This window comes from Microtus pennsylvanicus, chromosome 9, assembly GCF_037038515.1.
Source record: "Microtus pennsylvanicus isolate mMicPen1 chromosome 9, mMicPen1.hap1, whole genome shotgun sequence".
Classification (NCBI taxonomy): domain Eukaryota; kingdom Metazoa; phylum Chordata; class Mammalia; order Rodentia; family Cricetidae; genus Microtus; species Microtus pennsylvanicus.
The window spans coordinates 68,012,828-68,084,604 of record NC_134587.1 but is presented as its reverse complement, the minus strand read 5'-3'; the positions used below and the strand labels follow the sequence as shown (position 1 = coordinate 68,084,604).

At 45.9% G+C, this 71,777-nt stretch overlaps 1 protein-coding gene across 1 annotated transcript; it reads left to right on the top strand.

The window, feature by feature from the left end:
• The first annotated feature begins 19,051 nt into the window (after positions 1-19,051).
• Ido2 (indoleamine 2,3-dioxygenase 2) lies at positions 19,052-59,244 on the top strand. The gene is made up of 10 exons (XM_075984637.1): positions 19,052-19,121; positions 19,673-19,782; positions 32,977-33,096; positions 35,669-35,787; positions 37,668-37,682; positions 38,903-39,002; positions 40,178-40,295; positions 49,236-49,287; positions 55,381-55,529; positions 56,702-59,244. The coding sequence occupies exons 1-10, from the start codon at positions 19,052-19,054 to the stop codon at positions 57,049-57,051; spliced, it is 1,203 nt and encodes a 400-aa protein (XP_075840752.1). The 3' UTR covers positions 57,052-59,244.
• The last annotated feature ends 12,533 nt before the right edge of the window (positions 59,245-71,777 follow it).

The following is a 71,777-nucleotide window of genomic DNA, read 5'->3' as shown; positions in this document are numbered from 1 at the left end:
GCAGAGCCCGGTGGCTAGAGTTATTAGGCGGTTACTGCCCCATGAGCAATGTCCCGGTAGTAAATGACAGTCTTCCTGAAGCGTAGCAGTGACTGGAAACAGAGATACTACAGCTATGCAGAAGGATTAGTATCAGTATCAAGACTGATACTCTCTTGCAGGTAGCTCTGACAGAGAGGTGGCTTTCAGGTTGGCTCCAGATAGTGAGTAGGTGCGGGCATGCGCAGACTCTCAGACGTCACTTTAGACTCTTTTGTCTTATATTCTTAGACTTCAGAGCAAGAGAATTAAATTCACTACTGAGCCCCCCAATCACACCCTGGCTTCTGAGAGATACCATCTACCAAAATCTGAAATATGGCAGTTAACAGTTCTGTTCTTGATACAGAGGAGAAGGGAGTCCCTTCAGCTTTGACATGTCACTAAATACCAAGCCTTCTGAGCCAGGACTTCAGGGAGTGGCTGTGGGTTTTATGAACTGCCCCTGCTTACTTACTAGAAGACATCTAGCAAATAGCGTGTGAGCGGAGATATTTTCAGACACCTCTAGACAAGCGGTTCTCAACTTTCCTAATGCTGCAACCCTCTAATACATTTTTTTCACATTGTGGCGACCCCCGACTATAAAATTATTTCTTTGCTGCTTCATAACTGCAATTTTGCTACTGTTATGAATTATAATTTAAATATCTGATATGCAGGATATCTGATATGTGACCTCCAATCGGACTGCGACCCACAGGTTGAGGGTTACTAGTCTAGAGACTCCAAGGGAAGTCCAGGAGATGGCGGTACGTGGGCCTGGAGGTAGGGCGGCACAATTGAAGGCCAGCACTGCTGGCTGCCAGGCTAAGGAGGCCCGCAGAAGTCTTTGATGGGATGGAGAAGGAGAAGGTTAAGGCTGAACTGTGGAGCTCACAGAAGGGGCCTGGGGGATGCTGGTCATGGTCAGACTGCCTGTCCTGGTTTCATCTCTTGCAGAAAGTATGACCCTTGTCTTTAACAGGACACATCTGAGCTGCAGTGCCCTTATCTGAACTAGAGGATTGGCACCTGTGACTAAGTCAGCAGTGGCTTAAGTGGATTCTCTGTGGGTGGCACTGGCCATAGAAGTGAGCACTCGAGAAACCAAGGGTTGTTAAATATTAGTTACCGTCAAGGAGGAGGTTAACAGAAAACAGGGAGGAATAGCTATTTAGAAGAAAGGTTAAAAAAAAAAATGTGGCAACAGTGCCAGATGCCTGAAGAGCCAGTCAAGATCTAGAGAGACCCATTGAACACGAGAACAAAGAAACAATTAAATAAGGTGGATGAGAACATTCAGTGCTGTTTGGGCTGTTGGTCTTGGGCCATTTCGATTGAGAGTTCATTCAATTAGAAACTAAAAGGAACCTCGATGGTTTCACAACCTCACAGAGGGATGATGCCTCCTCATAAGAGTCATTTATGAGAATGTCTTCTTCAGCTTCTAAATAACCATCAGTCCGTTCCCCAAAGATCCAAATTTGTGCTCTCCATGGAGTGAAAGCCTTGCTGTGTACAGAACTACTATGATTCATAAAAATGCAGAATATGAAACCCAAGGAGGGAAATTCCTGTACATACCAACTAACTTCTAAGACAAACCAAAAAAGACAACAGGCAGTGTTTTTACACAGGATGGCCTGGGTTCCCTTCTGTTGGGCAAGTTTCTGGGTCTGGGTCTGAAGTGTAGAAGTATAGTGTTTTGGTTTTTTTTTTTTTATCAAGGTAGGTGGTATAAATGAGTGTTAATCACTTGCCTAACCCTTGTGAGGCTCTGGGTTTGATCCACAGCTCTACAAAGTAAATACATTAAAAATAAATGTAAACACGTAAATAAAGAAGTAAAATGGACCAGCACAATGTCCCGCATTCTAAGGTCTTTGTTATTAAAAAGGCGAACTCCACAATGAGGCTGAGAAGTAGCTCAGCTAGAAAACATCTCTTCAGTTCCAAACACCGGGCTGGCTGGTAACTGAAAGTGGGCAGGGGTGGGTTCTGCCCTGAAGAAGGCTAAAGGGAGAGACCAGGTGAGCGCATTAGCAATAACGAAATCCGGCAGAGCCTGATCAGTGGGCTAAACGGACAAGCTGGCTGTAGAATGTTGACAGGAGTCAACAATTCTGCAAAGTCATGGAAGTGTCTGCATTGGGAGGCTTCCTAGGAGAGAAGAATTCAGGCATGGTGACAAGCAGGGAGTCTGTCAATGACGGGAGATGCTCTACGCGGACAAAGGAAGGGAATCGAGTTCTGGTTGTTTGTGGGCCATGCGTTGTTTTTTTATGGCTTGAGCACAGCTAGAAATGGACACCTGTACAGCCATGCGCGGGCTTTGTTTCACTGAGTGAAATATTCACAGACCTCCCAACAACATGGGTCTGGACCTCAGAGTGACAAAATCAAGACAGAAGCTGAGGGTAAAATTGGTGGTGACGGTAAGAGCACAATGCCTAATGGCACCAAGGCAGAGGATGGCCAAAGAGCGCCACGGGCAACTGGGTGTTCAGATGTGATGTGTGTAGCTTCAGAAAGATGCTGCTAGCACTGTGGGAAAGAAATCGGACACACAGCCGGAGGGAGAACATGAAGAAAAGTGGCGCTGGCTATCTCACGCCACTGTTCCTCTCAAGATTTCTCATGTGCTCAGCGCAATGTCTCTATCATGAACATTACTATTCCTGGAAATGTGTAAAACAGATGTTAGGAATTGTAATTCTCCTGTCAAAAGACCACACGGGCGGGTGACCTGAGTTTACAGTGGGCAGGTCCCCGACAGGTACCTGGGGTGAGCATTGTCACCAGCTCCCCAGGCACCACGTGACGAACCATTTCACTCAGTAAATCTTGGGTTACTCGTATAACACTTTTTGATTTGGTCATCTATATTTTCTCTTTCAGTTCTTGTATTTTATGACTTGATGACTTTATAATGTTCAAGACAATTCTTGAGAGGGTGCAGGGGTCTAGATGAAAATAACATGGCTAGAATTGTAAAATGATGGGGAATGGAAAAAGGAAATTGAAAAAAAAATGAAGGATGTGAGTGTTCCTAGGTGTGTGGTGGAGAGGGTTATTGTCGCTGAGAGGAAGAGCGAAGCCAGAGGCAGGGGATGTCTGAGAGATTCAGAGTGAACATGGCCCTCAGCTGGGTGGGTCCTCTCTCGTCCACCTGTGTTCTCTCTTTTCTTCCTCTCTTGCTTGCCCCCCCCCCCCCCCCCGCTCCCTCCATGGTCTGGTTCGGTCTGGACCCTTCCAGATGCCTCTGACTGCCCTCTCTTTCATATCTACAATGAAAACCTTCTCCTCCACCCCACCTTGGAGGGATCATGTTCTCGTTTTTTCATTCAGTGACCCATACAGAAAGCATCTGCAACTAGCAAGGATTGTTTGCAGAGGTAGAGAGATCGCAGTTAAGCGGCAGGCAGTTAACCTTGAGGTCAGAGTCCCACGCTGTAGGAGTTTGTAGCGGTCAGTCCAGAGACCAGTTTACCAAAGGAATTTAGGGCTGGTCCAAGAGAACAGAGGTCAGTTTTAGCACTATTCTGAAGAACACATTCATGAGATGGCGTACCTATAATGCCTTAGCCTGCTACACTTCTTTGTTCTCATTTTATTTTGTTTTAGCTATTATTTTAGATGCCTCTTTGTTTTCTAACGAGAGAGAAAGAGAGGGTGTAGATTTGGGTGGGTGTGGACGTGGGGAGGATGTTAGGAAAAATCCCCACACGAGCCACTCTGCTGGTACAAAAAAATACAATCAGGTCAAATCAAACCAAATTAAAGTGCCCATGTTTTAATAAATGCAGCATTCTTGGGTGGCTGAGAGCATGGCAGGAGACACAGAAAACTGGGGAACACATGAAAAACCCAGGACCACGTGTTCCTCCTCTGGGCACCCACTTAAATACCCTGTGGGAGTGGTCCTGACCCTTCCCTGGGGAGGGGTCAGGACCTGGCATGCTGGGATTTGGGGTTCAGACCAAAGCAACTCCCAGGCCAGGGGGTTGGGATGGATGCCAGGGGCTGGGGTGACGCTCCCAACTTAACATTACATTCCAGACTCTTTGAATATAGGGGTTACAGGAAGTTGAGGTGATAATTATGACCAACATTTAGGCTCTCTTTGGAAAAAGGGGCGTAGACTCAAGTCTGGCTACTTCCTGCAGGCACAGTACAAAGTGGGAGAGGGGAGAGCTGAAAATTGGCTCTCTCGTGCTCAGCAAATGGTGTGGTTGGGGTGGCATCTGGTTTGCTGTAGTCCTCAGGCAGCTTCTTTTTAAGGGAGATGCGAAGGCAGGTGGCTAGGAGAAAAAAATATTGTTATTATTGGCTCTGTGAAATGGGGCTAGCCATGGGATGAGACACAATAGCAGGTGAAACCAGATTTTAGTTGGCAGGTATCCTTGACTTAGGAGAGCTGTTACCAATGGTGAAGCCCCAGGAGCTGGTGTAGGTGCTTTTGGCATTGACTCCGCCCTTCTTCCCTCCACCATTCAGCTTAGTTTTTCCCGTCCAGCTCTGTTCCCCTATAGCTCTACTATAGGCTCAAAGCAGTTCCTTTATTCATTAACCAATAAAAGCAACACATAGACAGAAGGACCTCCTACACCATTTCCCCGTCTCTGTTCTAACATAAAGGAAGGCTTTAACTTTAACACAGTAAAATTACGTATAACAAAACAGTTATCAAGCAAGAATTACAGTTACAATATTTATATCCACTTTATGTTTTATCATAATTAAGAAAAATTATAACTATATAAATTCTTCAACTCCACCAAAGACTCCAGAAAGATATAATATTACCTAAGTAAACAGGAAGTGCATTGTAAGCAACTTTCAAAATTCTAGAATTGACAGAGACATCTCACTACCTGGACAGTCACTCAAAGTTCTTCTATACCATTGGGGCATCCATCTTCAGCCTACAGCATAATTTCCAGCAGACTTTTCCACAAAGCAGGAAATTTCAGAGACAGTTCTGCCTACAGTGGTGGTCTCCGGTGGCATCTCCATGACTTCTCTCTGACTCCGCCCTTCTTTTTCCCAGCATTCAGCCTAGCTTTCCCTACTTACCTAAGTTCTGTCTTACTATAGGTACAAAGCAGTTTCTTTATTCTTTAATGGTGATCACAGCACACAGAGAAGACTCCCAGATTAGGAGCGCTGAGTCGAAAAATCTGGGGTTCGGGGCTGGAGAGATGGCTCAGTGGTTAAGAGCATTGCCTGCTCTTCCAAAGGTCCTGAGTTCAATTCCCAGCAACCACATGGTGGCTCACAACCATTTGTAATGAGGTCTGGTGCCCTCAAGAATATTGTATACATAATAAATAAATAAATAAATAAATAAATAAATAAATAAATAAATAAATAATAAAAAAATAGCCGGGCAATGGTGGCACATGCCTTTAATCCCAGCACTCAGGAGGCAGAGGCAGGCGGATCTCTGTGAGTTCGAGACCAGCCTGGTCTATAGAGCTAGTTCCAGGACAGGCTCCAAAGCCACAGAGAAACCCTGTCTCGAAAAAAACCAAAAATAAATAAATAAAATAAAATAAAAAATCTGGGGTCCATGAGAAGTTGTTCAGGGACATCTCCCAGCCCCAAATCCCATCTCAGCAAAGGCCTAGCCTTTGCTGCGTGTGTGTGAGGCTTTTGGCATGACTGAGACTTCAACAAAAGCCCAAAAAGTGAACGGGTCACCCCAAAACCCTTCTAGCATGCAGTTTAAAAGGGGGAACTCACCAAGTGAAGCCGATGTGCCTGGTGGAGCCCAAGAGAAGGGCATTTTCCAGCATGGTCCTAGACCCTGGGCCTGCAGGACAAAAGGAACCCCCTCAGTGGAACCTCCAAATATTAGGAATAATCCTAAGATGGGAATGTAATGTTAAGTAGGGAGCATCACCCCAGACCCTGGCATCCATCCCTGCCCCCTGGCCTGGGAGTTGCATTGGTCTGGACTCCAAATCCCAGCATGCCTATGGGAGGGTCAGGACCACCCTCACAGGGTATTTAAGTGGGCACCCAGAAGACGAACACGTGGTCCTGGGTTTTGCATATGCTTCCCAGTTTTCTGTGTCCCCTGCCATGCTCTCTGTCACCTGAGAATGCTGAATATATTAAGACTTGGGCATTTTAATTTGGTTTGATTGTATTTCTTTGTGCCGGCGGAGTGGCTCGTCTTAGGATTTTTCCTAACAGAGGATTTGAGAGGAGTTAGGGAACAGAAAACGATAACCAGAATATACTAAATAAACTATAGAATATTTTCTAGAATTTTTTTTAAAAGAAAGCGTAATTGAAAAACAAACATTTAAATATCCGGTCGTCCTTTAATGGGATCGAAAGTGTCAAGCAGTAGTCAGCGCCACCTTTTCGAGCACACTGAAGCAGGACCTGGACTACTCTTCCAAACCCACAGTTTCCTCGGGTTCCCATTTGGCTCTTGGACGCTTCCTCCTGCCTCTTCCCACCAACATGGCAATTTCTACTTCTAAAAGTTTGCTCTGGAACAGGAGAAATGGTCTCCCCTGGGACGAGCCTCCCGATTGGTTATCCAACGTTTTCAGGTCCAAAGGAAGCTCCAGTTCCCCAAACTCTAAAAGGCAATCCAGACATCCAGAAATGAGTTCAGTCTGGACTATAGGAGGATTTCTGGCAGTTAGATAAAAGTCAGTGTTCCTCGGGAATTTGTGAAGCTGGTTCCCTCTACCGAAAGGAGTCATTTCCCTTACCTCTGGCAGAAGGGACATATGCTACCTGCGGTTGCCTATCAAAGTCCTTGCTGGCCTCCAGGCTCCCTCAGAGTCACGAGGAGCTGCTACATATTTCAAAATCCATGCTGGCATCCTAGCCCTTCTCACCTCCTCCTAAATCCTCTCCAGCTCAGGGGCTTCCCACCGCTCCACCCCAGCTGCTCATCCATCTTATAACACAGTTCTTCTCATTATTCTCCACTCCTGCTATCCACACTGTTTTTTCTAGTCTCTGTCCCCTGTTGTCCTCTCCCCTCTCCCAGACAGCTCTGCCCTGTCCACCTGTCAGTCTGCCGGCCATGATCAGGCTACTTTTTTCTCTCTCTGAATTCTTCCAGATGCTTCTGGATATTCTCTCTCTCTCTCTCTCTCTCTCTCTCTCTCTCTCTCTCTCTCTCTCTCTCTCTCTCTCTCCTACAAAACAAAGCAAGCAAACAGAAACTTCCCCTTAACCATACTATGGAGCAGTCATGTTAGCAATTTCTTTACTGTACCTCCCTTGCGTATGCATATCAAGAGGTCTGCCCTGAAATCTTACACATACAAGTAACTCTAAACAGACTGAGAGGTTGTATTTATCTATTTATGTGCATATATGTAATGGTAACAAAGGAAAAGAGGCCATGAATTAGAGAGGGAGCAAGGGAGGGACATGGGAGGGCTTGGAGGGAGGGAAGGGAAAGAGGAGATGATAAGTTTTAATTTCAATAAGTGCATACATTTTTAAAAAGAAGAATGTAGTAACTCCATATCAATATAAATAAAGATAAAAGGCCAGTAAGTTATAAGAATTCCTCAGGAACCGAACGCTTGAGTGTTGGGTGTGAATCTGAGCAACCACAACTGAGAGTCGTTAATCTTTCCCTTTCCAGAGTTCAGCTCTTCATGCCCAGGTTTAAAGGCAACTTTCTCGTATTTTATGAATAAGGCAGGAAAAGCAGGGAGGCTCTTAGAGTCAGTTTGTTTGCTTATGTGTTTTAATTCCTAATCTTCGCTGTTTACCTGGCGTTGTCTGAGAACAGCTGTGGTCATCCTGGAATTCAACCTCTGGGCAAGGTTCTTCCTTGCTGCCACCAAAGCAGCACGCAGCTAGACGAAGTCAAAAGCAGACAGCTGGGACATTTCTCCTAGTCAGTCATTTCCCTCAGCGCAGGCAGATGGATACCTCAAGAGAGATTATGGAGTCTCAAAGGCAGACTTTGAAGCGGGTGACGCTGCTGTCTTTGGGAAGATACCACATTTCTGAGGAGTATGGCTTTCTATTTCAGAATCCTCTGGTAAGGACCACTGTGCCCTGCTGGCCCAAAGGTCTTGATTGTTTGATTTTATTCTATGGGGGGTAATTGTAAGGGTCAGTACAATACAAAGTCATCAGCCAGAAGAGGATGCTGGAAATACGGTCCTGTGATTCCCAGGGGACAGCACAAAGATCAGCAGTGTTTGCTTGCTGATTCCTTAAATATAGCCCATATATTTTATATATTTAGGGAATCTATATAGTGAAGCCTGAATCATCAGAAGCAAAGGTGTGATGTGGGATTCTCCTCTGTATGCTGTGAATATATTTTATTACCGTTGGTTAATAAAGAAGCTGCTTTGGGCCCATGTGCTGTCAGAGAGAAGGCAAGTAGGGCCCTGGACCAACAGCTAAGTGCTGCGGGCCTGTGACCTCCCCCAGGGTATAATGCAGAATAATGGAATGGCCCCACTGGAGATCCACTCTGCTCTGGAGACAAGGTTGCCATGCACTCCAGCAGAGAGAATGAGCAGCCAACGTGCTCCGTGCACTGTGTTGGTACAAATTAGTTTATCTTTCTTTCCGGTGGCAACAGAGACAATGGGGGGGGGGGCTTTGGTGTTTTCAGAGCTGATAAAAAAGATTCGATGGTATCAGGAATCTCTGAGATGAGGAAGGAACTTTGGGAAACACACTGTCCTAGCTTTCAATCCTACTGCCCATGTTCCTATTTACCTGCCAGTTTGTATCAGGCTGTTCTCATTAAACGTAGTCTGAGCTTGGAAGATGTGTCCGGGCAAAGTCCTAGTAGCAAAGCCAAGGCTCTTGGCATCTTTTAAAAATTGGTCATAAGTGAGTGTAAGGCCGTTCAGTTAAAAGTCTAGGGATCCAATGTCGTGGTCACTGTAACTGTTCGAATCAGCGTGGACATCCTGCCTCTAGCCAATTAGTTCCTCCCTTACTGTTGTTTAAAAATATCAGGAACTCAAATACCTATTGCAAAGAGACTTCTGTTTGCTCTCATTTGAAATAGAGTATCACTACCTAGCTCAGGCTGGCCTCTTGCCTCAGCTTCCTCAAAGCAGGGACCACTGACAAGCTTCCTCACTTGGTCTTAAGTTACTGGAGAGAACAAACTGACTGGAAGAACTAAGTTCTCTACAGAAAGCTGTTAGCTGTGACCTCAGTCCCTCATCTGCAAGCTGGCCAGATGGAGGGGTATTTGTTCTAATGGCGGGGGGGGGGGATTGGGGGGCTGCATCTTTAGGCCAGATCTCACAGCCTGAATTAAACCATGCCTTTCTGCAGCTCTCTCTGGAACAGAGAGCTAAAAAGCAGTCTGTACTCTGACAGACACAATAGTTTTTTGTTTGTTTGTTTGTTTTCAAGACAGGGTTTCTCTATAGCTTTGGAGCTTATCCTAGAACTAGCTCTTATAGAACAGGCTGGCCTAGAACTCACAAAGTTCTGCCCTCCTCTGCTTCCCGAGTGCTGGGATTTAAGGCGTGGGCCACCAGTACCCAGCATACATAATAGCTTTTTACTATGCTGGCTTCTCCAGGATCCTTGTCACACAGTCCATGCTAAACTAAAGCACCTGCCACAACTTCCCAATGCCCTATCAGGTTATTAAAGGGTGGATATCTTCTTTGTTCTGAGAATTGATTTGAAAGTCCTCGGGAGATTTCCTGAGGGAGGGGCTCTGAAGGTTGTTTCTCCAAAAGGCTCCTCTGTGTCACCAGCTGCCCCATCGCTCTCAGTGTCTCACGGTCTTTTTTCTCTGTCTCTTTGCCCCCCCCTGTGTGTGTGTGTGTGTGTGTGTGTGTGTGTGTGTGTGAGTGTGTGTGTGTTTGGAAGACAGGAGGCTCACAAGTTCCAGGCTAGCCTGGACTACATTGCTAGACCCTGTGACCCTGTCTCAAGACAGAAACAAAACCAAAAGTCAACCAAGCAAAGTACCACAAAGCACACAGAACTCTGCATGTGGACTTCGCTCCAGTACATTCCCATCCTTCCAAGTTCACGGGAAAGGAAGTGCTGCTGAGACACGCCCTTGGCATCACTAAGACTGTGGGCTGAGTGGGAGAGATAACAGTGCATTCAGGAAAACACCAGGTCAGGCTTTTCTGTCACTTTCCTTTTAATAAATATCGGGACCAGATAAGACACAGTAGCAGCGTCAACTTCTTTTCCCATTTGTTAGGAAGAATCTACGCTGTGGTTTGGCGGATGGAAAGAAATCCCCAGTCTTGCTCACACAGAAAAGAAAAATTTTCGGCTCGATCCTGTAACTCACTTATGTTCCAGTGCTTTCAGTATGATTCTTTTGTTTCTCTTTTAATTTTCTTTCTTTTGTGTGAGGGTTTTAAATGTCTTTTCTGGTAAAGGAGAAGAAAGGAACTTTGATTAGAATCAGACCCTGGCTGACCCAAAGGGCAAGACAGAGTCACTGGACAAATAGTGTCACAACTCATTCAATACATCAATCACTGGCCGGGAAAGAGTAGTGGATGGGACCCAACCCTCTGCTTCAGGGCATAGCCAAGACCTGTTCTTCTCAGGCTATGGGCAGTGAGGAGGGCAGCCCTTCAGGCATTTCTTTCAGGGGGTCTTTGGGTTTCCTTACAACAAATCCTTACCAGGAAGTCTCTCTAAACTAAACATAGTTAGCTAATGAATGAGAAGGCAGTCTGGCTTTGGGGCGGTAGATTACGTTATACAGGCCCTAGCAGAAAGGTTCTGTAAACCAAAGACTTCCAATTTTCAGTGTCTCTGTGGAAAATCGCTCCTCATATCTATAAAATGTCACAAAAATTCTTTGATAAGACGTCTGCTCTCTGTATACGTCAGGGAGACGAAGAACGCAAGGAGATCAGTCTGCCCAAGAGGCAGCAAGAGGCTGGGCTGCAGCCCAGTTAATAGTCACAACGCCAGGCTCTGGAAAATGACTTAACACCCTTCATAAACACAATGTGACTACTATTTGAGACATTTCCTCGCACGGCACTAAGGGCAGGGCAGGTGAGAGCAGTGGTTCCTGAGCGGGCTGTTGAAGCCATTAGGGGAGTTTACACAAACAACCCAAATGTTGAGCCCCGCTCACCCTGTTTATCCAGGCTCCAGACTCGTGGGCTGGCGGAAGGCTGACTGAGAAAACAAGCCAGACAAACCAGCTACGAAGGTGCCACGGCCAACAGAACCTCCTAGAAGGGCTGGAAAGTAGTTTACCTGCAAAACTAACGCCAAGTAGATAAACCGATAATAAAAGCCTTATGGTAGATATGAGAGCGAGAACAGCCAGAGACACCTGGAAGAGCCCAGAGCAGAGAGAGAAAGAAGTAGACTGAGCATGGCCAACAGACTGGACATGGTGGACTAGGGCTGTCTGGGAGAGAGGGGAGAAGGTAGGGTATAGAGAACAGGGAAAGCATAGCTAGAGAAAAAGGAGCAGAGCAGAGCTGGGCTGGGGGAGAATTAGCAAGAATAGCAAGGTCATAGGGAGAGGGAGTAGCTGCGGGGAGAAGAGCTGCCAGCAGGAGGGAGTTTAGGGTTGGGGCCCAGGGTGAGAAGGGCTAGGGTCTTTGATGCGGATAATAGGTTCTTGTGAACCTATTACCAGGAGGGGGCCTGGTGCCACAAGTGATGTTCCTTTTGCCAGAGGTAAGGGCAGAGGCTCTTCAGGCAGAGGGGAACCAGTTTCTCAAGTTCCTGAGGAATGTTGGCTTTTATCTAACCACCAGAAACCTTTCTGTAGTCCAGGTTGAGCTCAGTTTTGGGTATTTGGATTGCTTTTTTTGGAGTCTGGGGAATTGGAGTTCCTTTTAGACTTGACAGTCAGAAGACATTGTACACGTACCACCGGGGTAGACAGACAGACTGACAGGAGTGGCCTTGAGGATACCCTCCAGAAAACAAACATGTGCCTTCGCCTTCAGAAGAAATTGTAAGCACTTGGTTGAAGCATCGGGCCACAACTGGTTGGAAGAGACGGTAGAAGATGAATTGCCACAGAAGGCTGTACTTTTCAGACAAGACAGTAAGGAGGAACTAGCGTTGCTCTGCAATGGGAGGTCAGCACAGATGGCCTCTGGGACACATCTGACTCGGGATGCTGGAGCCTTGAGTCACCACCAATCCAGAGTAGGTGCAGAGGCAAAGAGGCCAGGTTGCGTAATGGCTGATATTGACCAAGACTGGGACGCACGCGGAAATAATGACTGAAGTGTGGGTTTTTGGGGCTGGTAATAATGCAACCAAAAATTTGGAGAGCCAACGGAGAAACAGGCAGTTGGACCTAAAAAAACAAAACTGAAAGAAACAAACCAAAGGACATGACTGCCCCTAGGTATGGGGAAGGAGAACGTTTATTGTAGATTAAAGGAAGAACACAGGGGGAGGCAGGGCCATTTAGGAGAGCCCAGAGTGGACATGATCCTGAGCCCTGTGAAGAGACGGGGGAGGGGAAGGAAAGGGGAAAGTAGGAGAACCAGGTACAGCAGCCACGAGGCCCCAACGAGAGAACTGGTAACCAAAATGGCTGAATTACATAGGGAAGGTCATCTGGGGGGGGGGCAGCCTATCCCTTAGGCTAAAGAGAATTTAGAGTAGGGGTATGGTATGGGGGGGCTTTAATAGGTAGGCACTGAGGAATGCTGGGGGAAGCTGGTAGCCAAGTCTGCTTTGATATGTTAAAAAGTCACCTCAGCCATTTGTCCCAGATTTGAACCCTAACAGTATTCTGCTGTCTTATAGTATATAAAAGATTATAACATGACCACGCAGTCCTTGGCCTGGAACCAAATTCTTTTCCTTGAGTAAGTGAACTTCCTGTCATTACAGTACTTACACCCTCTGGAAACAGCCATAGTGATGAACTTGACTCTGTCTCAGACAACCATCATTGCCATGAACTGTTGCCTCCTGGCCCAGCTATAAAAGGCTCTGAGTACAATCAGAGTGACTCACTCAGAGGGTGTTCCAGTTTGTGTCTGGTTTCTGTGACAAAACATCAACCAAAAGCAACTTTGGGAGGAATGGGGTTTATTTGGCTTATAAATCCCTATCACAAGAGATCACACAGGAGGCGTTCCAGCAAGGCTCTGACTGCAGGAACTGAAGCAGAACTTGAACGAGTGTTCCTCATTGGCTTACTCTCATGGTCAGCTACCCTTTTATACCTTCCAGGACCACCTGCCCAGGGGGTGGCACTGCCCACAGTGCACAGTGGGCTGGACCTTCTCACATCAGTCGCTAACGAGAGAATGCCCTAGACTTGCCTACCAGATAAGGGCAATCCCTCCATGAGGCCCCCTCTGACATGTGTCAAACTGGCAAAAACTAACCAGTATAGCTGGCGGGCATGGTAGCACATAATCCCAGCACTCAGGAGACAAAGGTAGGTAGATCTTTGTGAGTTTTAGGCCAATCTGGTCTACATAGTGAGTTCCAGGCCAGCCAGGGCTACATAATAAAACTTTGTCTCAATAATAATTATCATTATTAATTATATAATACAGAGATTAAGAAAATATAACACATGGCTTGTGGCTATAATGCTTTGTAAGGCATTTGATTGTGTGTTAGCCTGGCAAACCTATGTCAGCATCCCTTCCCACAATGGCACTTGTGGGCTCTCTGAATCAAGTCCACCATTCTGGTTCTTCAGCACTAACGATCTAAGTATATTCTTGGCACACATTTTATATTGTATGTAGAACTTTGTAAAGGTTTTTTTCTTTAAGTTTATTTTGAAAGATAAGTAAGCATGAGAAGGGACATTTATTGCTATGAGGAAAGAAATGTGAGTCTGTGTGTCGTGGTGTGCACCTGAAATCCCAGCACTCTGGGGCTGAGGACAGAGGCTGTGTCTCCAACACCAAAAACGAAGGAGAAGGAAGGGTGAAGAGAGACAGAGAGAGAGAGGCCAAAGACTATTTATTATCCCTGTTCACCCCATGTCCTCATGTTTGGTCTTTTGGTTTTTTTTTTTTTTTTTTTTTTGAATGAAAGACAAGACACATTTAAAACTTCCAGTTTTCTTTCCTTGGCACCAACTCTGTATCCTACATTTCCCTCCTCTCCTGTAACACCCGATTTGGTGTTACACCCTCAGTACAGTTCGCGCACCACTGTACCGAACGCGAGTCGGGCAAGGGCCTGGAGATTGAAAAGAAGACACAGAGAGACCAGGGTCATTCGAAAGGAGATCAGCCGAATGCCACTTTATTCAGCATTGGGGGAGTCCTTATCTACCTGACTGCAGCACAAGGATCTCTGCCCAGGCAGGTGGGAAATTACCATATTAACAATGGAGTGAATGCCCTACAGCTAACCACCAGGCAGGGCAGGCATAGCACAGAAACACACAGGAAGCTTAGTTAGTTGATCATAAACTGTCCCCACAAATGCACCACAGGAATAAGGGAGACCAGGGCCCTACACTCTCCTGTGTGTTTGTTCTGAACAAAGACTGGAAGGTTTCTGTGAACTCGTGTCAGAAGGGGTTTGACTGGGCCACCAAACACATGCGCCACACAGGGAGAGGTAACCTCTCCGAGCCTTAGCCTTCGGTTCTCTATTCCCGTTGCTGTATCAAAATGTCCTGAAAAAGGGGATGGGAGGAAGAAAGGGTTATTTTGGTTCACAGTTCAAGGGTACAAGGTCATCATGAGGGGAGGCTGTGGCAGCTTGAGCTGCAGGTCATGCGACATCTGGCAAAGTTGCATCCACAGCCAAGAGTCAGAGAGATGGATGCTAGCTCATAGGTAGGGGTCTCCAGGGTATAGAGTCTAGGGTCCCAAATGGCAGAATGTTGCCACACACACACACACACACACACACACACACACACACACACACACACTTCAGATAGGTCTTCACCTCAGTGAGTCTGCTCCAAATAACCTCTTACAAGAGTGCCTGGGGCTTGTCTTCCTGGTGATTCCAGAGCCTGTTAAGTTGACAATCAATATTAACTGTTTTACTTTCTGGGTTTCCATTGCCGGAACCATGGAACAGGGGTCTCATAATACAAACACAGATGGACAAAAGGCAATCACTAGTACAAGTAGAAATGGCTTCAAGAAGAGAGGAATTTTCCAAGTATGGTTTTAGACCAGGAAAATGAATGAAATATAGATCTGTTTGACTATCCCATTACAAATGGTTATTTAAAATGGACACAAAATCCAATGAATGGTTTGGAATTACAGGCTAGGAGGCTAAGGCAGGGCGATTCTCCTAAATTTGAGGACACCCTAGCTGGGATACATTGAGTTTCAGTCTAGCCTGGACTACACAGTGGCATTTTGTTTCAAAACAAAAATTCAATGTCTAAAAGTTTGTGAAAGGAGTTTTGAACTTGCAGAAAACTAGAATTTTAAAACTAGCATAGTAACAAATTGATAAGGATCCAGGTGCTGCACAGGTCATAGCATACCAGGAAAAACACACCCCCACTGGAACCTTCCAGGCGTTGTCATTATAGACGGGAGGGCAATAACGGGGCACTCTTACTTTAGAGAGTTTGTGCTTTTTCAATGCACCGTTAGCAATTTTGACCCCCAAAACCATAACCTTTCCTTCCCTAAGAACTGGAAAGCTGCTAATAAGACTGAACAGCCACAGAGTAGCAAAGACTTTTAGTTTTGGTAGGAATGGGAGATGTGGGAGGCAAATTCACAAGTTAATTTCAAGATTTGTTATCATTACAGGCTGCCACGGACCGGCTCAGGGGAGCCACTCAGACCGTGGGAGAAGCAGGGTCTTGGTAACAGGAAGGCACAAGTTTGGCGAATGACAGACAGACACAACACACAAGAGAGTGGTTGGAATCTGCTGCGATTTTACTGAATTCATGTTTTCATTATATAGTATTCAAACAAAGAACAAATCAGAATGTCATGTGTCATTGGTTGGCACAGTATGAAAGCTTCTTTTAGTCACATCAGCAATATTTAAGAAAAGTACATTATCAGGAACAGGTGTTAGACATAAAGCATCCTTAGAAGAGGAAATCTTGTTCTTGGGAATGTAAACCTCAGACAAGTGGTTTCATCTTATGAATAGAAAGTTTCGGTCTCATTATCGCTATCATGGCCCTTCCTCTTCCTAACCCTTTACTTCATCTAGTGACCAAATATGCCTAATCAGTTCTCTGCACCTGCTGAACTATACTTTTTAGTACCTTCTTATGAAGCAGACATCATGGGGGTTGGGATCTAGCAAGCCTATCCATAAAGTTCAAAGTATAATATAACAGTCTTTGTCCATCAACATTAACCCATCTATTCCCTTGCTCATCATACACCCTGTGTATGACAAAGGTTCTGCTGTAGTCTTATACATTCCCATACTGTGCTTCCTTATCCCAGAGCTGTTCCTGAAGAGAATGATCCTTGTCTTGTGTGTGTGTGTGTGTATTATCATTATTATAAAAGAGATTATGCAAAGCCCATATCCCACATAGCCAGCTACTCGATAATCCCGTCTGTGCTCCAAGGGCAGCCAATACCAGGTTATCTGCCATTGACCTCCAGGAAGCCTAGTCCCATGGGACACGTAGCTCCCGTCCGGCATAATGACATATGTCATGTCACACAGACGACACTGGAGTTGGTATGGCAACAGGCATAGGATCAAAGAGATGGGGCAGGGTTAGGGATAGGCTAGTAACTGAAAGGTTTAATACTGGGAGACATTTTCAGTTCTTTTCTGAGACTAGATGAAGAGAAAAAGAGGGAGGGAGGGAGGGAGGGAGGGAGGGAGAGAGAGAGAGAGAGAGAGAGAGAGAGAGAGAGAGAGAGAACAGATGCCACAGTGGGGCTTCTGGAGTTCTGGAGGTTAGTGGACAACTGTCCCAGGAACTGGTTCTCTCCTGTCACCTCGTGAGACCTGGCATGAACTCAGGTCCTCGTTCTACCTGTGGTTCTAGCCTTCTTTTCCTAACTTTTATGGCACTTTCTGGCCATTCCCTTAGCAACTGTTAGCTATGATGTTACCGAGTGTGTCATGGAGCGTGCGATGTAGCATTTATTATAATGAAGTTAGAGGTGTTTAGCACCTGCTCTGGCTCGTTATCGGAGACCCAGCTAGTTTTGATCAACCTACCCTAAGAGCCACCTCCAGCTTAAGGCTCCCTTGTTATTAAAAGGAAACTAAATTACAGCTGGGCAGAAGTTCTCTAGGTCAGCTAGGCAGTTCTGAGGCTTCTCTTCCACCCCCTGCACTGAAAGCACTCTTATTTTTTGTTTATTTGGCCTTTTAATTAATCAATTAACTAATTAATTAATTAATGTTATTCTTTGCTGTTGCTGAATACATTAGGCAGGTGCTCTTCAATGAGCTAACACTTCCCATCACACCCAGCTTCATAGAGACCTTGGGTTTTAGTCCGGGACTAACCAGACCACATTCTATGTCATCTCACAAGTACTAACAGGCCCCATCATGGGGAATTTGTAGGTGTCTGACAAACTTCCAGGGCCTTGTAAACTTCAGAAAATTCCAAGTCCCAGAGGCCCCAAAGTCCAGACATTTCAGAGTTTATGGCAAGATGTTGGAAATTCTGTAGTTGCAGGTTGACCAGGAGTTTGAGCACAGAATCCTGGGAGATGCAGGTGTTCATGAGAAAAGTCCCCCCCCCCCCAAGCGATATGTAGGTCTCTTGTTGATCTCTACTTCTCCAAATGTGTACTGTTGAACTTCCTGGCCATGTTGTCATGATGCTCAGGGTCAGCCCCTACTCCTCTCCCCCATTCTTAGCGCAATGTTTACCCCTCTCTAGTCCCGCCAACTTGATCAACTTCATTCCAGTGAGCTGAGAAACAGGGTCTCCAGGAAGCCAAGCTGCTAGCTCCTGCTTCTGTCAGAATGCAACTCTCTCCTTCCTCATCCCTCAAGGATGCAGCTCCCTTTTCTCCAGGCTCCTTCCCTTCTCCATGCCCTGCTGCCCTTGAGTGCCCCCCTCCTTCCCATTGCTCCTCGCAGCAGACTATGAACTGCTCGCTGCACTTACTTAGAAGACCTCGGGGAAAGCAGGTTTCCTTCCACTAACATGGTTCCTAAGAAGTTCAGCTGCATACTCCCACACTTCCCTAACACAAGAGCATGTGAACCCAGCTTCAGAGACCCTGACCTCAAGTTCTACAGCAGCAGCTACAACGACTAGAGAAACCAGCACGCACTTCCTTCTGATGCTTTGTGGCTAAAGGGTAGCCTTATTTATTTATTTATTTTTGAGACAGGGTTTCTCTGTAGCTTTGGAGCCTGTCCTGGAACTAGCTCTTGTAGACCAGGCTAACCCCAAGCTCACAGAGATCTGCCTGCCTCTGCCTCCCAAGTGCTGGGATTAAAGGCGTGTGCCACCACTGCCCCATTGGGTAGCCTTATTTTTAACTCTATATCGATGCCTTTGATCTTCTGGTTTTTACCTTTCCTCAAGTTCTCTTACATTCTGACTTCCATGTGATCTTTCTCTATGGCGCAACAAACTTTCAGAACTTTCTCTTTATCTGTGCCAATAGAGTCAATTACTATAACTGCCCTGTAAACACTCCCCGGGGTGCTAATCTAGACTTCCTTCTTCTTTCAGTTTGCGTAAGCTTCTGAAGTGTCTGCCGCATGCTCTGGTTTCCCTTTTAGCGACTTTCCCTCTGAACCTTACACTGCTAGGCTCACAGCTTTAATGTCTACAGACGTGTAAGCTCCACCCTTTGAGAACTAGCTTTCTGTCTGCCCTGCCTTCTGCTTGCATTTCCTCTTTGTGTTCTCACGCGTCTCCCAGTCACTCTGTTCACATGGTCTTCAACTCATTTCTCCATAGCTCAGTGGCCATACATGAATTCAGACAACCGGCTCACTGAAAAGCCATTGGGCTCCATCCAGGTTTGGCAAACATTTTCTGACAGGCCAAGTTAACTTCCTTGACATAGCATGCAGCTTTTTGCTGCAGTTTCCCGGCGCTACAGCTTGCATGCAAAAGCTGCCACAGACAAACGGGAGCGGATGGGTCTCAGTGCAATCTGACTCACAGAAATAGATGCCCCAAGACCGGGTGGCTCAAGCCTGTAATTCAGCTATGCTGGTGGCTGAAGCAGGGGGTTTGCGAGGTCAGTGGCAGCCTGGGCAATTCACAGAGACTTCCTCAAAATAAAAATAAAACTATAGACTTGAGGGCTTATACCCACAACCCAGTACTCGCGAGGCCGGTGCAGAGTATTTTGAGTTCAAGGTCAACCTGGGCTACGTAGCAAAACTCTGTCTCAAAAGACTAAAAATACAAAAAAGCAAAAATGGAGAAAAGAAAAAGTCATTTTCGGACTTCAAAACCAGGCTGCATGATATGATAATGAATCTGTGAAAAAGTCCCTTTTCACTCCCTCAGCAAATGAAGCATTAACCACTTCTGTTCTCTGCAGAGTCCCAAGCCCTTATACCCACAAGAGCCTGTGGTTTGCATCAGGACCTGGTTGCCTGCACTTCCCCCTCCCTTTCTAAATGGTGTGAGCACAGATTCTTGTCATCTGCACATCTGTGCGGCTAGTCTAGCCTCAGGCCAGGCTTGTTGTGTGTTCTGTTTGCACACATGGGTTGACTCGAATTCTCCCAAAGAGTATTCTGAAGCTGCTGTCCAGAGAGATCTAAAACACTGACCTGTTTCTCTTTGAAACGCAGAAAGAACTTCCAGAGCAGTACAGGCCTTGGATGGAAATCGCCAGTGAACTTCCTCATTTGATCGAGAGCCACCAGCTCCGGGCCCACGTGTACAAGGTACATTGTTTTGTTCTTCTCTTCATCCTGTCACCCTCCTTCCGTCTTCACAGCCCTTCCCTTCCCGGATTTGTGGGAGTTAGGACCATTGACCCTGCAAAAGGAACCGATCATTGCTGCTGAGATTGTCCTCAAACCTGTGTTCCTTAGCTCACACAAAACAACACCTGCAACGTACCAAGTCTTCATCATGTTTGCATGAAAAAGATCACAGATGAGCATTTAAAATAAATGAAGGGGAAATAGGAAGACATGCATGGCCTTGTCTCTAGTCACATGGTAAGTGATCTGCCACATCTGAGTGGGTTACCTTGATCTTATTGAGTAGCATAACATTGATATAGGGTGTGATATACTGGCTGAATCCAAGTCTTTCTGACTTATAAATTTAGGGTCAGTCATAGCTCTGGAGGAATAATGAAATCCATAAACATCACACTAAAATTTGCATGCACATATATGAGGTACATCTGTGGCAGAGTGGGCAGATACAGAAGAGTCTGACTTCTCAGTCCTGGGAGAATTGGAGCCACCCCCCTCTAGAAGGCATACTAAGAGAGAATGTCTTGATTTAGAAATTTCATAGTAGGCACTGAACTTGGAGAGATCCTCCTAATCTCGCTCCCTTGTTTGAGAAATGGAGGAAGCCTTCGTCTTATTGTGGTGAGCATCGATGGATTTTGTAAGCGCCCCTTCACAGCTCCTGCCATGTAACAGCACCCACATCTGCACGGGACCTCCCCCTTCACAGCTCCTGCCGTGTAACAGCACCCACATCTGCATGGGACCTTCCCTTTCTTGTCCACATCTACAAGAAGCAAGCCGTAGGATTTCAGAGCTACGAGACAGCCCTCCACCTTTCAGGACTTTCTTTGCTGGTGTTTAACGTCTAATTGTGAGCTGATTGAAAAGTACTCATCGAATGGCCTCATGGGACAATCAGAAATGAGGATGGGCAGCTGGCCCCAGTAACACCCTAGATAAACACCCCCCTCACCCAAACCCAGTCCTCACCCATTGAAGCTGAGGACTGAAACCGACCCATGCAAGAAAATATAGCTCCAAGTTATTTTATTTTTCTTTTTGCACAAAGCTCATGCAAAGCCTGCTGGGAAAGGGCTCACAGAGGTGGTTCTCACACACTGTGGACACACTATCCTAACAAAAACATCGAAGGAAGGAAATATGATGGAGGCTGTTATCAGGAAAGAACTAACACTGACCTATGAGCCCCGAGAAAACCTGCAGTGAGCACACTACCCCGAATCAAGCTGTGGGCTTGAAGCATGTACACACTGTCCCCCCAAACTCTTCACAGGATGTTTCACCCTTCTGTCTATAGCTGAAAACCAGAACCCACAAAAGTGTTCGTTGTGCATTGGCGGGGAAGGTCTCCCAATGCGACGAAACCCACAAACCAAGGCTTCCTTGCTCACCCTCTTTTGTCTTGATTAGCTAGTTACTAGCCACAGGACAGCTCTGTGTAACAAGCAAGGTGCCAACATCAGTGGAGATGTTAAATACGCATGGACTTTGCTGCCGCAGGTCCATTTGTATGACTCCATCTTGCAAAAATACTCACTCGAAACAAATTAAAAATGAATATACAAGGCTGTTTGTCATAGGCATTTTAAATAGCGATAGCAAATAAAAAATAAAAGATGAAAGGATAAAAGGTGAAGCCCCCCGAATCTCCCTTTACAAACATGTCTGTTAAGTAAATGAAAATGCACAGCTAGTGAGAGGCCAGACACACGTGTGTGTGTGTCTCTCTACCACTCTTACGCATCTTTGCAGTATGGTTTACCGAGCGACAGAAAGTGGATGGTAGACTATCTGTGCAAATTATTGAACATCTGCTCATGTGGATGTGAGCTTATCATTTATAGTTATATAAATGATAGAAATAGAGACATGCATGTTTACCTTCTGAGGCTGGCTTCAGATTTGAGGTCTTCCTGTCTCAGCCTCTCGGATGCCAGAACTGTGGGTGTTTCTTCAAAAAGACTCTTTCCATTCTGTAGAGAAACAAATACCCTGTCTTATGCGCATTCATCCCGCTAGATGTTGTAGCAGAGGGTGCTTTGCAATAGGCTCGAGAAGTGCTGTGCACAAGTACCCGGCGTGTCTCGGGAATACTCAGCACTTCATTGTTGAGGTTGGCAGGGCTGCATGACTGGGTGGGAGAGCCCTTGAGTATCTACTGCGTTCTGAGGAAAGAATACTGAGATTAAATTCACCAGGTTAAATAAATAATTAAATAACGTCTTATGATATTTGGTTAAATACACAATCCAATAAAGCCCTTAGCAGGCAGTGTACCCACAAACAGCAGTAATATATTTTCCACTCAGTGGGAATAATTGGCAGTTAAAAAGTATAATTAGCACGTGACATCAGACATTGGGCCAGCACACTAAATTTCTAATATCAGTTCCATCCCAGGTGCAGTACGGACGCCAAAGAGACCATTTTCTGATTATAAAGTATGTTTACACACTTGGTGTGCACAGATATGTATGTGCCTGGCAGTTTACAGCCACTCTCAATGATTTGTAAGTTTAAAAAGGTGTTTTTTACATCCTAGTATTGGCATAAATACAGACAGGAGGACCAGTGGAACCCAATCGAAGACCCACACACCTACGAGCACCTGATTTTTGACAAAGAAGCAAAAAAACATAAAATGGAAAAAACGGAAGCATATTCAACAAATGGTGCTGGCATAACTGGGTATCAACATGCAAATAAATCCATATCTATCACTATGCACAAAACTCAAGTCCAAATGGATCAAAGACCTCAACATAAAACCAACCACATGGAACCTCATAGACAAGAAAGTGGGAAGTACACTTGAATGCATTGGCATAGGAGACCACTTCCTAAATATAACCCCAGCAGCACAGGCACTGAGAAAAACAATTAATAAATGGGACCTCCTGAACCTGAGAATCTTCTGTAAAGCAAAGGACACGGTGAACAAGATAAAACGGCAGCCTGCAGAATTGGAACAGATCTTCACCAACCCCACATTGGACAGAGGGCTGTTCTCCAAAATATACAAAGAACTCAAGAAATTGGTCATCAAAAGAACAAATAATTCAATAAAAAATGGGGTACCAACCTAAATAGAGAACTCTCAATAGAGGAATCTAAAATGGCTGAAAGACACTTAAGGAAATGCTCAACATCCTTAGCCATCAGAGAAATGCAAATCAAAACAACTCTGAGATTCCATCTTACACCTGTAAGAATGGCCAATATAAAAACAAGCAAGCAAGCAAACAAACAAACAAAACAAAACTGATGACAACTTATGCTGGAGAAGTTGTGGGGGAAAGAGAACACTCCTGCATTGCTGGTGGGAGTGCAGACTGGTACAGCTGCTTTGGAAATCAGTATGGCGATTTCTCAGAAAATTAGGAACAACCTCCCTCAAGACCCAGCAAAAACACTTTTTAGTATATGTCGTGGCCCGTGAGGGTCCAACATAAATTCCCTAATTCCTCAAACCGGCTGGAACGGAGTCGCGAGGAAAAGAACCGACACAGCTTACACCGTCATCATGGAAAATGGCCAGATTTTCCATTTATTCTCCAAACCTTTTATATACCCACACAAAATTGAGCGGGGAAGGAGGAAAACACATTACGCCATTCCTTAGGCAGCCAAGTGCCTCGGGCCCAAATCACATCCGCATCTAGCAGTCAGGTAGGCCCTGAATTAGCATCTCTATAAGACATCCTTCCAAATTACAGAGGAAAGAAGCACCAAATATCTGAGCTCTTAAGTCATCAGCTTCAGTCAAACATCTCTTCTCAGGTAATCCACATCTTAACAAAAGAAGCTAGGAGCAGGCATCCTGGCCTTTGTTAGGGGCAGAGACAGCTTGTCTACAGAGCTACGTGGTCAGCTCGGACCGGGCTAATGGCTTTTGTGCCATATAGAAATATGGGCCCACAATCCACTCTCTCTTATTAATTTTAATAGCTCCTGTGCTTCTGCAACAGGACAGACACGTCGCGCCTGACTTGGGCAAAGTCCTCTTCATTTACCCAAATTTTCCCGTCGTTGGAACAGGCATCTTTTATGCAAGCCCCTGTCTTAGGCATCTGGGGAGAAGAAGCTTTAAACCCGTCATTGACTGCCGACCTCTGTAAAGAGAAGAGTTTAGTGGAGAGAAATATACTTTTTAGGCCCTGTGTATCAGCCATTTCTTGTCAGGATGCATCATAATGCTTTATGTATAATTATGCTCCCAAATACTATATTCTCCTATCTTAAAGGAGAGTAGAATCACCTGAGTTGAAAATGTTTCTTCTGCTGGTACAGAACATCACTCAGAGTTTACTTTCTCAGCATGCGTATCAACTCTCAACATTCATCGTCACAACCTCTCTTTCAGCCAACTGTTAATCGCAGCAACTTACAATCATGATTTTTCCACATCATCGGTCAATACCGATCTTTAGACACATCATCGGTCAATACCGATCTTTAAATTTCTAATACCGTATTTTCATGTTTAGCCGGTCAAAACCAGCTCTCCCAATTTTCATAATTTCGTGTTTGGCCGGTCAATACCAGCTTTCTCAATTATTGATAATTTTATATTCAGCCGGTCAGTACCAGCTCTCCGAATTATTCGTAACTTCATGTTTAGCCGGTCAGTACCAGCTCTCCAATTATTCATAGTTTCATAATTTTCTTTACCATAAATTCATATTCCTTTCGGTCATTACCGATGTATTTAGCACCATTGGTCATTACCAGATTTTTCCCATCACCTTATATGCAGCTGTAAATATCAGGTCATTACCGTTAAGAGCATAATACCATTTGCTGTTATTAAATCTCATTTTCAGTCTTTGTGTAGCTGTTAAAACCTCATTCTGTCCCCTTGTTAAGTGAAGGGGGGTTTTTGACATACTTTATTTTGCATCTTTCTTTCCCTGAGGGGAAAGCTTAGGTCTTAGTTCTTAGGTTTAATACTTTATTTAAAATGAGTTTTGTCCCATAAACCGAGAACACTCAAATGTTCAGTTTGAATCTTAGTTCTGAAGCAACAGGTTTCACACCACCGCCAGCAGCAGACACAGCAGTCAGCTCGTCTCAGCAGGATCTCTTTGTGCGAAGTCTCTTTGTAGTGCTGTGAGTTGCAGGTCCGGATCAGGCTCCTCTCTGTGGGCTGGGTTACTGGATTCCTCCTGGAGCCGATTTCCCTCTGTTCCTTCTGCTGTGCAGTTGTCAGCTACGCTGTCCTTAGGTCCGTTGTCCTTCTGCTGAATGCATCGAATTAGACGTTCTGGAAGCCATCTCGCTTGGTTTTCGTCCTGTGAGAAAACACAGACATGCCCTCGACCCCAAATTAAAATGGGGTCGGGTCCCTTCCAAGTCCCATTGCAAGGATCTTTCCATTTGGCTTTAGCAAATGTGGTTTTTGTACCATTATGCCACAATCTGTCCGCAGCTGATAGCTCATGGACATCTGTATTTAGAAAGTTTAGCGTAAACAATGCATGATTTAAGGCATTGTGTGGCGTCTGAGGATACAACTCCCCTGTCTTTATTTTTTGGAGTTGTGTTTTCAAGGAGCTGTGTGCCCGCTCCACAATTCCTTGTCCTTGAGGATTATATGGAATACCAGTCTTATGAACAATATTCCATTGAGTACAGAATCTTTGAAAAGCTTTGTTAACATATCCGGATCCATTGTCCGTCTTTATTACCTTTGGGGTTCCCATGCATGAAAAGCATTTTAAGCAATGAGTTATTACATGCTTGGAAGCTTCTCCAGTTTGTGCTGTGGCCATTATGAATCCTGAGTAAGTATCAATTGTCACATGCACATATCTCAATTTTCCAAACTCAGTAATGTGAGTTACATCCATTTGCCATATATGATTTGGAAGGAGCCCTCGAGGATTTACTCCCAAATGAGGCACAGGTAGATATTGTGGGCATCTTTCACATTGTTTAACAATTTGTCGAGCAGCTTCTCTGGTCAGCTTAAACTGTTTTCTTAAACTTAAGCTGTTTTGATGATGCAAAGCATGTGACTGCTGTGCAAGTTCAACTTGAGATACAGTAATTACTTTTGTAAGTTTGTCAGCTAGAGCATTACCTTCAGCTAACGGACCAGAAAGACTTGAATGTGCTCTGATATGTCCCACAAAACATGGTAACTTTCTACATTGTATGGCATTCTGAATCTGCTGAAACAATATTTTAACTTGTTCATTGCTAGTTGCTATATATGACACTGTTTCGAGGATTCTTAATGCTTCATAAATATACCGGCTATCAGTATATAAATTAAAGGCCTTATTATCAAAATTCTTAAATACCAGAGCTACAGCCCGCAGTTCAACTATTTGAGCTGAAGCTGGTTCTGTCTGTACCATGTGTCCATTGCCATTGACAACATAAGCAGCTTTTCCATTAGATGAGCCATCAGTAAAAATCAACAAAGCATCCTTTAAGGGATTCTTTGCTACTATTTTAGGAAAAATGAATGAATGCTGTTGCGCAAACTGCAATAACTGGTCAGCTGGGAAAAGATTATTAATCTGACCTTGAAATTGAGCAAACGCAATGGCCCATGAGTCACTATTTTGAAATAACCATTCAATTTGCTGCTTAGTGTAAGGAACATTGATTACAGCTGGTTCTTTGCCAAAGTATTTTCTAGATTCCATTTTGCTCTTCTGTGCTAAGCATGCTACTGCTTCAAAATAAGGATTTAATACTTTTGCTGGTGATACAGGCAGATGCAGCCATAAAAGTGGTCCGTTCTGTCATAAGACTGCTGTAGGAGTCAGCCTTGTAGGTAAAATACACGCTTGCCATGTCTTGCTGTAATCAATATAGCACACTTGCTGTTCCTGTATAGCCTTCTCTATCTGTGAGAGAGTCTGTCTGGCAGCTTCTGAAAGCTGCCTGCTAGAATTTGGATCACTGTCTCCTTTAAGTATCTCACTTAAAGGCTCAAGGTCTCCTGTAGGAAACCTCAAATAAGGTCTTAGCCATTGTATATTTCCTAATAGCCTTTGAAAGTCATTAAGAGTCTTTAAGTCATCCTTTCTGATTTCTATCTTTTGAGGCTTAATTTCTTTGGGGTATAACATATGACCTAGATATTGAAAAGGCGAGTGCCTCTGTACTTTCTCAGGAGCGATAACCAAACCTGCTTTGCTTAGACACTGCTGTAATAATCCATATGTCTCTAGTAAAGTATCTTTATTTCTATGAGCCAACAAGATGTCGTCTGTGTAATGAATTGCGTACACCTGCGGAAATTGATTTCTAACTTTCTGTATAGCTTGGGCTACGAATTTTTGGCATAATGTAGCACTATTTAACATACCCTGGGGTAAGACATTCCATTGATACCTCCTCATTGGCTCTTTGAAATTAACTGAAGGAATGCTAAAAGCAAATCTTTGACAATCTTGTGGCGCTAAAGGAATTGTATAAAAACAATATTTCAAGTCTAAGATAATCTTATGTGTGCCTTTTGGAATGGCTGCCGGGGACGGCAATCCTGGTTGCAATGCTCCCATTGGCTGCATGGTTGCATTAACCTCTCTTAAATCCTGAATTAATCTCCACTTTTCCGATTTCTTTTTAATAACAAAAATTGGAGAGTTCCATGGAGAATTAGATGGTGAAATATGTCCACTATCCAGCTGTTCCTGCACTAACCGCTGGGCAGCTTGCAATTTTTCTTGTGTTAGAGGCCACTGACTCACCCATACAGGGTCATCACTTCTCCATATTATAGGGTCTGCATGGAGTGCAGGCCTTTCAGTGACCTCTCCTAAAAATATCCTAATCCTGCTCTAGAAGGTCTACTGTCTGATATGACAGGATCAATCTTTCCCTTATTCTCTCTTCCTAGACCTTGATTACGTAACAATCCTTGTTGAAACATCTGATTAGTAACAGCCGTGCTGGGAGAATATAAATATACTCCCATTCTGGACATGATATCTCTGCCCCATAAGTTCACAGGTAAATGGGGAATAATATACGGCCTAAAGGTTCCTTCATGTCCTTCCTCATCTTTCCAATGCAGTTCATTGCTACTTTGCTCAGGATTTCTAGTCTGACCAATTCCCTGTAACTGTGTAATAGTCTCCGTTTTTGGCCACTTAGAAGGCCACTGACTGGCGGTTATGACGGAAGTATCCGCACCAGTGTCCAGGAGGCCAGAAAATCTTTTTCCATTTATAAATAAAGTGAGTTCTGGTCTCTGAGGACCTATGGTCTGTACCCAAAATGCATCAGATGAACCAAATCTATCTTCTCCTCTCTTTTATTTTTAAGACCTCCATATAAAACCAACAATACTTAACCTCATAAGAAAAAAATTTTAGAATTAACACTTAAATGCACTGGCACAACTCTAACACAACCTCAATGGCATACACATTGATATACAGTAAGATCTCTTGAACTGAGAAGTTTTCGTATAGCAATGGATATAATCAACAAGATGTAATTGCCTATACAACATGAAAATATCCTCACCAATCACTAATCCACTTCAAAGAACTCTGGAAATTAGTCACCAAAAGAACAATTAATCCACTAAAAATATGCAACAGACCTAAACTGAAAACTCAACAGATGAACTTAAAATGACTGAAAGACATTCAAAAACTGCTCAAATATAACATCAATAACCATTGGAAAATTGTAAATCTAAACAACTGAGACTCCATCTTATCCCTGTAACATGACCAAGATCAAAAATTTACTACTCACAACTTATGTTTAAGAGAAACTCATCCATTGCTGTTGAATTCTCAGAAAATTAGGCATCAAACTACTATAAAACTCAGCTATACTTCCTCTGGGCCTATAGACAAAAGATGCTCAACCAACCATACAACAAGGACACGTGCTTAACCATGTTCACAGCAGAATTACTTTATCATACACAGAATCTGGAAACAACTCAAATGTATCTCCTCTACACATATGAGATAGCCACAAATACCATTAATATCTTTGTGTAACTCTGACTATACAAATTGAAAACCTGTACAACAAGAACTTTAAATCTCTGAAGGAAGAGATTTAAGCCATTAGAAAATGTAAAGATCTCCTATTCTCTTGTAAAGATAGCACCAACATAGAAAAATTGACAATGTTACTAAAAGCAATCTACAGATCCAATGCAAATGACCATTAAACTTGTAACCAAATTCTTCAGACTTTGAAAAAACAATCCTCAACCTTGTGAGAAAAGACAAAAACTCAGGCTAGCCTGAACAATCTTAAAATCCTGTACAATCAAGGAATTTCTGAATGTATCACAATCTCTGACTTTAAACTTTACTACAGAGGCACAGTACTGAAAGCAATCCACCTTGGATACAAATTTATTTGCCTACAAACAGCAGACTTTTGACAAAAAGGCAAAATTGTGAAATGAAAAAGCATTTTAACCTGCTTATCTCAGAGGCTACCTTAATTTAAACCTGGCTTTTTTCTTTCAGTTGAAGCTGTGCTGCATGGCAGGGGGTAGGACACAGGCTCACTTTGTTAGACTGCCTTTCTGAGCTCTGGTGGGCGGATTTAACTATTTTTTTTAACTTGTAAATCATAAAATTAGGAGAAATTCTGAATCCTCTCCTCTGTTCTATAGACTGTGTGAGGTTAAATTTGCTCTCTAAACTTACTTTTGCTCCTCCTTGCCTTTTACTTACAGGTGGGTTAGATTAACTGGCTACTGTGAGCACGTGGCACCTCAATCTCTGCAACTTGGTGATTCTTAGGCCAAAAGTCATTTTTCCTTCACCTTTTCTACCCATTTAGCAAGCAATAAAAGTTACAATTCTGGGTCTATCATGCTTGCAGACTCTCAATAACTCTGTCATTGTTCTGCTCCACTTTAACATAGCTACCAAAATATATAACTGAATAATTTTTCCTTATCCCACATCTAACTTATTTACAAATTTTTACTCCCGATTTAAATTTTGACCCGCTTTTCTACATTTCTTTTTCTATTTTACATCTCTAGTTCTGAGTGCTCCCTACTCACGCATCCACCGATTTTTTCTCATGGGTTCCTCATGTCTGGTCACCTCTTTCTTGCTTTTTGGGGAGCGCCGATAAGCCTCACGTTTTCCTCTGTCCATTCTCCGGTTTCTCTTGGGGTTCAGTAGACAGCAGTCACCGTCTCTCTCGTGTTGTCTCTCTTCTGGGGTCATGGAGTTCGGCGTTCAGCACCATGTTCCTTTTTCTTACTTCTTCCTCCGGCCTTCGTCTCGGGGTTTAGTAGTCAGCTCCAGTTGTTTTTAATCTTGGGGTTCAGTGGTTAGCCCCACGTTATCGGGCGCCAATTATGTCGTGGCCCGTGAGGGTCCAACATAAATTCCCTAATTCCTCAAACCGGCTGGAACGGAGTCGCGAGGAAAAGAACCGACACAGCTTACACCGTCATCATGGAAAATGGCCAGATTTTCCGTTTATTCTCCAAACCTTTTATATACCCACACAAAATTGAGCGGGGAAGGAGGAAAACACATTACGCCATTCCTTAGGCAGCCAAGTGCCTCGGGCCCAAATCACATCCGCATCTAGCAGTCAGGTAGGCCCTGAATTAGCATCTCTATAAGACATCCTTCCAAATTACAGAGGAAAGAAGCACCAAATATCTGAGCTCTTAAGTCATCAGCTTCAGTCAAACATCTCTTCTCAGGTAATCCACATCTTAACAAAAGAAGCTAGGAGCAGGCATCCTGGCCTTTGTTAGGGGCAGAGACAGCTTGTCTACAGAGCTACATGGTCAGCTCGGACCGGGCTAATGGCTTTTGTGCCATATAGAAATATGGGCCCACAAGTATATATCCAAAGGATGCTCAATTGTGCCACAAGGACATGTGTTCAGCTATGTTCATTGCAACATTGTTTGCCGTAGCCAGAACCCGGAAACAACCTAAATGCCCCTCAACCAAATAATGGATAAGGAAAATGTGGTGTATTTACACAATGGATTACTACACAGCAGAAAAAAAATAATGACATTTTGAAATTTGCAGGCAAATGGATGGATCTAGAAAATATCATATTGAGCAAGGTAATCCAGACCCAGAAAGACAAATATCATATGTACTCACTCATAAGTGGCTTTTAGACATAAAGCAAAGAAAAACCAGCCTACAATTCACAATCCCAGAGGACCTAGACAACAAAGAGGATCCTAAAAGAGATATACATGGATCTAATCTACATGGGAAGTAGAAAAAGACAGGATCTCCTGAGTAAATTGGGAGCATGGGTACCTTGGGAGAGGGTTAAAGGGAAGGAGAGAGGAAGGAAGATATGGGAGAAAAGTATATAGCTCAATAAAAAAAGTATATACAATTATAATATATAATATATTTTATTATTACTATTATATATAATTATATATGATATATGTGCATTTTAAAGAGACACCGTTGCTTCTTATGGAGATTACAATTGGACAGTAAGAGCTATCAATAAGGCAAGTAAATGGCAGCCTTTCTTAAACATCAAGTTTGCACAAGCAAACCAAAGTGGAGCTAAAGAAGCAGCCTTTCCAACAACAAACAAATGCTAGGAAAAGAAGTAACTAAAATAAACACTGTGTGTGTGTTTGTGTGAGTGTATTTGTGTGTGTGTGAAGCAACCTCTAGTTTCTCTTCCCCCAAACACACACACATGAAAAATGTCGCAATGAAACCCATTTCTTTGTGTTCTATACAAAACTGAAATGAGAGCAGAGCTGACTTTGAAAATGAACGGTGGAAAATTCTGGAATGTGTGGTCACTACGGTCAGCTTCGGAAGATAAAGGGTGTGTAGTCCCTAGCCATCAGTGGCTGTTTGTGACGGCAAAGGCATAGCGTTTCCCTTTCAGTTCCTATAGTTTCTTTTTGAATCATCTGTATGTTTAGAAGGCGAGGCCAGCAACCCTGCAATGTTCAGAAAACATCGTTCCAAAGGACATTGTTCCTTTATACCGAGGCTGTCCTGTAGATGCCTCCTCCAACAGCTGAGACGCGGCCAAGGACAAAATGAGGAGACAAAACAGATTTTCAAGAGTTTGAAAGACTTGATTACATGATAAATATGTGTTTTATACAGTGACTCAACAAAGTACATTTTTAAAATTAATGTTACTTCTTTGTTGCTTTAAAAAACTGTGGCTGCTGGAAATTTTCAAATAAAACCTGTGACTCATGATTCAAGGGAGTGGTCAGTCCGCAGAACGGCCTCATTCCTTCCTGATTCTGTGACGTTAGCAAATGCCTCTGCCACAGTCTTGTCCTTTGGATCCTGCATGGGGGCTTCAGCGTCATATTTCAGACACTCTTTATTAAATTAAGCGTCCTGTAGCGAGTACCAGGTAACTACTGTCGTCATTGGCTGCACCGCCGCAACCACAGGCAGACCCTGCCCCCTAGCGGCGGGAGGAGGAAGGGCTCTGTACCCCCTCTCGGTCCATCCCACCCCTAGGGAACCAGGGTCCCCAGCAGCTTCAAGTGGTGCCCGCCTTCTGAGGCGCCTGTGGGGCAAAGGGAGCAAAGTGCAGACTACCAAAGGGATGAGCGGATGAGCAGATGGCACCCGGGTTAGATAAGGAAGCTGGCGTGGCTCGACTGCGTACTGGCGCCGCTTTCTAGGGTGACCTTTCCGTGTCACCAGAAGTTTGGGGTTTCCCAGGAGATGAGGTGGGGATGGAGCTGGGTGGAAAGCCCCGCCACTTCATTTTGCTGGGTTGTGGGTAATTTACCAGGGCCCCGAGCAAGCCTTATACCCAGCTGAGCCATGATTTAGTAGGGAATTTACATCCCTAGCCCACTGGATCTTACTCTTTTCAAAGCTGTTACAAGGTTAAGGGGTTTGAGAAGCTGCACGCGGTGGCGGGGGGGAGGGGGCAGCAGATATGATGAGGCCAGTATGGGAGGGTACTTAGCTCAACGTCGATGCTTACTCTGCGACCCTCAAAGCGACAGATGAGAGGTCCTGGCACCCTAGGACGTGGCATCTCCCACATTGCATCGCTGGGTTAAAAACGAAGCTATTTAGATGTTTGTTGAAAGCCAAACAGCTCCAATAGCTAGCTGCAGGAGCCTCAAGGCACGGAACCCCTGCCTTAGTCTCTCACCCTTTAGTGCTTCAGCTGCTGATCTTAACGTCTCTTCAGTAGATGCCCCTCCTGGACTGCAGGTTCCTAAAGAGTCATCGTGAGCAACGCCTCGCACACCTTGTACTGGCCGCTATCACCATGGGATTCGTTTGGCAAGAAGGAGAGACCCAGCCCCCAAAGGTGAGGGGTAAGAAGAGGCCTATTAAGGTGATCCTGGGGTCCCTGCACCAAGTATCAAGCCACCAGTCCGAGGTTCCACTGCATAGTCTCCAGAAAATCAGAAGAAGGCAAGACAAGGGTTAGGAATTTCTCCTTCCTGCTATAGAGCTGATTTTCTTTTAGACTAATGGCCAGTTAAAAAGGCTCTTGACACCCCCATTCCAAAAATGTGGGACAAGCTTCCTTAGATCCCAGGAACTCATAAAACACCTTGAATCATTTTTTTATTTTCAAATACATCGGTTATTATGATTTTCATAATCACCCTGTTGTCTAGTCATCCAGGGAGCTGTCCCAAGTTCAAGGTCAATTCCTTTGCCCAGAGCAGCTGGAGGACAGTGGGAAGGCCAGAGTAACTGATTCCGCTGAAACAGATGGCTTTCCCCCAGTGACACATAGGGATGTGGTCACTCCCTTATATCCTCAATACCACTTTCTGCCCAGCCTGCTGTTCATTTATCAGTCCTTTATCTAGCTCTGTGTGACTTTCTAGTTTCAGTCTGTCTGTTAGGGCATCAAACCCCAGTTCTCTATCTACCTTTCATTTCTCTCTCTCTCTCTCTCTCTTTCTCTCTCTCTCCCTCTCTCCTTCCTTCCCCTTCCTTCCTTCCTTCCTTCCTTCCTTCCTTCCTTCCTTCCTTCCTTCCTTCCTAAAAGTCTATTAATTTTATTTAATCATTTTTTTGAGTCAAGGTCTTACAAAGTAGTCCAAAATAGACTAGGACTTTCTAAGTTGTTCTCAAATTAATGATCCTCTTGCCTCACCACCAAGTGTTGGGCTTACAGGCACGCGCCACCCTGTCCAGTATTGAGCCCCTCCTTTGTATTGTTTGTTCTGGCTGACAGTGCTGGGATAGAATCCAGGGCTTCTGCGTGCTGAGTTAATACTTCACCGTTCAACAGGAGCGCCAGATATTTCCTCTTTCCTTTTCCTCAGTTTCTCTTTCCCAGAAATCAAGGTGTTACTGTTATTCCAGGACAGCCCCGTTGTGTGAGAAGCCTGAGCAATGCTTTGCCAGGCTCATCACGTCTCTCGTCCCACAAGGAAACTCCGGAGACTGGGAGAAAAAGGACAGCTCCTCTTGATTCCAACACGGCAGAATATTGCCTCTCATCTTCAGAGCTCTAGTGTCTAATGTCCAGTGTTGAAGACTTGAAAACTTAGGCTAGTGACATCGTAATGAGTTCCTTTGCCATATGCTCCCTAAACTGTTCTCCTGAATCAGGAGGGGGGCTCGAGAAGGGGTGAGGGAAGCAACGTCCAGCCCCCAAGGCCACCCCAGCCTCATGACCCTATCTTGTAAGTCTTCCCTGATCCCCCAACTGAGGGACCACTTCACCTCTTCCCATCCTCCCCAGCCCTCGCATCCTGCAGAAGCTTGCCACGGAGTTCCACGCTCTGCAAACTCTGCAATGGTTCCCTTCCTACAACACACCTCTCTCCCAGCTCTGAGGAAGGAAGAACGGCAGACGCAGGGCTGTAAATTGTCCTTGGTCCCAGGCTGGGGAGCCGCTGAGTGGGTAAATGACTTCCAAGCAGGCCTGACACTGGCGCTTTGGTCCCCAGATCCTACGTGAAAACTGGCATGGCAATAGTAAACAAGAGACCACTGGGTCTCACACAAGGTGGAAGGTGAGGTGAGGGTCGGCACTTGAAGTTGTCCACTGACTTCTGCACGTTCAACTTGGCATGAATGTGCCTACATTCACCCATCTCTGTTTCTCTGTCCATGCCTGTCTGTCTGTCTCTGTCTCTCTGTCTCTTATTCTGTATCAGTTTCTCTCTCACACCCTACATCTACATTTCTATTTCCATTTCTGTATCGTAGGCATCAATGCCTGTATCTGCATATCTATCTATCTATCTATCTATCTATCTATCTATCTATCTATCTATCATCTATCTATCTATCTATCATCTATCTATCTATCTATCTATCTATCTATCTATCTATCATCTATCTATCATCTATCTATCTATCTATCTATCTATCTATCTATCTATCTATCTATCTATCTATCATCTATCTATCCATCTATTATCTATCTATCTATCAATCATCTATCTATCTATCTATCTATCATCTATCTATCCATCTATTATCTATCTATCTATCATCTATCTATCCATCTATCTATCTATCATCTATCTATCTATCTATCATCTATCTATCACCTATCACATATCTATTTATCTATCTATCATATATATTATAATCTATCATCTATGTAAAGATCAATTTACATTGCTAGTTCTTAGGTCTCTAACTAAACGTTTTGGTGATGCTTTACTTTATATAGTCTTCAGAGGTTCTGTGCATTGTGTGTACATAAGCTCCAATTCTGAATTTTGCATCTCTTGCCATGTGTTCTCATAGACAGTATTCCCACTGGGTCTCTCCCAGGAAGTCTGTAGGGTACAGATGTGGACTACTCAGGGAACTCATTGGTCCCCAGGTCGCTTATCACAGGCAATTGTGGTGACTTCCTCTGCCAATAGAATACACAGATTGTCTGCATTCCTGTCCTGAAGGTGCTGCCGAGAACTCTTGCCATTCCTTTTGTTGAAGTCTCCAGGAAGTTGGGGCTCCCTCCCATCCTGGTCCACTCTGACCTGGTGCTGACAAACTGGACCAAAAGGAACCCAGAAGGGTAAGGAGAGAAAGGTTCTTCAGACACCAACAGACTGAGATTCAGGATTGGGAGGACACGGAACTTCAGCTGTCCTCAGATAAAACGGCTCACGGACTTAGGGCTACTTTATAGTGAGCTGTGTGTTGACACTCATCCTTTGGTCTATGGCTCCATGAAAGAGTGGATACACACATTTAAGCTGCAGATGTTTCTTCTTTGCGGGCTCTAAACACATTGGCCTCAGATGCTTTTTCCTGTTGCTTCCACTTCACACCTGGATTTCTGAATTTCAGCCTCTTGTGTAAACACAATGTGCTGGGCTTTTTGTTGTTGTTGTTTTCTTCCTTCCTTCCTTCCTTCCTTCCTTCCTTCCTTCCTTCCTTCCTTCCTTCCTCTCTCCCTCTCTGTCTCTGTCTCTCTCTCTCTCCCCCCTCTTCCTTCCTTCCTTCCTGCCTTCCTTCCTTCCTTCCTTCCTTCCTTCCTTCCTTCCTTCCTTTCTCTCTCTCCCTCTCTGTCTCTGTCTCTCTCTCTCTCTTTCCCTCTCCCCCTTCCTTCCTTCCTTCCTTCCTTCCTTCCTTCCTTCCTTCCTTCCTTCCTTCCTTCCTTTCTCTCTCTCCCTCTCTGTCTCTCTCTCTCTCCCTCTCCCCCCTCTTCCTTCCTTCCTTCCTTTCTCTCTCTCCCTCTCTCCCTCTCTGTCTTCCCCTCTCTCTCTCTCTCTCTCTCCTTCTCCCCCTTCCTTCCTTTCTTTCTTTTCTCAGCACACGGTGTATCCCTCCTCTGTCCTCCATTCAAGTCAGGTCAGGATTGGGTGTCCAGGAGTGATCAATCTGGTTATGAACGAATGATTCTAGGTGTGTGGGAATCTGATGGATGCCATTGATTCTACCTAGTTTGCTCCACTTCACAGCTGAGTTGGGCCTAGAAGAGTTTGTCTTCTAATTTTTAAACAAGCAACAAATCTGTGGAAACATCATTTTCATAGTAAAATTTATTCCAGCTTGTAAACGCAAGGCAGCGTTTACTTTTGTGGTAAATTAAAACCGCAAAGGAGAAGTTGAGCTGGATAGAGAGAGATCTTCCTTGGCATGATGGTTATAGGTAGCCATTGCTTGATCTTTGACCAATTCTACAGTAATAAAAAACTGGTATGCATTGAAAGCTATCAAACCTAGCCTAGGATTAGTCAATTGAAATGAGTGAGATAATAAATATTATGGACATGGATTATTGTGGTGACTGCATTGTGTTGTCTAAGCTGGGTTTATGATTCAAGGGAAAAGGAAAATTAAAGTTTAAAGGGGGATGTGTCTGCTCTGGGCTGAGAAGTTAGTGTCCCAGCAAGTCAGGTGCAGGACCGGGGCTCCCCAGTCGTCCTTTTAGGTGAACGTATTCCTTACATCTTCTAAGATGTCTACACAGAGCTTAGGGCTTTGCAGAAATGAAAGAAAGAAAAGCGAAACACTCCCAAAGCAATTCAATATCGGGCCAAAGCAGCTCATGATGGATGTCAAAGACCAACACAAACAGGATCTTTGGAATTCCAGGAGAGCAGCTAGGCGAGGGGGCAGAAGCTGATCTAACAGGTGGGTAGGATCGGAGTAACTAACGTGGGGCTGTGGTGAGGGCCAGCTAAAGAGCGGCAAGAATGAGTGCGCGCCTGCGCAGACACAGGGCACTGGCACCAAGAGCTGAGGTCCTGTTCGCGCTGTCACTCAGTGGCTCTTTGTCCAATCACAGCCCTTGGTGTCCTAGGTGTGCCTGATGAGTACATATGCATGGGTATTGCCGATGAGAGTGTGAGCCTGGGTACCGGGGACTCCAAGAATTATTTCTGGTCACCAACTGAGTTGTTCTTTTCTTGTTCTCTTTGTCATTGCCGATAACCGGAATGTGACCAGACCATGGGAAATCAGGTAAGATGTCCCTTTAGAACCACTGCCGCCTTTCAAGGCTTTTGAGGAACCAACAGGGGAGGCATGGCAAGCTCTGTGGAAAGCACAGCATCATGAAAGAATGCATGAAAAGGCAAAGAAATATGCTAAAAACTCGGTAGTCCGAGCATTAGCTCTGAGGGAGGCTACCTTGTAGAGGTAAAGGGATTAATTTTTCATAACCATATGTCTACAATCAAAAGTGCAGTGTAAGAAAACAGCAAATTATGACTCTGTGGCGGAGCCTAACGGTCTCACAGGGCTTTCTCACCTGTGTACCATGTCTGCGAAAGGCCAGATGCAAGCAGACAACAGTGATAGGAAAGTCCCGTTGAAAGCCCTTGCCATCCGGTGGACTGAAGCCCTTGAGGGCAGGTCTGGTTTGCAGTCAGAGGCTCCACCTTCCGTGGGCAGCAAAGCTGGCAGGGACGCCGCTCTTGCACTGCGTGTGCATCCCCCTCAACTCTGTGAAGGGTACAAGTGGGAGGTGAAGACATCGTTCCTCAAGCTGACACACCTCTGCTGAACCAATGACAATGCGTGACCCCCATCTGCTTTGCTGTTTTGGGGTTCGAGTCTCGGCTTTGCTCATATTTGCTGGAGATGAAGCAGCTGCCCGGAGCGACTTCTTTGGGTTTTGTAGATCGGGTTAGATATGAATCCGATGGTTAGATGTCAGGTTGAGTAGAGGCGGCCCCTCCTGAGAGTCTTCCAGCCCCGTTCTGTGGCAGCATCTCCTGTTTGGTTAGAACTCGAGCCAGGCTCAGAGGCACACAGCCATAGTCTTTACATCTGCCAGGCAGGGGCAGGAGGACTGTGAGTTGGAGGACAATATGTAATATGGTAAGACCCCGCCTCACCAAAAGGGGGAGCGGACCAGGTTAAGTTCTTAAACTATTCTGAATCTGGCCACGAACAATCATTTATATGCCTCTGGATAAGATAAGCTGCCTTACTTCCCTGAACCACAGTTGGTTTCAGTGCCTTTAGCTCCAAGACCCCTTAGCCTTAAGACAAGAATCCTGAAGGACCAGAAACCTTTTCCTAAAAACTGCCCAACGTGGTTGGTTCCCAAGACTCTTCCACTGGGGCAAAGGTCAAGGATCATCAAGGCCATGGTAAACACCCAGAGACTTCAGGTCAGGGGAGCTTGGCTCTAACTGACATGGTCTCCTTCCTTCCTGGTGGCCTCTTTCTTCCAGTAACCTGGAAACCATCGTCTCTTTTCCCGGGGGAGAGAGCCTGCAGGCCTTCGTACTGGTGACCGTTTTGGTGGAGAAGGCAGCCGCGCCTGGCATTAAGGTATCCTCTGGCTCCACAGTCTCTCACCTTCAGCCAAGCACTGTCCTGCCCCACAGTGGTTTCCTCCACAAGGACAGACACAGGCCTTCTCCTACTTGGTCAAACACAAAGGAAGGGATCTGAGTTCTAGTCTGTGGTGTCAGTGTCCCTGTAGCACGAAGCAAACCAGTCCTCTGTCTACACACAGGCACCTCGAGCAGGGTGTGCGGATACCTGCTGAGCTGGCTGTCACAGTTCACGGTCCCGCAGCAGCTGGAGTCACAGAGGTTAGAAAGAAAAAGGTTGTTCTGTGAGGAGAAGGTGAAAGTAATGCATGCTTGAAGGGTCAGGCAAACTTCCCCACAGAAATGGCAGCTGAGGTAAGATGTGAGGGCTCGTGTGTGCGTGCGTGCGTGTGTGTGTGTGTGAATTTCTTACAGGAGAGTAACTCTGCAAATGTGCAGAAGAAATAACCTCTTCCAGAGCGCAGGCATCATTGCAGTCACCCAGGTGATTCAGCCTTGGGGGCTGCAAAATTTATTTTTTGCCCCTTTCAGGTGCCGTTGGGTTCTAGCAAGGAACTTTCCCTGCTAGACGGGAACTTTCATATCTCACCTTTATCTCTAGATTAGGGTGGTTTATGGTTTTATTGGATGCCTGCTGTTCAATAGAGTGTTCAGTCAGGGCATAATTACTGCAGAATCTTTCACTCTCAAAAGTGAAAGTCGGGGCCAGGGGTGTAGCTCCATGGTCAAGCAGGAACTTAGTCCCAGGTTCCAGCCACATGCCCACACGGTAGTGAAATCCTGTGGCCACTTCTGTCCTCATCCATTTGTCTCTCCCACGGGTCCCCTGGAAGATTCAGCAGGTGATGCTAGTCCATCAGTTTAGCTGAGGTCAGTCTAAGACAAGGAGGGCATCTGGGCCGACGGAGCTGTGAAACTGGGAAGTCTTCAGAAACTTGTCCGGTGCCACAAATATCTGCGGGGAGGATGTCCCGGCTGGGGAGGCCGGATTAGGAACGACCATGACATGGGAAATCCAAAGCGAGTGAGGAAATACTAGCATTGAGGGCCCTGATGTCAAGACTTACGCTCCAGAGGTGTGCCAGAAGTATGGGCCTTTGCCCTGGGATCTGCCTACTCCTTGGACTTTAAGGGAAAGTCGTGAACTGAGAAAATGGATCTCATTCCCAGGCCCTGGTTCAGGGAGTGGAGGCCCTTCTGCAACACAACCGGGACACCCTGCTCCAGGCCCTGCATCAGCTGAGACTCTCCATCCAGGACATGACCAAAGCCTTGGCCCAAATGCACGGTAAGAAGCATGGGTGGAGCCTCCAGCGGCCTGGACCTGGGCGGGGCCCTAAGTGATGATGGTACAGCTCTCCACAAGATGGCGCTAGTCAACCAGAGAATGATTTTTCAGGTGGTAGAAACATTTTTGCAAAATTGTTCTGTGTATTTTCCTGTGAGTGGAGTTGTTTGCCTTCTTCAGGGTTCAGATACGTCTTTGGTACGCTGAGCTTATGCGGAATCCTGGGTGATTGGATGGGGTTACAAGGAGAATATTGGTTGGTTGTGCTTCAGTCTCTCTGGTTAGGATGCAGGGCGCAGGGCACAGGGCACAGGGCACAGGGCGCAGGGCACAGGGCTGTCCAGTGTCCACAAGTCCTCTAGATTCATTTGCTTTTCCTCTCTGTGGGTTCTGAGACATCTGAGCCTTCCTTTAGTCTCCTGTGGCCAGTGCTGGCAGGAGCTGCCAAAGGAAGGCGTAAATGACAACCCTTCCCTGATGGACGACTCCGTTTTGAGGTGCAAACCATCTGGCTGGCTCTTTTAATCTTCTTGAACACAGAAATCTATCAATTGTGCTTGCTGGGTGTTTAAGGCAGATTCGAGGGAGGCGTGTGAGGTCCCTTTGTGTGAGAAACAGAGTCAAACACCCTTTCCCCCGAGTCTTGACTTCATGAGAGGAACATTCCAGTCGACAGGGCACAGGGTGGGAATAAAAAGTATAAATAAATGGGGTCATCCCAGGCTCTGCGCTGTCCCTCTGGAGGCCACAGGATCACACACTTCCTGTCCACTTCCCAGTCCCTTGGATTCAATCTTAAAGCTCTCATGGACATATTATTTGGTCCCCAAAATGCTCCCCAGTTGGTGACATATTGCAGCTTTGCCAAGATGCCCCCCAGTCCTACTTTGAACTTAGCGAAGGTTCTGAGACTCTCCAGTGAGTCACACTGTGTGCTCCAGAGATGCACCGTAGTGTCTAATCCCAGCCTTCTCAGAACTGTTTTTTGAGCATGTAACAGGCCAAGAAGGACCTACATGATCCTCTGCAGGAGGTCTGAGGACCTGGGGAGCTCCCAGATGGACCCCTTACCTTTGGCCCTGTTTGATCCCAAGACAAATTTCCTAATGCAATGGGATTTTCAAGGTCTCTACATTCGTGGGGGAAGGAAGCGATCCTGTGTCCACACTTCTCCAAAGATGACAACATCCTCCTCAACACCCCATGAGCCCCTCACAGTGTGGCCAGACACTCCTCTCATCTCAGGATGGAGGATGTACCCCTGCCTCTGACATTCTTCCAACCAAAACAGCAGTAATGAGAACATCGAACCCAGAAATGGCCTACGAGTTCCCATCTTGAGTGCTGAGACACCATGGGGAACACAAGAATCCTGGTGCCACCAAGCTGAGTGACAACGGCAAGTCACACAAGGAGGTTGACACACAGCTAAGGACTGAATGGGCCTTCAGAGGAGTCTTCTGTGCTGAGCCCACTCTGGGACAGAAACAGGCCACCACTCCCTTGCCCTCTGCAGATACCTTGGCACTCAGTGTCACTGGGATGGGACTGGCTGGCCGTGCCACAACAGTAATCATAAAAGAGAGATGCTATTAATAAGAACAAAGGCTGGGAGGCACAGGCAGGGGTGTGTGCCCATGCCCTGGGCAGCGTATCATCTGTAGTTGCTAATTTTCGTGTGCGATATGGACAACGTAGCTGGGTGGATCCCCTCTTCTTTCAGCCCCCCAAATAGAGTCTACCAGACAATCCAACTCTTCTCAGAGCCCAACTTCAGCAAGCATTCTGGGTTTACTCCCCACCCCTCCAAGCATGCAGGTATGGTAAAAATGCCTTTTGTGGACATCAGAGGCCCCACTTCACTACAAGCCAAGTCCCCAGGCCTTTGCCCAGCTTAACACAGCTGTTATCCACAGTGCTCACAAACAGCTGAAACAATAAAACCAGACCACTGTTTTCATAGTCAAACTCCCCGTAAGGCCACCAGAGCTCTGAACATGTCAGCCGTAGGCGTCTCAACCTGTCATCACCCGCTTCATTTAAGCACTATGAACCCGTGTGACTGTCTTTGGAGGGCTGTCTTATCTATGCGACCCACCTGGGTGGGAATTTGGAGGCCTGTTGGACAGCCAAAATATTTTCGGGGTTTCAAGTCTTTAAATCACTTCCAAGCATGATTCTGCAGCTAGCTAGTAGGTCATGCCCCTGAGAGTCAACGCTTCCTTAGAAAATTCGAGCTGTGTATTTTTCTCCAGAAAATATTTATTTATTTCCTTTCCTTCCTTTGGTTTCATCAGATAGTCTGGCTTCAGCCTGACTCACTTGACAATTTTTTCTATTAGGCGCGGAGGAAATTGCTCAGATGTAAAGCCCTAGCTGTGTAACATGAGGAGTTGGATCTCTGGGGTAGTTTGAATGTAACGGGCCCCCACAAACTCATGAGTGTCACTATTAGGAGATGTGACTTTGTTGGAGTAGGTGTGACCTTGTTGGAGGAAGTGTGTCACTGTGGGGTGAGCTTTGAGGTCTCATAGATGCTCAAGCCATGCCCAGGGCTTCAGACCACTTCCTGTTGCCTGCCAGTCAAGATGAAGGACTCTGAGTTCCTTCTCCAGCACCATGTCTGCCTGTGTGCCACCATATCAACGATAACGGACTAAACCTCTGAAACTGTAAGCCACCCCAATTAAATGTTTTTCCTTGATAAGAATTGTCAAGGTCCTGGTGTCTCTTCACAGCAATAGAAACCTAACTAAGATAGAAGCATCCCCAGGACTTGAGCAAACAACTGGGAGAGGGGTTCACTAGAGCTAGGGAGGGGAACAGGAGGATCCTGGCGCTCACGGCAGCCAGTGTAGTAGAATCTGTGAGCTGCACTCCTATAGTGGCATTTCAATTGTATTTTAATAAATAAAGACTGCCTGAAGATCTGAGAGTAGAAGAGTCCCACTGGTCAGCCTTACAGAGCAGGTTATGGTAACACACACCTTTAATCCCAGCAGCCACACTAGTTGCCAAAGAAACCAGATGGTGCGTACCTTTAATCACGGTGGTGCACGCCTTTAATCCCAGCCCTGGGGAGGATTATAAAATCGGAGGAAACAGCTCTCAACACACACTGAGATTCTGGAGGCAGGATCAAAATTTCAGACTGAGGCTGAGGTAAGAGCCAGTGGCTGGCTGTTTTGCTTTTCAGATCTTTAGGTTGAACTTCAATTTCTGACCCTGAGCTTTTATTAATCGCACTTCAGACTCTCAATGTACTCTGTCTCAAAGGAGGTGGGCTGGGGGTGACACCCAACATTGACCTCTGACCTCCGTACATTATGCATACACTTGCACACAGGCATGCACACACATAGGTAGAACGTCTCCTTTAATGGGCGCGAGCAATCAAATGTCCCCTCTGAGAAAGTGCTGGATGATGTCCCCTGAGGAGGGAGACAGGTGGGGCCCCTACGGTGAGCCTTTGCTGTTAGACTCTTCCGATTTGATCGTCTAATTTTGTCAAAGAACTTTTGAGTTTTAGTTTGTAAACTTATTTCTTTTCCAAAATCCATTTGGAAAATTATCACATGGAAATTCCCTGTTAGTTTATATCTAATAAAACTTGTGTTTCTGTTTCTAAAGTTGGCCTTCACTGGTGGGTTGATTACTTAGCCTGCATGTATCCAAACTATGTAACTGCTTCCTTAAATCCAGTTTCACTGACTTAATTCTCTTTTATCATGCTTAAACAGAATTAGGTATGAAAACATATACCCACTGTTGTGGGTAATTTTTTTTGTCAATATAACTCAAACTAGGTTCATCTGAGATGAGGACCCTCACCTGAGAACGATGCCTCCCTCAGATGGCCTGCAGACAAGCCTGTGGGGAATGTTCTTGATTAACGGTTGACGTAGGCGTGCCTGGCTGCTGTAAGAAAGTAGGCTGAGCGAGCCAGACAGAACTAGCCAGTAGGCAGCGTTTCTCCACAGCTTCTGCTTCAGTGCCTGCTTCCAGGTTCCTGCCCTGACTTTCCTCCGTAACGGAATATAAGCTATATGATGAAATAACCCCTTTCCCTCCCAGGCTGCTTTCGTTGGGGTTACAGCAAGGATAACAATACACACACCCAAGGCAGCTCTCCATGCGCTGAGGAATTTTTAATCTTAACAGACGACTTCTAAGGGGTGTACTGGATCAAACTACCTAAAAACATGCCAGCTGGAGGTTTGGCTTTGTTTTCCGCATTACTGGGGATGGAGTGCAGGCCCTTGAGCATGCTCAGTAGGTGCTCACCCAGTGTCCCTCCCTCATGCCCGGCTTCCACAGTTCTCTCTGATTTGGCTAGCTTTGATATGCCCTGTATTCACAACCAACCCTCTGTTCACACACACACACACACACACACACACACACACACACACGCACGCATCTATATCTATAGACATATATGTATATCTATATCTATAGCTCCATTCTGGTTTGCTTTCTCTGGCTCTCAGAAGACCCAAATTCAAGAGCAGCTTGGGGAGGAAGGGGGTTATTTGCCTTATACTTCTGGGTCACAGGTCAATTGAGAAAAATCCCTCCATAAAATTGAGCTGGAGGCAAACCTGTAGGGCATTTTCTTAATTAGTGATTGATGGTGGTGCCATCCCTTAGTGGATGGCCCTGGGTTCTATAAGAAAGCAGGCTGAGCAAGCCATGGAGAGCAAGCCAGTCAGCAGCACCCCTCCATGGCCTCTGCATCGCCTGAGGCCTCCAGGATTCTGCCATATTGGACTTCCTGTCCTGATGAGGAGCAGTGCTGTGATGTGGAGGCATAAGCCAAACAAACCCTCTCCTCTCCAAGCTGCTCCGGTCACAGTGTCTTATCACAGCAATAGAGACCCTACCTAAGACAATAGGTAAAGTAAAACTAAAATAAAATTAACATAAACTTTAAAAAAAAGAGAAAAGTTCTGACATGACATTATGAGGCAATGAGCCTCCAAAGATGCCCGGAATCTGTTTTCTGTTGGCCGTCTACTACGGGAATCGCAGCCTATCCTTAAGAGTGGTTTGTTTTCCCAGGGCAACCCCCTTAGAGAAAGCTAAGTTTTCATTTATGAGTGGTTACCGGCTGGAGATAGGTTTTGGGGATTAGGGATGGGGGCATGTGTCCACTCCTTTCTAGGACCCCATCTTGTGTAGACCCCTGCAGGTCCTGTGCACACAGCCTCAGTCTATGTGAGTCCGTGTGCATCAATCCAGTTGAGTTAGAAGACTGCTTTCCTTGGTGTTCTCCATGCTCCCTGGCTCTTACACTCTTTCCGCCCCTTCTTCCACGGGGTATCCTGAGTCCTGAGAGGAAGCATTTGATGGAGACATCAAAATCCATTCAGGGCTGAATGTTCCATGGTCTCTCACTCTTTGCATAATGTCTGCTGTGGGTCTCTGGATTTGTTCCTGTCTACTGCAGGAGGAAGCCTCTCTAACGATAGATGGGCAAGGCACTGGTCTTTGAGTACAGCAGCATGCCATTAGTAGTCAATTTATTGCTGAGGGTTTTTGTTGTTGTTGTTGTTTTTATTTTCTAGACCAATATTATTTGGTTTCTCCCTAGGTCCCTTATAGTAATATGGAGCGGCGGCGGGGCTGCGTCCCCAACACCCCAGCCGCCTGCCCGGCTAGCTTATGCCCCGAAATAATTACACAGACACTGTATTCTTTTAATCACTACTTGGCCCTTAGCTCTAGCCCTTACTGGCTAATTCTGATATCCCAATCAACCCATCTCTAACAATCTGTGAGCACTGGTCTTACCGGGAAGATTCTAGTTCAGAGCTTCATCGCGTGTGTCTGCCCAGGAGCCGGGAGCATGGCATTTCTCCTGAGGCATCTGCTCCCGAGAGGAGAGCTGTCGGGTCTGCCCTCACTTCCTCTTCCTCCCGGCATTCTGTTCTGTTTACTCCACCTACCTATGTCCTAACCAATGAAATGGGCCAAGGCAGTTCCTTTATTAGCCAATGACCTTCCTCCATCAGTCCCTGGGCTATCTAGTTTTAGGCTTTTGGTCACCCAAGCAGTGTTGGGTATGGGTTCCATTTTGTGGAGCGGGCCTTAAATATCAGATACTGGTTAATTGTGCCACAAGCTTTGTGCTGCGATTGCCGTTGCATATTTTGCAGGCAGGACACAGTGTAGATGAGCTGATGGGTTTGTGACTGGCCTGTTTATGGTTCTCCTTTGGAAGCCTGCAGAGTACCTTCCTGCACAAAAGATGCTGGCGCACAAGGGGTGAAGGCTCTATGTAGGCACCAGCTTGACTTCTCCATGCTTACTGGGTTGTATAAGTGTGTTCTTCAGCAATAGTGGCTTGTCAGTTTGTGGAGAGCAGTCTGTAGTCTTGGCAACAACATGGGTTGTTTGGGGGTTCCCATGGGACCCCCTTGGCCAACAAAATTAGATGTAACCCAATCCCAGTACTGGAGGATTTGATGAAAAGAGATGTCCATTGGGGCTCTGTGTCCCCCATTATTTGGTGATGTCATTTAGATTGTCTTTATATATGTCTGTAATTTAGGAAACTTCTATTGTATTAGGCTTCTAAACTATCTCTCAATGACCCTTAATTTTAACTGTCTCTCTCTGTCTTCCCTCCCTCACCCTCCTTTTCCCTCCCATCCCCACTTGATTCTCCTATTCTAGTCCTCTTCACCCATCCATCTGTAACTAGTCTATTTAGTTCCCTGGACTATACCTAACCTCTGTGCTTCAGCCAATCATAGCTTGGTTACTATTGACTTGTCAACTAATATCCACATATAAGTGAATTCATACTATATTTATCTTTCTGGGTCTGGGTTACCCCATTCAGGATGATTTTTACTTGTGAATTTCATGGTTTTGGTTTTTTTGTTTTTTTTAGCAGCTGAGTAATATTCCATTGCAGAGATGCACCACCTTTTCCTCATTCATTCATCTGTTGAGGGACATCTGGGTTATTCTCAATTCCAGGATATTATGAATAGAGCAGCAGTAAGCATGGTTGAGCAAGTGTCCTTGTGATAGGATGAAGTGTTCTTTGGGTATATGCCCAAGAGCGGTGCAGTTGGCCCTTGAGGTAGATCAATATGTGATTGTAGCTGTAGCAGCGTTTCTTTTATAAACTTTGGTGTCCTGTATTCAGCACATAGATGTTAAGAATTGCAATTTCCTCGTGGTAGATTTTTTTCTTTTGCATATGTAGTGTCCTTCCCACCTCTTCTGATTAGTTTTGGTTTGAAGTCTATTTTGTCAGATATTAAAATGGCCGCACCAGCTTCCTTCTTAGGTGCATTTGGTAAGAATATCTTTCTCTACCCTTTTATCCTTAGGTGATGGCTCTCCTTGATGTTAAAGTATGTTTCTTGGAGGCAGCAGAAGAATGGATCCTGTTTTTGCATCCATTCAATCAGTCTGTATCTTCTTACTGGGGAATTGAGGCCTTTAGTTGTGACAGTAATCAATAAGCCATGTTTGATTTCTGTTAGTTGGTTGTGGTGGTGGTGATGGTATGTGTGTGTGTGTGCTGTGTGTGCGCGCACACATGTGTGTTTCCCCTCTTTTGATTGCTAGTCTGGGATTATTTACTCCTTGTGTTTTCTTGGGTGTGGTTAACCTTTCTAGGCTGGAGTTTTCCTTCTAATGCCTTTAGTAGAGCTGTGTTTGAAGACAGATATTGCTTAAATGTGGTTTCATCATGGAATGTCTTACCCTTTCCATCCATTCCTCATTAATTCTTACAACTTTTATTTCTTTATTCTGGCTAGGAGCTCTAATACAGTACCAAATGGAAGCATTGATCCTTCTCTCATGAGTGTCTTTTAAAATATCCACTGAATGTATTTAACATTTTCATGTAAATCCTGTTGTATCTATCACAAGGATCGCTTGGCTTTACCGTTAATACAGTAAGTTTTGTCAAATAGCAATTTAGTACACAGTGTTACTCCTTTTGCAGAGAGCTGTTTGTAGTACTTAACAATATGGATAAGAGAGCACCAGTATCCAGGAGAGGTCCCAGAAAACATCTAGCACACGGGACATAGTCACCTTGAGAAGAGAGGGTATGGCCATACTGATAAGTGTCTTAAAGTATTGATGCCTTGACATCTCAAATCTTGCCAGCTTCAGAGAAAGTAGACAGAGAGAAGAGACAAAGAACTGGACTCCATGTGTGATACGAGGGAAGGGAAGGTAATGGGAAGGGTGTATATTAGTTAAGCCTTATCAAAAGGTATTTCTTTTTCTCTCAGAAACCAAGAAACCTAAGCATTAGTCTGGGTGAGATAAATGTGGACTAGTCTCCAGAAGGCATAGGACCTCAGTAATGTCGCAAAACCAGCTTTTCAAAGCAGACCAAAGACGTTTGGAATTAATAGAGCCACAATGGCACACTTCCTTAGGTGGTAGTCCATACAGAGTGGAATCGATCCTCCCCCAAACATGGCTATCCATGCTGGCCAGTGAGGCTTGGAGCTAACTGAATCCTGTGGACCTGTGGTGACAACTCCCTGAGAAACCCTCAGCTGACACAGAAACTTCTAGACGCTGGTCATTTGCTCTGCCTCTCTTGTAGAAAGGGGGGTGGTCCCCGCTCTCTGCTTTCCTCTCCTCAGCTTATCATAGTCTCTTGCACATCATGTCTACTTAAGCCAGTGTGTTTTCAAAGGATGGCCTCCATCTCTTGCTGGCGGTGGTGAAGAGCAGAAAATAGAAGTACCTCAAGCAGAGGAGGCTAGCACACGGAATGGATTAACAGCCCCTGCCCTCTGCAAGGGAGCATTCCATCTGTGCTCGCTGCTTCCATTCTGGGCTCTGCATAGATCAGATAGGGGTGGGGGAGCCCCAGGAAAGCAATGGGGTCCAGGCACATGTGGCCAATTGCTTTTTTGCCTCTGGTAAAGTTCATGTTTGATTGTGTTTCAGATTATGTAGACCCAGACATTTTTTACACGGTCATCCGGATCTTCCTCTCTGGGTAAGTACAGTGCCGTCGGTTTCCTGCCTGAGGCCTTGGTATGGTTTCCCAAATTTGTGTGAGGGTGGACAGACAGGAGCTTTCTAAAGTAAGAAATACAGCAAGCTACTGAAGCTGGCAAAGTCTCCACCTGGGTCTACTCTAGGAGGACAGACCCTCCCCACACCATCAAAAGGAAGAAGGGTACCTAAGTGCAAAGGAATTGTCCTTAGCCGCTGGACCAGAACCATGGATCTCTTAGAAGCCTAACTTGACGACAAGGGCAAAAAAAAAAAAAAAAAGAGAGAGAGATAGAAGTGGGGAGAGGGGTGTGGAGGGGGAGAGGAGAAGGAGAGGGAGAGTGAAGAGGAAACCTGAAAAGTAATTATCATGTTTTTCCCCTTTGCCCTTTGACCTCATGAGGTCATAGCATCCAGGGACCCATCTAGAAACCAGGGTCCAGATCTTTACCTGACTGAACTGTTACTGCCTTGCTCTTAGACTGCCTGGCCTTCAGAGCGGTGGGGAATACAGTCTCGTTGTTTTGCTGTGTGGTGGCAGGAATAGTTCAAGGCCCTTGCTAGGCCTTGCTTTACTGATCCTGGGTACTCTTGTTTTATCTTATAGCTATGTGATTCCTTATCTCTCTGTCTGTCTCTCTCTCTTTCTGTCTCCCTCTGTCTCCTTCCCCCTTCTCTCTCTCTCTGTCTGTCTCTCTCTCTCTGTCTGTCTCTCTCTCTCTCTGTCTCTCTCTCTCTCTCTCTGTCTCTCTGTCTCTGTCTCTCTCTCTCTCTCTCTCTCTCTCACACACACACACACACACACACACACACACACACACATCAAGCACATTTCTTCTCCCAGTTACCCTTGTCTTGAGACTTTAGTTCACCTACTACCAGTGTCCAGTCAGTTTTGAATGTCTCTGTCTTGTTGGTTTGGAGGTGCATGGGATACTGTTGAGAGAAAGAATTAAAGTCGTGCCTAGACACAGCAAGAGACAGACCAGATGCAAATCCATTATTGTCATGCCCCATTGGAAGAAAAACAAAATGGATACATATATAATATACTTTCTTCAAGTTGAAGAGCCGTGGGACACTTTAAGGGGGGCCTGGCTTGGGAGGTGAATCCTACTGAGGGGGTAAAGATTAGAAACAAGATTTCCAGAGAGTAACCTGAGAGAAATACAGAGGAGAGTGAGCTAACAGTCATACAGTGTAGATTCTAAGGAGCCCCAAAGGCTGTGTGTTGAAGGCTTGTCTGCCAGTCTGTGGTGCCAATGAGAAGTTGTGGAAGTATTAGGAGGTAGAAGACTCCTGGAAGGAAATCATACCCGTGAAGGGCTTGAGGGACCCCAGCCCCAAGGCCCCCAGCCTTGCTCCTTCATGTTCTTTCTACCCTGATGCACCCCTCAGTCATAGCCCAAGTGATGAGAACAAAGGTCCAAGGACCAAACCTCAAACCAAACCAGAAGAGCTTCATGTTCTGATAGGTCGATTCTTTCAAGCGTTTCCCCATGGCAACCATTTTGATCTAAGGGGCAACAAAAGCCTCTCTTTATATGAGACCTACAGCAGGCGTATACTAGACTGGTCAGTGAGCCAGACCTCCCTAAGTGGTTCCCTACTTCTGAAGCCCCTGTCAGCTCTCTGTAGAATACTTCCACGTGTTCAGCAGCTTTAAACACCTGGCTGTTTTCTCAGTTCTGTGGGCCCAAAGTGCAGGCAAGCTCAGGGTGATTTCTGTTATGGCCTCTAGAGGTTGAAATCAAGGTAATCGGAGGGAGGGCTGGATTCTCTAACCATGAGGTTGTTGAGACAAAATCTCACTATGTAGCCCAAGCTGGTCTTGAACTTGGGATTTCTTTGCTCAGCCTCCCTTGCTCTGTGGTTATGGGTATACATACACCAACATACCTGGACTAGACGGCTTTAGCTGGGAATGTGACCAAAACCTTGTTTCCTGACTCAGTGCTAGCAGATTAGGTTTTGCATTGGTGTGTGTGTGGGGGGGTGTAGAAATGATAGCTGGACTGCTAGAAGCCTCCTAGGTTGCCCCACCACCTCCACCAGTTGTGGTTTCTGACACAGTGACGGTCCTTGGAGTTTTTCTAGAACTACACATTTTTCTGACTTCTCCTTTGACCACCAGGGATGAGTCAGGGAAATTCCCACATGAAGGCTAAATTGATTAGGAGCCTTAGTCGCATCTGAACGGTCCTTCCGCCTTGCCGTATAATAGAGCACACTGATGGGAACATCTCATAGTATTAAGTGTCCTAGGAATTCAGTTGGAAATCTTGGGGAACTAATTTTAGAGTCCTACGCACCAGTGTCTTTCAAAGGAAGCCATTCTACTTCCTCCTTTCTCAGAGCATGATAGGAACCAGAAGGTAGCTTGGTTTTCATCAAAATAAGTGCAGGGTAATGGCACTTTTTATCTGATGTCTGCATAAAGCCTGTCCTCGGTTTCTCTTCTTGAGACTGTTTTCTGGGTGGCTAAGAGGCTGGACCAAATCCTAGAGCGTAGCTATAGTTTCAAAAAGCATCCAGAGTGTTGAGAATTTACAATAGACTTGTCTTTAAAATGTCTGTTTCCCCACTCTGCATCTGCCTTGCTTTGGGTCTTTGATTTCTCATTTGCTTCTTAAAACACATTTATTTTAAAAAAAAAAAAAACTTAGGAGAGGATTTCATGTGGAAACGAGATGTTTCCCTTCAGTTCCCAGCCCAGAAAGGCCAGGAACTCCTCTGGGGGAAAATGTCACCTCATTTTTGCTGTCTCTTTTGACTTCCCCTTTCCTTGAAAACACTAGAAATAACACCAGAAAGGCTACAAATAACCTTACCATAGAGACCGGAAATGAACATGGCCCCATCCCTTCCCAAACAGCAGCCCAGCCTGGGAGTGCCTGGGAGAGCTGCTCACAGAGACAGCGAGTCTCACATGGCCATGGAGTGTGAAAGCAGACCCACGTCCCTTGTCATCTGCCCTTTGTGCTGCAGGTTTCTGCATCAGTTTCAGCATGGCTGGCTATAGCAAAGCAACTCCAGTGTGTGCTGGAGGGACCCTTCCTGATGTATTCTTGGCCTTCGCCATATTGGATAGTTCCCTTAGGCTAGCTGGACCCTTTCAAGAACTTGGCTTGAGTCTTCTGGTGGTATCATACTTGAAGGGGGACTCCCACACAGTGGGGGCTCCTTCCCCAACCCCAAGGAAGCACAGACCATGCCCAAACACCTGTTTTTACAGAGAGTTCCTTTATTAAGCAAGGAAGAAAAGTTAAAATGGCTGCTTTCTGACTTGGGCAGTAAAACAGCAGCAAATGATCTTGCAGGTGTAGTTTTAAGAGGAGAAGAGAGGGAGAGGTCTGTGTGAGAATGGGCCAGGAGGTGGTGGCAGAGGGCATAGAGGATGAGGGAGAAGGGTAGAGGAACAAGGGGAAGGGGGCAGGGGTATTTGTCCTGAAGGGACAAAGGGCTGCCTCTGGATAGAGAGGAGACAGTCTGGCTCATAGGCAAATGGAGGTTTATAAAGGTAAAGGGGACCCTTGTGTTAGGATGAGTTAGCTATGTGAGCCAGACAAAGGGGACTTTGAGAGCTGGGCCTTGGTCGTCAGACTCAGGAAGAGGGATTGGCCAAATAAGGTAATGGACTTGGGAGCTAGCTTCAGGAATGTAATCTAAAGGTTTTTAGGCAGAGGAAATGGGAGAGAGGGGCAAGGCCTGACAGCGCTCGAGCTGGCCAGAGTCCCTTCAGGACTGACTGGTGGAATGCTCATTTTTCATTCATTTATTTCATCAAATAAACACACGGCGAGGGCTTCCCACATTCCAGACAGTGTCGTGCGTGCTGGAAACAGCAGCGAAAAAGAAAAACAAAGGTCCTTGTGGAGCTGGGGATTTCAGGGTGGAGAGAAGATGCTAAGTAGACAAACCTAATCAAAGCAAACATTCTACAATGCGTGTTACCACATGGGGCAATGCCAAGTAGGATGTAGGGTACTAGGGAGAGACTGCTAGGTATCTTGTTTATTGGGATCTAAAAATACCACATCCCAAGTGACGTGTGAGTAGATATACCTGGGCACTGGAGCAGGCCATGTGGATTCTTGTTCCAAGCAAAGGGAACCATTGCTATGACCTTGAGAAGAGAGCAGGCATGAAGAACGGGGTCAAACATGCCAGAGAAGGTGAAGGATGCATCATTGTGGAGGCCAGACAGCATGGGCAAGGCTGGCTTCCTTTGGGAGAGGCACAGTCAGGGGATAACTAGCGATGTGTCTGGGGCTTTGGGTTGTCAGTACAGCTGCCGAATAGGGTAGGACGGTGAAGAACAAGGTTGGAAAGGAGGCGTTCAGTGGTGAACCAAAAGGGAAGCAGCTGAGGGGAAATGAGGGGCAATCATCTTGAAGATGAGGCAGGAGCTGGAGGGGATGCATCCTGTGGGTCCTCACGCAGACCACAGAGACATGGGAGCATGTGTGTGCACGCGGCTGCTCTTCACACAGATCACAGCACAAGCGCTGGTGTGGACTAGGTTCATTATCCCCACAGCAGCTATGTCTGCAACGTTTCTTGCTCAGAAAATGTCCTTCTCCCATTGCACTAGCCTGAAATTCTTTGGACTGTTTGCAGACCTCTCTGAAGCCCATTTAACTCCCAGAACAGGTACAGGAAGCAGGTTCCCCTACAAACTAGGGAGAGGCTCAGGAAGGCTTGTCCATTGTGGCTGAGCGATGAGAGCTATGGCAGGCATTCGCGCTCCCTGGGGTTGCTAGGACGATAAATGGCGGGTGCTTACTGGATGTTTAATATGTTCCAGGCAAATAGTATTTGAGTTAGTTCTTACAATGACCAACAAGATAAATATGAATGTCAATGCAAAACACAGCTCTTACCTCAAAGGATTAAGAGTTAGTTTATTCTTTGGCCAAACATTAGTGGCCAAAAAACACAGATTCAAGTTGTCCCCAAATAACATGGCCCAACGTGGAAATGAATGGAAGAGTTTTTGGACAAAGGACAAAGAAAGTTACCAACCAAGGGATTTTGTGGGTACATTGATGGGGACCTCAGGTAGGTGACCTAGAGGAAGCCAAGGAAAGCGCCATACATAGGTCACACACAGATGGCGTATGATGGCACTTTCAGCTTTGGGGTGGTAGAAACTCTTTGTCTACTGAGTCAATACATTCCAAAGAGTCATAGAGATACCGGGTCAGACAGGAGGGGGTTAAAGATAGCCCAGTGTCATTTGAATCTGGATCTTCAGCATTCTAACTCTCTGTGACCACTCAGTCAATTAGAATCTTTAACTCAGGCATGCCTCCTCCAGGAGCTTCAGTCAGTTCCTACTGATACCACTCAGAAGGAAGCCAAGGCTCTGAGAGGTTAAATGCGATAAGCCAGGCCTATCAGCTCACACAGCGAGGCTGAGCTTGAATTCCGTATCCTCCCAGGATCGAGCCCCTGTCCCACAGTCTGCAGGACACCTCTGCCTCCCCTTCTTGTGTATCCTCCCTTCTGCCTTCTGTGCTGTGCCTCCTTCCTGAATGTGGCTGCCCAGCCGATAACCGTAGAGATTCATGGGACAGTTGACCCCAAACTGCCTCCAAATATGGCAACCTGGCTCCTCTGTGCTTCTGCAACCCCAGAGCAGAGTCTGGAGAAGGTCCAGGATGTCATGGGGTGGGGGAGTCAGCACATAGTTGTTGAATATGTGGGGTCCACGCACACGCATCCCCCTTCTCTGAACACAGTGGCTTAGAATGACAGAGACACCACCACAAACCTGCTACTTACCCTGTGACCCAGATGCTTTGTTGGTTGGCAGAAGAGGACTCACCCTTCTTGATGAAGGTAGATATCTAGATGGCAAAGCTCTTAAGGAAAGGACTCCAGATGCACAGCTTTTGAACGCAAGTTGAGTGTGTCATGTCGGGTCCTGTTCTGCGGGGAGTCTGGGAGCTGGCGAGATTCGCTCTCCCTTCCTCAAACCACAGTGGGTGCCATGCCCACTTCCTCGCTGGCTCAGTGCTCATGGCAGAGAAGACGCTGTGCCCTGGAACATCCCTCTACACTCTTTTTTTTTTTTTTGGCTCTTGCCTAGGTGGAAGGACAACCCAGCCATGCCTGAAGGGCTGCTCTATGAGGGTGTGGCCACGGAGCCTTTGAGGTACTCGGGAGGAAGTGCAGCCCAGAGTTCTGTGCTTCAGGCCTTCGACGAGTTCCTGGGCATTCGGCATTGCAAGGGAAGTGGTAAGCAACGATCCGGTCTCACATATTCTCTCAGGGGGAGAATTAGGCAAAATGGGGAGGCATCTTTACCAACTTACAAAACTGCTGGAGTTTGTCCCTGCCTAAACCACCAGACAGTTGTGCCCATGTTAGTCAATATTGGATCTTCAGATTGCAGAAGGATCCTGGGTTCGTTTCCAAGTCTTAACACAAAGTCTTGGAACGGTGAACACCTGGGCTGGTCACTGTCATGTGGGCTTGGGTCCTTAGTCTGTAAACTCAAAGGCTAGGACCTTGTGTGGCCCAGTCTGCAGCAGCCAGTGATGGGTCTGAACTCTTCTAGTGCCCTTCCCATGAGATGGCCCAGCCTCCCGCTGAATCCCTCTGGGCCAAAAGAGGGAGCCCATCGATTTGAAGCCTCTGAAGGAGTTATTGCTTTGCTTACGAGCACAGAGCTATACCCTTAACAGCTACAAAAAGGTTTTTCATGCTCCGAAACTTTGACTTGGATCAGAACCAAATCGAAACTCTCTTGTCTCATCTGCACTGTTTTCTGGAAGAGCCAGAGCTGTTCCTGGACTTCAGCATTTGACATTAGTTACTGACTTTCTATAAACAAAAAAATCAAAACAGCAGCAAAAACCAATAACCAAAACAAGCAAACAAAACCTCACATTAGTTAAGGGGGTAATGAGTTTTCTAGTAAACACTTGAGTTTTCAGTATTTTGGCTTCTCTGGGTTTTTACTGAGATTTCTGTTTCCCAATGTCTTCTCTATGCCCTTGGTAGCTGGTTCCACCCGTGCAACCCTTCACCACAAGAAGCATCTAACAGAATTCACCAGGGTGTTCTGGCAGTCAGTGTAAGGGTTTGTGTGCATGTGTGTAGATGTGCCTCATGACCCTTAGCAGGAAATGTCATGTCATTCATGTTTGGTTTGGGATACATACACCCTAGTTCATAGATTCCTGTCCAATCTGAGAGATGCTTGCCTCTTTTTCTTATCTGCATCTCTTGTCAACATCCAGAAATGTGCATTTGAGTATTTGGAAGCTATAACAAAAGACCAACTAGGCTGAACGAGACCCCTATCCAACCCTTCTGGTACCAGTGTGTCTAGATATGGAACAGCAGGCAAAGGCTCCTGAATGCTGACCTTGTGTTAAGGTTTTACTCCGGGCTGTTTCTTTCAGTAGACTTTCTGCACAGAATGAGAGACTACATGCCGCCTTCCCATAAGGCCTTCCTGGAGGACCTGCATTCAGCTCCTTCGCTGAGGGACTACGCACTGACCTCTGGTGCTGGGTGCTGCCTGATGGCCTACAACCAGTGTGTGGAGGCGCTGGCGCAGCTGCGCAGTTACCACATCAATGTGGTGGCACGTTACATCATCTCCGCTGCTTCCAGGGCCAGGAGCAAGATGCCGAGCCATCCCTTGCCCCATGCCTTGGAGGACAGGGGCACTGGGGGAACTGCAGTGCTGAGCTTCCTGAAGAGCGTCAGGGAGAAGACAGTGGAGGCCATCCTGAACCCTAATGCTTAACAGTTCACACCCCGCATCCTTGTGCTTAGCAGTTCACACCCCGCATCCTTGTGCTTAGCAGTTCACACCCCGCATCCTTGTGCTTAGCAGTTCACACTCCGCATCCTTGTGTTTATGTCTCGTGGGAGTCTGAGCCAGGACCAGAGCTCTGCCTGAACCCAAGCATACTTTTGCTCCCAAGAACCCCTTGTTCTTTGTTCATAAACTGTAGCTCCCACTTCCACCCCACCCTCAGCCACTTTGCTTGCTAGAAACCTTTCTGTCCTGCTTGATCCCCTTACCTCACAGCCGAAAGCTGAAGCCATGTCTCCATTCAGTGGGCAAGTCAGAGATACCCAAGCTCAAGTTTAAAAGAATCAAATTGCCTTTGGGCTTCTCACCTCATCTTTTCCTCCTCTCAATCTCTTTCCCCCTTCCCTCTTTCTCCCCTCCTTCTCCCCCCCCCCACTATGTCCTTTTCTTGTCTCTCTGTGTTTACTCCTTTTTCCTCTTCTTCCCTCTGTCCCCATCCCTCCTCCCTTCCTTCTCTCTCTTTGTCTTTGACCCAGGATCAAACTACTCCAGACCAGCTTCCAGTAGATCCTGTGATTCCTCTACCTCAACCTTCTGAGGTCATACATGTGTACTAACTGCCATGAGCTCTCTCTTCATTTCTTTTCTTTTACCCTGCTGGAGATGACACCTAAGGTTTTGTACACACCAGGCAATTGTTCCACCACTGAGCTCCAGTCCCAGCTCTCTGTGTTTCTCATTTTGAAAGAAAGTCTTATGAGTTTCTTGGGCTGGTATTGAGCTTTTAAGCTCATGCTAGACTTAGTGTTTGAGTATCTGGAATGAGCCAGTGAGCCATGTCGCTGCTGCTGACAATGATGGTAATGACGGTTGCCTCCCCCTCTTCCTCTTTGTTTACTTTTGGTTTTTATTTTGAAACAGGTTCTTACCATGTTTTAGCTCAGGTTGCCTTCGACTCAAGGCAATCCTCCAATCTCAGCCTCCCCTGCACTGGGACTGTAAGCATGGCCCACCACAGCTGCCTGTAGAGTCTCTTACTTCTCTAAGTCCCTGCTGCGCTGCTCTACAGAGCCTTGGTTGGGGGACCGTCTGTGAACAGGGACAACCTTCTCCTCTCTGCCCACGCTGAATTCAACACTGAGGGTTGGATGCTCCAATGGGGACATGTGGGTGAGGGTGCTGGGCATACAAATCTAAATGTCACCAGCATGGGGACTCTCTGCGACTGAACTGGAACTGATGCGTCTTCCCCACATGGTGGAGTCATCGCGAATTCTATTTTAATTCTCTGCTCTATTTTTAGGGCAATGTTTTTCTTTTTCCTAGTGACATTGGAATTTGTATTTGAAAAATGCTTTAATTGACCCTTTGAAACGAAGTGAGCCAAACAGGAATAAATAGAAAGTCCACATGTTTTCGGATATAAATAAATGTAGCTGTTATTTTTGAAGTTTCTAGCTCTAGGTCTTACTCTACCTGACAGTAGAAAACTCAGATTTCACCCGTTTAAAGCCAGTTTCATTAACTGGGCCTCCCCCACGTTTCAAATGTATATGTGCACACACACCTGCACCAGACTTTCCTTCCATCGTCCCGTCTAGGAGGGGAGCATCAGTGAGGACCATTTGATCATTGCCCAGCCTTGTCCAAATGCCTGGCCCCTGTCGTGGATCCAGATCAGGGGGACTTAGCATCCCCGTTCATCATATCTAAAAAGGCTTTCAGGCCCCATGGTCCTGCTGTTCCATAGTCCTGCCATCATAAAAACACATGAGATTGGCTTAGGATTTCTACTTTTCAGTACCTGGGGAAGAGAGAGAAGGCTAGCTCCAAAAGAGGGCGCAAGTCAGGTCCTACCCCAAGGCATTGGGGCTCTTCCTGTCTCATATCCTCTGGGCTCCATCCAGCAAAGATTGGGGGGTACACCTGACCATGATAAGGGCTTCTCGGAGCCCCAAGGTCATGCTCCTCTGTCACCACTCTTGCTGCTGCTCCTCCTGGTGTAGGGCTTAGCAGCACCCTCGTCTCTTGTTCTCTCCAGAGCCTCAGCCTGAGCTTATAATGACTCAAAAAAAAAAATCCTTCCTCTCCACCTGATGTCCTTGTCTCCTGGTGAAGTCTCTTTAGCAGCTTCACGCAAGGACACAGGTGTATTTATTTATCTCAAAGGTTTCTCTGGGATGAACCATGTGTGTTATGGGCCCAGGAAGTATCTAAGAGGGAGACTAGTTACCTCCATGCCCCCACCCCTTGCTGTTCCCAAAGAGTGGGGGGCCTTCAAGGTAAGACCTAGCTTCCCATTCTGTGGTTCTCATTTTTGAAACAGTGTGGTTGGTTTTCTATCAGTCCCATAGAGAAACTGATCCTTGGTTTCTTACACATTATGAAATGAAGATATCAAGTCTCAGGGATAGAGTTTGGGGAAAAGTGTGTTGGGAAGTGGGGGGCTCAGGTGCATTTCTCAGGGGTGTTACCAGTGCAGGAGATGGGAAGACACTGGTTCCTCACAAGGTTGTGTCCATACATGGTTGGAGTGAGTTCTGGTTATTTTTAAAAAGAGTACTAAAGATGCAGATGATTTTAACATCCAGACAGCAAAACCATTAAAGCCACGAAGCTAGGCAGCAGGAGGGTGCTTACATCTCCAATCTGCCTTGACTCTGAGCTAGCTCTGAGCTGCCCTTCAAGAGGGACACGGCCCTCTCAGCTGTCAAGGTGCGAAGTCAAGGCAGCCAGTCCCAAACCGAGTCTTCTCTGGCTCATTTGGAAACTGCCATTCACTGTTCCAAGTAAGTGTTGAAGTAAAGCCCCTCTAGGAAGAAAAAAAGGGGAAGGAGAAGAAAGAAAAGAACCAACGCTAACTCCAGCTGTGCATGGACACAACCTTCTAAGGAATGGCATCTTACTGTCTCCTGCATTGATGACAGGAGCAACAGCCTAAGAGGGTCTTGTGCACACAGTTCTGACCTTGGGGGCCTAGCCCTGTCTCCATGGATGAGGGTTCACCCTTCATCAGTGTCCTCAAAACCCAGAGGAGGAAATAAGGGGGACAAGGAAGGCAGGGGAAAGGAAGACAGAAAAGAAGGGAGTTGAGATTTTGAGACTGTATTTCAGATCTGATTGAAGTTTGGGATTGGGGAGAAAACGCTCTGTACCTGCCAGTCAGTCATTGCCTCGAGAACGAGGAACCCATCCGGAACGCAGTCCTGCTATTCCCGTGGACAGATGTTGTATTTGCTGTGCTAATGGAGGAGACGCTTGTCTTCCTTCGCTCATTTAACAGTAAACTTAATAAAGAAGTCGGATTTTACTACTTTCTGAGACGCGATCACTAGTTAGTCGCTGCAATTTAGCATCTGCTGCCTGCGAACGTTAAAAACTGATTTCTTGAGTGTACGCATCATCAAAAAATAAATGAGCTTTTTTTTTTTTTGCGAAGCCATTTGCTTTATAAACTCGCCAATCTCTGAGGCCGCACGCCTCTGTGCAGAGCTGGCGTACCAACCCCATTGCACATTTACCTTTCATCGTTCAGACGGGTTTGTTCCCTCTGCAGGTTTGTACCTGGGGGCCGATTTACTGTGCTCTGAAGGAAGCATGCACACGAGTCCGTATCACCTCAATTGCCCCCTGGGCTGCAACCCTCTCACTGGGCCACATGGCTTTGTAGCTGTGAAGTGTGTGCAGAATTTATACGCCAGCATCCCTTTGCACTATGACCCCTAGCCAACACTAGAGATGGGGTGGCTGTTGGTTGTGCCAGGAGTCTTGGGTCAGAGCTACTACCATTTTAGAGCCAATGGGGCACAAAGCTTTTCTAGCCAATATATTCTAAAAATCATTTGTTAACTCAGCAATACCTGCTATTTTATCATCTATTGACATTATTTCTAATACACAAATACTTTTATCTTAACCTCATCTGTCAATTAACATAGACAGTCATAATTAATTGTGTGACTAATCAAACGTACAAATAAAATAGATTTGTGAACGCTTGCTGTCACCTTAGTTTTTCAGACATTTAGGAAGAACTTAGAAAATGCAACCACAGGATCCAAAACGTGAAGGATGAAATTCACTGTGTCTCAGTGCAGCTCAGCAGGGAAGCCACTCTCAGAAAGTCTGGCCACGCTGGGACCCCATGTACAGAGATGGCAAGTTTTAGCCACCTCTCTCAGAGAACAATGCATAGTCCACTGCTCAGAATCACCAGTCACTGCTGGAAACACCAACACCCTGGTGGGGAAGGTGACAAAGACCACGCAGGTGGATAATGTATGCCCAATCCACTGGTCACTTTTAGCCCTCAATTTGGGACCATAGACTCTTTCTTTAATCCTTTACTGCAAAAAGCTAGGACATTAGAATATTAACTAAGTGAAACCTCTCGACAAACTGGCTTTAGACACCTTCATCGTCTGAAGAGCTCAAACTACCCCACATCCACCAGCTTCTAGATTGTGCTCTAGAGTGTGAAAGATCGGAATTCTTAAAAGAATGGTTTCAACACAGCTCCTGGAGTTTATAGTCTACTTCCTGGGTTTGTCCTGGCTGTGCAATTGGTATTGACTCAGTGAGTGTGGCAGGAGACACTTTTCAAGAGTGAGGATGGAGCTTAGCCAATGATGGGAGATGCCCACGTGGTCAATGAGCAGCCCCTGCATGCATGCCACCTAACAGAGCTGTGTGGAGAAGGATGCTGAGCCGGAGAACAACGGCGACAAAGCCCCAGGAAGTCTGAGAAATGTAATTCTGTACAGAGGACCTGCACAGGCCAGTGAGGACCTGCATATGTCAGTGAGGGCTCTGCTACCGAACCACACGGCCTTGCCCAGAGAACGTCTTTCATCTTATTCCCTTTTTTAGCACCTTTCTTGACATTTTGAATTGATGAAATTCAAGAAATCAGAGAGAGAGAGAGAGAGAGAGAGAGAGAGAGAGAGAGAGAGAGAGGGCTCACTGGGCAAGAGCACTTACTCTACAAGCGTAAGGACCTGGGTTCAAGTCTCAAGCACTCATAACAATCCTGAGCATGGCTCTGTGTGTGTTCACAGAACAGCAGGGTGCAGATGTGAGGATCCCCAGAGCTCACTGGCCAGTGATGCTCTGTCTCAAGCAATAAGGCAGAGAGTGGGAGAGGACACCCATGGTCCTCCCACATCATTTTCGTAGGCAAATGCAGTCATTCATATACACCGTCCTCTCTCACGCAAGCCTGCACAAAGACAAGCTCAGAACCTCAGGCATGCTAAGCAGGAACTCTATGACGGAGCTCAGCTCCCAGTGTTTAGTCTGAGAATCTTAATTTGAATGTGGACATTTGGGTCACGTGGAAAGTACTTGGACTTACTGGGTAATGTGTTACAGTGATTTGTAACTGTGGAGCTTATGTAGAGCCAACATCCCTTCCCACTATGACCCCAAGCCTAAACAACAGAGATGGGAATGGCTGCTGAGTGTTTAGTTTTTGCTTGCAGCTCTGACTACTTACCACAAGAGGGCAGTAGCAACCTGCAAATCTTTAAGGCACTCTCAAGGGCTCTGGATTCTGTTTGTTACAGGCAAAATTTCATATTTTTAGAAGTCTTTCCTTCCCTCCGCAGGAGCACTGGGAAGACCTTGAGAAGTTATTTCACCCCAGGTGCTGCCTTCAGCCAGAACCGCATTAAATCAGCACAGATGGCTCTCTGTGGGCCCCAAAGCAAACGATAGTCTATTTGTAAAAGCTAAACTTAATAATTATAATGGCATACAATAGATATGATAAAGGAACACAATGATAGATTTATTTTAACTGGAAAAGAGTTTTCTCTGTCTCCACGATAAGTGTTATCTGAGTGTCCAAGAAGCTTTAATGAAGGCAAATTAGGAAGAGATTAGTGACAAGACCGGTCATTGGGGGAAAAGATCGCTGTTGCACAGGAAAAACCACATGGTTGCCTGGCTTAGAGAGCAATTGGGTGGGGTTTTGTCTAAAAGAAGAAGAAGAGGAAGAGGAAGAGGAAGAGGAAGAGGAAGAGGAAGAGGAAGAGGAAGAGGAAGAGGAAGAAGAAGAAGAAGAAGAAGAAGAAGAAGAAGAAGAAGAAGAAGAAGAAGAAGTAGAACTTGCAGACAGTAGCATGGTCATGAAGTCTCTTTCTCTTGCTCTCCCCTCACCCCCACTGTGTGTAACTCAATGGGACATGTGACCCACACGGATCCCCTACTATGTAAAGGCCGGTGTGTGCCAAGCCTAAACATATTCCTCTTAAACATGTCCTGAACCCAACTCCAGCTCTAGATGTCTTAGTCTCTCAGTGCCTTGGACCCATCTAGAGCAGGAGTTTTCCCTGACACTCTTTTATTTTTAGGGAAGTGTTTTTTGACACTGATGGCTGCCCTGGCTACCATGGAAGGCTGTTCCACCCTACATCAAATTCCAGATCATATAAATTACGTGTGTGTGTGCATGCGTGTGTGTGTGTGTGTGTGTGTGTGTGTGTGAGTGCTTGCATGTAGGGGTTCATGGAGGTCAGAGGAACACCTCAGGCATCCCTCCTGAGGCTCATCTGCCTTCTTCGTTTAGGAAGGATCTCACCTGGGAGCTCACTAATTAGACCAGACTGACTGGCCAGTGATTTCCATTGTCCTGCCTCTCCAACACCAGGATAACCAGTGTTTGCGGCCATGCCCAGCTGTTTGTTTTCCACATGTGTTTTGTGTTATGTGTGTGTGGTATATGGACACGTTCATGTAAGTGTGTGCACACTCTGTGTGTGTGTGTGTGTAGGCTAGGCGACCATAGAGTGTTTTCCTCAGTCACTACTCTCCTTAATTTTTGAGACAGGGTCTCTCACCAAACATGGTTTTTGCTAGGCTGGCCACACGTCTATACTCTTGCCTCCTTCCCTTTCCCCCATCTTGTGTTGGGGTGATAGCTAGGTGTATACTTACACGTGGCTTTCCATGTGTGTTGGAATCTGAACCCAGGTTCTCAGACTGTGAGACAGACACATTCTGGACCGAGCCATCTCTCTATCCCAAATTCTCTACTTTTAAAATCTAGCCCGAATCCTCTGTTTTGGAGAAGTATGATTTGGAAGAACTGTGGCTACTGGGGTGTGGCTCAGTCATGGAGCCTATGCTCTGTGAATGTGCCCTGCTCCAGTCTTCGCTTCGGCAAAACACACAATAAAACAACAACAACAGCAACACTTTCAGAACCACGGAGGCTGACAGCCAGAATTAGGGTTCCAGAGATAGTACCCCAAGGCCACTGGCACATGAGCTGCTTTTCTGGGTGAGGACATACAACATCTTGGGCCCATCAGGACTGCTGAGACCTAACATTTCACTTCTGACCTCCTGGTCCCATTGCTTCCGGTCTCCCAGGCTGGTGACTTCTCTTCTGTGGAACAGCATCTGTTTCTGTAGAACACAAACACTCGCAAGAATAGCAGCCTGCTCCTCTCTCTTATTCAGAATTACCCAGGGATGTCATCAACTACACATGGTGTCATTAACCCAGTTTAGGAGGACTCTTCCGCCTCCTGGCTCAAGGCTATAGGAGCACTCATCCCTCTGCAGACAGAAAATTGGGGGCAGGCCATCACCCCTGCTTCCAAGAAGTCCTCTTTGTATCTTTTTGCTCTGCTTTCTCTTACTCTTGTGGATGTCGTGGTCACAAGGGAGACTTCTAAGTGTAATCATTTACGAGAACAGCCATGCACTAGGCAAAATGTTATGACTCTAAAAAGTGTGCATGTGTTTGTGTGTGTGACCACTGAATGGCAAGTTTTATTTATTATTACTTTTTAGCTTTTATTTAAAATTATAGAGTTGGGGGAGGTATATGCACATGAGCACAAGCGCCTGCTGCAGCCAGAGGCGTCAAATCCCTCTGGATCTGGACTCATGGGCAGTCGTGAGCTACCAGACGTGGGTGCTGGGAGCCGAACCCCATCCTCTGTGAGCAGGACCCACTCTCAATCCCCGAGCCATCTCAGTCCAATCCATCTTCCTGTCCTCTTTCTCCTTCTCCTCTTCCTCCTTCTGTTTAATAAAACAAACTCTCAATACGTAGCTTAGGCTAGCCTCAAACTCACAACCCTGCTGCCTCCGCCCCATGAGAGCTTGAATTGCAAGCACACATTGCTATGTCCTGCTCTACCTAGTTCTTCCGCGGCGCAGTTTTCTCAGTGCCCTTTAGATTCTTCAACCCTTCTCTCAGATAGGAGTCTAAAGCACCCTGGTTACATAAGAGCCTGGCGATGGAGGAAAGCGTTAACATTACCTACTGGATTTGCATTTTGATAGCCTTGAAAACCAAGGATAGTTTTACACTCCACTAATGGAATTCCAAGGCAGTGCTTGGCCTCGCAGAGTCCATGTCCTCTCTCTGGCTGGCCAGTGCACACTCGGGGGTGTGAGCCAGCCTTCAACCCACAGCTGTTCTGAGGCTGAACCCTGTGCTTCAGAATGGCTGCTATCAAAATGGAAGGAAGGGAGGAAGGGAGGGAGGGAGGAAGGAAAGAAGGAAGGAGACAGCATTTTCAGTTTTAAAATAAAAGCCAATGCTATTGGTCAGTGAAGAACATTGTAAAAATTCAAGAAATTGAAGAAAGAGGCAAAAGATACAGGGAGCGATGGTTTTCTCAAAATGACAATGTCTAAAGCAGTGATTCTCAACCTGTGGGTCACAACTCCTTTGTGGGGGGTCAAACAACCCTTTCACAGGGCTCACCTAAGAGCACCCTGCATATCAGATTCATCATAGGAGCAAAGTTACAGTTATAAAGTAGCAATGAAAATAAATTTATGCTGGGGGTCACCACAGCATGGGGAACTATATTAGAGAGTCTCAGCGTTAGGAAGATTGAGCACCACGGATCTAAATTCAATGCTGACTCTATGGATGAGAGTTTTTTTTTTCTGGTACCTCGAAGCAAATTGATTCAGTGCATCCAACAAGCAATATTTTCCAAATATCAAAAGTTAATGAGAAAAGACAGACTTGGAGATGTTTCATAAAAATCAGGGTTCTCCTGAAAAACAAGTAGAATTTACACAGTGGAATGAATATCCACGTTGCCTCTCTGCCATAACTCAACCAAACCTTGCTTCCTTCATCTGTGAGGTGACCATTCAACTAAGCCCAACCTTAACCCCGGTTTTTGCTGGCTCACAGAGGAGTGTGCCCTGGGGCATTCAGAGGTAAGCATCAACATGGAGTCATTGAAAGTCTGGCCAGTCCTTGGCCATGTGGGCTGATCTTGGCCCAATTATGTTTAAACAAACACAACAGCGTGACAATAGAATAAGGAAGGTCAGAGAGATCATGCTATAACCAGGACAGTTATCACAGAACATCCCCCCTACAGCCTAAAACCCACATCCCCCAAACAGGGGCTCCTGACCAAGCCACCACTGAGCTGCCTTCCCTCTGTCCCAGAGGATCTGGGACAGTTGTGTGAGGTCACAGTATTCTAATGCTGCCCCGTTCAGGACCGTAGAGTGGGGTGAGCCCAGCGCCCCCTCAGCTCCATCCCATCTTTTTCTGATGAACTTGCACAGACACCTGGACTTAGCCCCACCCCAAACCCCACCCCTGCCCGCATGTCTCACAGCTGCCCTTTCCACCCCCATTGGCCTCACCCCCAGCTACCTGTTTATTTACGCGCGTCCTTCTTAGCTGTGAGTCCCCTGATGTCGCTGCAGACGAGGGCAGGGGCCATTTCCTGTTTATGGAGTGAAGGGAGACATGAGGAGGCGGAGAGGTGCTTGGGGATTGGGGCGCCCTGACTGACAGTCTAGTCAGGACTAAATACAACCCAGACTTCTGACATAAGTAGGGGGTGGCAAGAACCACTTAAAAATAAAAACAAAAACAAGAATCTGCTTATTTTTACAGTAACCCCCAAAATCTGTAGTGAATCCCAGGGACAAAGGACTTCCTGGGTCTATCCTCCAGCCCAGTTTTGGGCTGGAACATAGTATTCAAATCTCTATCAAGCGCGCTCTGTGGACTGAAACCCGAGGCTAAGAGAGCATCCTGGCCAGCCTAGGAGAGAAGGGCTAGGGCCAGAAGAGCAGGTAGGCCGAGCTGAGGCGATGTTTTCACACACACTACCTCCACGCAGTTCCTCTGCAAACCTATTAGGCAAACACCACTCTTATCTCAGTTTAGCTCAAATAAAGCTCAGAGGAGATAGACGACCCACCTGCGCTTAGCAGCACAGAGGTAGGAACCTAGATTAACCAGCATTGTTCAGTCTGATGCAATGTTCTCTGCTGTTCCATAAGCAATGTTCCCCTTCTTACTCCATCCGGACACAATTGGCAAAGGAGCAGGAATTGCAAAGGATGGGGAGAGAGAGAGGAAGTGTGTAATGAGCCAGCGTGAGCTGGTTCCCCATCAGTAGAGGGCTACAGCCTTTCAGCACTGGCTTCTTGGAACTTTAACTCCTGTCCCACTGTTCTATCTCTGAGCCTCCATGCGAAACCCAGGAAGCCAAGGCAGGTCTTAATTGGTCACTACAATAACGGCTTGGGCTGGAGATTTCCTTGGATGAATCACCCTCAGGTGGCCAGTGAGTCAGGCTACTTCACTGTAATCTCTAACTCGGTGTTCAGTCATAAACAGTTCCCTTTACTTCAGAAGTCTTTAATTTAAAAGTCATGGCACTAGAAGCAGGCGTTTCAGAAGTTCCCTCACAGTGGGAGAGGAGCCTGAGAAATGAAAGCCAGCCTCTGCCTCCTTCTCACCAGAACTCACGAGTGTCACTCCAACATTCCCATCCCGATGGCTTCTCTAAGGTGGAAAAGGAGGAACTGCAAAGGACATTTGTAACCGGCCCTCTGGGCTCATGAACCCAGAGGTGTGCTCACTAGGAACCTTCTTGTTAGCATGACAGAGAAGTGGAATTTTTTAAAGATAATACTTTTGTTCTTTATTTACGTATATGTGTCTGCATGAGTGGACGGCAAGCGTGGGTAGGTGCCTGTGGAGACTGGAAGGTCGAGTTGAATGCCCTGGAGCAGAAGTTCCAGTTGATCGTGAGCTCAGGATGTGGGTGTTGGGGACCAAACTCAGACCCTCTGGAAGAGCAGCAAGTGTTCTTAACCCACTAAGCCATCTCTCCGTGCTCAGAGGAGCTGAGCTCGAAGGCTTTGCCTCAGCTTTCGGAAGGATCTCTGTGGTTGAGGAAGCAGATAGGAATTTGGTTTGTGGCTCCTTTAGGGCCTACCTCTAAGGACCTAATAAAGTCAGATGCCACTGAGCTGCACACCTGGATTGTCCCTCTGTCCGAGGAGGAAGGACAGACTTTCTGATTACTCAGGATGTCAAGGAGTAGATCATAAACTGAAAGCTTGCACAAGACTGGGAAGAGATGCCTAAGACTAAGTAGCTGACCCAATGCCAGCCTCTAACCTTTCCTATGCATCTGCATAGTGTAAGAGTTCAATGGTTTTTACAAAGGGGTGGAAATAACACAGGCTAGATACAGGCTGACCACAGACAAACTTTGAATCCCCAGTGCATTCATCTCAAGTAATCTTTGGAGCAGGGACCAATAAACACCACGTACATCTGTATGCTGGTATTTATATACACGCGCATGTGTATCTAAGCACGTAGCAACATGTGTTAGACCATCTTCCCAAATGGGAAATGCGTTCACACTCGAATTTCCTGCAAGTTAAAAGGTTTCAAAAACTCAGAAATAAAAATAAGTTTGAAAAATTTCAAAATGCTGTTCACTGTCATACAGGCCAGATTCCTGGCCTGTTTGTGTTCTTTTCACTCTTGGTTTTAAGGGTGGCCACCAGTCCTTCCGTCGCCAAGAGTCCACACTTGGCTTTGTGCACAGTAACACAACTTATATGTCAAATAATACCACTGTAGTATTAAATAGACTTTCATTTATTTTCTAAAGATTTTATTATTTAATTTTGTGTATAGAGATGTTTGGCCTACACGTACGTCTGTGGGCCATGTGCAGGCCTGGTGCTCAGCGTGCGTCCAATCCCCTGAGACTGGAGTTACAGCTGGTTGTGAGGCACCGTGCGGGTGCTGGGAACTGAACCTGGGTCCTTTGAAAGAGCAGCCGGTGCTCTTAACCATGAGCCTTCTCTCTAGTCCCCGTCCATCCACCAGAACAATCACTTTTCCAAGAGGGGTAATGTGACAAGCTCACTCAGTGACTCATCACATCTACTTCCTGTTTCACCGGTGGCCAGTGGGTTGAAAAAGCAAGCCTGGCGTTCACCAAACCGCCCCAAAGGAAGAGCACACGCTAGATTATTTGGCAAACATGATTCTTGGCAGAAAGTTGAATTTACACATCATCATTAAACTCTAAGGCTGTCACCAAGTTTAAATTAGGAAAGAATAGGTTTGTGTCTTATTTCTTGTGTCCTTGTGCCTTTCAACCTTCCTCCTCAGCTGTCATCCTCTTGGCCACCTTTTAAATGTTTTAGACATTACCAGCACTCATGGCTTTACATAAATACATGCACGCATTTTAAGCACAGATACACGCATACGTTATAAGAATACACATGCATACCTTATTAGCATACACATGCATACATTATAAGATATCTGTGAAATTCTGGGCATGAACTCTCCCATTCCACGGACTAATAGTTTCTTTTGCCCTGTAGGCACACTGATTTCATGTAGTCACATCTGCTGAGTGTTGGACTGCGCCTCTGGGGTTCTCTTTAAAGTTCTCGCCTGACCCAGTGTCTTGGACAGCATATTTACCTCCAGCATCTCAGTGTCGTAGGGTTTTAAATTAAGGTCTTTCATCCACTTTGAATTGATTTTTGTACAGCGTGAGAGACGTGGATCTATTTCATTCTTCTGCATGTGGGCTCTCAGTTTTGCCAGCACATTGGTTGAACAGGCTGTCTTTGGCCCACTGCATGTTGGAGCCACTTTTGCTGAAACGTCAGTGGCCACAGCTGTGTTGGTCTCTCTCCGCTCCTCTATCCCACGTCTTTGGTCTGTCTATTTTCATGGCAGTACAGAACTATCTTTATTCCGGTCTTGGTACCTCCACCTGTGTTCTTTCTCCAGAGTGCACAGATCTGAATGCTTTTCTTGCTTTCGTTTTGGCTGTATTTCTTGTAGAGAATGATAAATTTCACTATGACATTTTTTAGTATGTGAATGCCATGTGAACGCTCATATCCTCTACTCCGTTACAAATAATGTTGGTAATGTTTCACTGTTTCCTTTCCTCCTTCCAATATTCCCCATATGCTTTCAAGTTACAAATGTGTGGGTGTGAATATATATATGTGTGTGTGTGTGTATACATATATATTCATTTACATATATAAACCAGGACTTTGAATATGAAAGAAAACATGTAATATTTATATTTCTGAAGCCGGGTTACCTCATGATATCCAGTTCTATCCAAATGGAAGGATTTTGTCTGTCTTTGCAGGTGAGTAAACTCACTTGTATATTTACCATGATCTTTATCCATTTGTCTCTTGCTGTACATCTCTGATGACATCACTGCCAGATGTTGTGAGTCACGCAGCAAGATCCATGGATGTCCACGCATCTCTAGTGTGTTGACTCAGTCATTTGTGAATCTGCCAGGAGTGGTTTAGCTACGTCATAAGGTCATTAGAGCTTTAGGAGATTTTGTTTTGTTTTTGTTGGCTTGGTTTTTTTTTTTTGAGATAAGGTTTCTCTTGTAGCCCTGGCTGTCCTGGAACTCCTTCTGTAGACCAGGCTGGCCTCAAACTCAGAGATCTGCCTTCCTCTGCCTCCTGAGTGCTGGATTAAAGGCATGCATAGAACCGGTACACTAATTTCCACAGAGGCTCCAGCATTTTAGACTCTCAGTAACAATGGGCGCAACTACTTCACCCCTCACACTTTACCAGCATTTGTTGTCGTGTAAGGAAATGGTCCAGATGGGACTCCAACCTGGCCTTCTCGTCCTGGGCAATAGAACTTCTCACTCCCAGCAAGTGACCTCTCAGGGTAACCGTGAAGTGTGGAGACTTCAGGTGCCCAGTGTGGTCCTCCAGAAATGCAGCCTTCCCATTTAACTCTTGACCCTCTGTGCTTCTGTGTGGATGTCCTTTCTGGATGTCCAGTTGTTTCTTTGTGTGGGACCCACCCACAGCCCCTTTCTAACAGAATGCTGAAGCATGTGAGCTTGCCTCTAGTCCCCTCTGAAGAACCCCACTGCTTTGTGCCCACTCCTGGACACCATGTGCCTGGTTCAACCTTTGCTGCAGGGTGCCCGCCTGCTATGTCAGCATTTCAGAGTCTGTCTCAGGATGGCTTTTGTCTGCTTTGTATATTTCAGGCATGGGGACAATCCAGTTCTTCTGAGTGTTCATGTGGCGCCATAACTTGGTCCCATTTCAACAGAGTCCTCCATTTGAACCCATACCACAGAAAGTATTAAGAGCTGGGCATGGGATCTTCACGGACTCAGGACATTTGGTGCCCTAGAGCTTCAGGGTGATGAAGGCTTGAATCCACTTAGAAAAGGAGCAGGTCTGAGAACAAAGACAGGGAAACTGAGTCAAGAGAGTGACAGAGTAGAGAAGGGAGAGAACAGAGAGAGAGAAAGACAATTTAGAGGTTGCTTTCCAAGTCATCGTTCCCCAAACCAGCCTGCCTTTGGACTCCTCAGTTATACAAGCCAGTAGGCACATCTTATTTACATATAAAGCCTAGACATGAACTGCTA

What these genes read in the sequence shown, in the direction of transcription:
- Ido2 (XM_075984637.1), top strand. Translation starts at nt 19,052, where the DNA reads ATGCCCCAAGACCGGGTGGCTCAAGCCTGTAATTCAGCTATGCTGGTG. An exon ending in AGCCTTGGCCCAAATGCACG is followed by an intron (nt 40,296 to 49,235) that starts GTAAGAAGCATG and finishes ATTGTGTTTCAG; the next exon opens with ATTATGTAGACCCAGACATT. An exon ending in TCGGCATTGCAAGGGAAGTG is followed by an intron (nt 55,530 to 56,701) that starts GTAAGCAACGAT and finishes TGTTTCTTTCAG; the next exon opens with TAGACTTTCTGCACAGAATG.